The sequence below is a fragment of the Mytilus edulis genome, chromosome 8 (genome assembly GCF_963676685.1).
Source record: "Mytilus edulis chromosome 8, xbMytEdul2.2, whole genome shotgun sequence".
NCBI lineage: Eukaryota > Metazoa > Mollusca > Bivalvia > Mytilida > Mytilidae > Mytilus > Mytilus edulis.
In genome coordinates this window covers 73634875-73706963 of record NC_092351.1, presented here as the reverse complement: position 1 = coordinate 73706963, position 72089 = coordinate 73634875, and the positions used below count along the sequence as shown (strand labels likewise).

The 72089-nt window shown below is 31.6% G+C and overlaps 3 protein-coding genes across 8 annotated transcripts; 1 reads left to right on the top strand and 2 right to left on the bottom strand.

Moving 5' to 3' along the window:
- Nucleotides 1–11374: 11374 nt before the first annotated feature.
- On the bottom strand, nucleotides 11375–24884 carry LOC139486249 (E3 ubiquitin-protein ligase TRIM45-like). Its single transcript, XM_071271033.1, has 4 exons — nucleotides 24050–24884; nucleotides 20719–21438; nucleotides 13256–13327; nucleotides 11375–11705 (listed from the first exon to the last, which is right to left on the bottom strand). The coding sequence occupies exons 1-2, from the start codon at nucleotides 24811–24813 to the stop codon at nucleotides 21387–21389; spliced, it is 816 nt and encodes a 271-aa protein (XP_071127134.1). The 5' UTR covers nucleotides 24814–24884; the 3' UTR covers nucleotides 11375–11705; nucleotides 13256–13327; nucleotides 20719–21386.
- A 7269-nt stretch (nucleotides 24885–32153) lies between these two features.
- LOC139486248 (uncharacterized protein SYNPCC7002_A1628-like) lies at nucleotides 32154–41927 on the bottom strand. Of its 4 annotated transcripts, none has more exons than XM_071271029.1 (8): nucleotides 41833–41927; nucleotides 40276–40408; nucleotides 39305–39611; nucleotides 38230–38423; nucleotides 35459–35587; nucleotides 34161–34299; nucleotides 33238–33380; nucleotides 32154–32606 (listed from the first exon to the last, which is right to left on the bottom strand). In XM_071271029.1, exons 2-8 carry the CDS (start codon nucleotides 40387–40389, stop codon nucleotides 32574–32576), a joined length of 1059 nt encoding a protein of 352 aa, XP_071127130.1. In that variant the 5' UTR covers nucleotides 40390–40408; nucleotides 41833–41927; the 3' UTR covers nucleotides 32154–32573. The 4 variants fall into 4 exon arrangements, with proteins under 4 accessions (XP_071127130.1, XP_071127133.1, XP_071127132.1 ...); XM_071271032.1 differs by having other exon boundaries at nucleotides 41516–41861; XM_071271031.1 differs by lacking the exon at nucleotides 41833–41927 and adding an exon at nucleotides 41769–41825 and having other exon boundaries at nucleotides 32327–32606.
- LOC139486247 (proton-coupled zinc antiporter SLC30A9, mitochondrial-like) lies at nucleotides 41891–66499 on the top strand. Of its 3 annotated transcripts, none has more exons than XM_071271025.1 (18): nucleotides 41915–42049; nucleotides 44637–44737; nucleotides 46833–47093; nucleotides 48569–48659; nucleotides 49384–49476; nucleotides 50273–50358; nucleotides 50739–50812; nucleotides 52492–52571; nucleotides 53232–53334; nucleotides 54051–54106; nucleotides 54860–54995; nucleotides 55793–55832; nucleotides 58043–58114; nucleotides 59239–59449; nucleotides 59996–60058; nucleotides 61334–61460; nucleotides 63887–64000; nucleotides 64798–65074. In XM_071271025.1, the coding sequence occupies exons 2-18, from the start codon at nucleotides 44644–44646 to the stop codon at nucleotides 64840–64842; spliced, it is 1746 nt and encodes a 581-aa protein (XP_071127126.1). In that variant the 5' UTR covers nucleotides 41915–42049; nucleotides 44637–44643; the 3' UTR covers nucleotides 64843–65074. The 3 variants fall into 3 exon arrangements, with proteins under 3 accessions (XP_071127129.1, XP_071127126.1, XP_071127128.1); XM_071271027.1 differs by having other exon boundaries at nucleotides 41918–42020; nucleotides 64798–66499; XM_071271028.1 differs by lacking the exons at nucleotides 61334–61460; nucleotides 63887–64000; nucleotides 64798–65074 and adding an exon at nucleotides 61030–61218 and having other exon boundaries at nucleotides 41891–42020.
- Nucleotides 66500–72089: the final 5590 nt, after the last annotated feature.

Below are 72089 nucleotides of genomic sequence, written 5' to 3'. Positions count from 1 at the left end.
ATAATGACGGAACCACAACATATAATGACAAACGCACAGCATATAATAACAAACCCACAGCATATAATAACAAACCCACAGCATATAATAACAAACCAACATCATATGATGCAGAACCCACCATCACATAATAAATACTATCACATAAGACAGCTATTGCGTTCCATATATAATAATAGACATGTTCAATATAAGCCGATACCGAAACCGAAACCGATAGCGAAACTAAAAATAGTAGTGAGGTAAATGGAGAATGTTTATAATGTTAAATTTGTTCCACCCTTTTACTCTATTACATTGTTTGAAATTTAAATACGTAAAAACTAGATGTAGTATAACTACAATTTATCAATTTACACAAAAAGCAAAGGTAAATTCAACGAGTACTAAACATCTACTAATGCAAGTAATATACAATTAAGCTGATGATACAAATTTATTTATGATGTACATTAATTACGAAACAAGTTTCTTCAAAAGGAAGAACCGTACTTAATCATAGAATATGAGCAATAGTGTTCCAATTATAATTTCTGATATGATTTTACAATTCCCTCTGTACTTAACAAAAAGGAAAGTAAGTTAGATTGACATGGTAAAAATTAAATCATTAAAATTACGAAAATATTGAGATTATTTTCAGTAAGATTGATTCATAATTGATAATCAATTGAAATATAAATTCGACCTGGCGCGCTCGAATTATAACTTTGTTGAAATGTCTGCTTGACTGTTTGCACTCAAACAAAATTTGTTTAATTCCTTAACAAGTCTGGGATATATTCCATTAAATATCATTAAAGCTAATTTGAAAATATCTAAAATGTGATGTACAGTTATGGTTATGTTTATTTGATATAACCAATTCGATTTTCAAAATTATATTGAGACTAAGAAAACCATATATATTCAGAGGACAATTATGTTTTATTTGATGATTTTATCCCCATTAACGAGAAGGACAACAAAACATTCCAAAATTAAATAAGAAAAGGTTTTTCATTAATAAAGTTACTTTCAAAGCTTTTAAAAAAAATAAAAATAAAATTGAAATGAAGAGACTGATGCTGTTAATTTGAATAGTTTCCAAAATCATTTGATGTAGAAAGACTTTTGACCTCAATCTTTTTAGATATGGATCCAATCGGTCTATGCGAGATATTACCGTTTCCTTGTAATTGTTACTAAACAAACTCATCACAGATACCAGGATTAAATTTTGTATTTACACCAGGCGCGCGTTTCGTCTACAAAAGACTCATAACATGCATAAGTGACACTCGAATAAAAAAAAAATAAAAAGGCCAATTCAAGTACGAAATTGATGACCATTGAGGACCAACATTCCGAAAATTTTTGCCAAGGACAGCTATGTAATCTATTCCTGAGGTAGATAATCCTTAGTATTCCAAAAAAATCAAAAGTTTTGTAAACAATTAATTTAAAAATATGACCATATCAATGAATTTAATTTGAATATAATAAACATGATAACACATTGCTAATTAGCCATATGATAATGTTTAACGCATCATCGAACACAGAAAGCATGTTCTTTATGTTTTGATGCATTTTAATGTGGTACCTGTTTTGTATACACTAATACATTGGAAAGTAACATCATCTAAAATATTTGAACCTAAAACTTCATGTCACGTTAATATCATAATTTATCATATGTTTAGTAGTAAATACAGTAGTTTTGTATATGTGATAAATAGCCTGCTGTTTAATCCATATTGCGCAACTTTGATGCGCACCCTTGATCGCATACCCTTTATCACACCCCTACCCTTATCGCATACACTTTATCACATCCCTACTTACAAAAGATAAATACAAAACACACAAATTAATACAATAATAAACAAAATATTTTTAAAACAACAGCACGCAAATTGTAAGGTAACCCAGGTGCTTCGGATAAGTAATTTAACAGTTCTTTTAAGGCCTTTGAAACAAGACACAAGTAGAACTGAAGGTAACCCAGTGCTATGGATCAGAAAATAGTTCATATAATATAATACTCTTCTGTTGAAATATATGATAAAGTGTATAATACATGGCAAAATCCGTATCACATGCCGTATCACCCTCGACCAATATCATCCCTCGGGCCTAAAGGCCCTTGGGTTGATATTGATGTCTCGGGATGATACGACATATGATACGGATTTTCCCATGTATTATTCTCTCTCTCTATATATATATATATATATCTATATCTATATAGGTCATTTGGCGAGCAGCCTTTATAACTCGTTTATCAAATTTTTAGACGATTCGTTATTGTGTTGTTTTAAAAAAAGCGTTTTGTTTGAGTTGAATACAATTCACATATTTATTCTGAACATATATAAATTGACTTTATTATCATCAATTTTGGAATGACAAGTTCTATTATTTTCATTTTGAATTCACTAAAATACTCAAAATGACTTTGCAATATGTCAGTAAATACACTTCAGACACCATTTTCAATGTGGACAATTTAACTTACCCACAATATTTACAGGTGTATGTGTACCTCTTTTGCGATTTTTGTGACCTGAAACATTATTATTCAGAGTGTTATCAACAACTTTGAAAACAGCATGTAGGTATTTGCACAAAGCGATTAGGAAGATATTTATATTTAACATCCGTTATGTGTACCCCAAAAAAATGTGAAAGATTAACAGCGAATACATTTTAAAAGTCCAGTTCAAGCCCATTTTTGCCACTAAAGAGAGATCATCATTGTTCTTGTTGAGGCCTTCTATAACCGACTATTCATTATGGGTTTTTTGCATTTTTGGAAGCCTTACTGTTGCCTATAATTGTTTACATTCTTTATATTGGAACGTTGGTGTATAATTGTCTCATTAGCAATCCTATCACATCTTCATTTTCATATAGCATCTGTAACGTCGATGCTTCTTTAAAAATCTCAAGCCATTCATTCGTTATCAAAATATTGTAGCAGTTATATTGTTTTTAGGAGCTCTGTTGATGACTTTTAATGAAGACTGTTGGACTGCCAGATTCGGTCTTTTTATCTTGTGTTTGAATTGTGCTTTTTTGGATGTCTTTATCTATAACGACCAATGTTTTCATCATTTGGTACTGTTTCGAAAATAATGGAATGAAATACCACTGCTTTATCCGATTCGCCAAAAACAAACAATGAGGTATAATACCACCAAATCATGGTACGTCACATCCGGTTGTATACGAAAATGGGTCGAAAAAAATATTCCCTTGATTTTGACAGCAGTATGTGATTAATCCAACATTTTAATGCAGTAAAATTTTTCTGTGTCATAAACATATGTCTTGGGTATTTCTTTTTTTGGAATTTCTTTAGAATATTTTGTAATCTTGAGGTTACATGGTGACTAAACCTTGTACACAGATAAAATAAGGGGAGAAATTTGATTGGTTAACTTCCAGTGATGGTTATTATCTTATATGCAATGATGTTTTATATGATTTTTTTTTCTATATTACTGGTCAGGATAAACCTTAACTCATGCAAAATATTTGTTTATTTGAAAAAAAAGATAAACTCTACACATTCTTTTTTTAAAAATTTAACAAAGACTCATAGTTGTAAATCAATGGTGGTATTACACCTAATAGTCTATGTCAGTGCAGCCTTTGTTCTTGTTTAAAAAACAAACCCGATATTACCAACGAAATCGGGGGCATTTGGAGCGTAGTTGAAATATGTTCACTGTTGTAGGATGATTTTTCGTAAAATAAAATTATGACAGGGAATTTCAAGATGGGTACAAAAGTATCTCAAACAGGAATTGATACCAGAAGTATTTCTTTTACACCAGTTCAAATTATTGAACGTGAATTCCATAGTGTTTTTTTTTAATTTGCACATGACATGGGTAGCTACATTCGTCAATTGTATCTGTTGCTAACGCTTTGAAAAAATTTCAATGATAACCTAGTCCATGTGAATATTTTTAACAAATCTATGACTTGCAAGAATTATTTCTTAAATAAAACATGATTATATACCGATTTCGGGGTCCCCGAAAATCGGATTTCTATGGTTCACAGGGTCCACAGGAATGTTAGATACCAGTTGATGTAGGTCAGATACCCAAATATTGTGTGTAATCGAGTTAGGAATAAAGGGGTTTGGGAAATCTACCAAAATTAAGTTATGTTCAAACAGTTTCAAATGGGAGTCATGTTTATGACTTAATAGTCCGTCCGATAACGGGAACAATTACGGTCGCCATTTTTATCATTGTGTTTCCAAAATAATCCGAAAGAAATAATCATAAGCGAGAATGACAAATGTGACTATGCATGTTACCTTTATGACACAGTGGGAGAAAGAGAAGCGACACAATGCATGACCACTTTTTAATTAATAGTAAGGAATCAAATAACTATACACCAACAACACTACAATATATACTACAATGATTCAACAAGCTCTCATTTTTTATATGGTAAAAAGGTTCCCTATAAAAAAGATCTTAACATATAAATGAAATATTAGATGATCTTGAAGTCTGAATATTGTCCATGTTGTCCTGTGGCTGTTTTGCTGAGTGTGAGTTTGTATTGCTTTAAGACGTGGCACGGTACTTTTCCAACCCAAATTAATATGTTGGGTTTTGATGTTGTGTTTGTTATCATATTTCTTCCCTTATATTGATAATGTGTCGTTTGTTGTCTATAATGTGTATATTTTGTCTTATCGTAAGCATTGTGAGATTGTTCATGTTTTGTTTTGTGATGATAGATAAATATTCGTCTTCAGAAATATTTTGTGTTTTTTTGTTTGCAAATTAAACAAAAACATGGCGGGTGCCACATGTGGAACATGATCTACTTACCCTTCCGGAGCACCTGAGATCATCCCTATTTTTTGGTGGGGTTCGTGTTGCTTATTCTTTAGTTTTTTATGTTGTGTCATGTGTACTATTTTTTGCCTGTTTGTCATTTTTATTTTAAGCCATCTGGTGTCTTTCGTCCCTCTTTAAAGTCCACGTAAAGTCCTAACAAAAAATTGGAGATAATGCAAAGTTATACGACTTATATATTAATAAACTATCTGAGAACCGGCTTTGGTTGAGGTCGTGTTGTTAGGTCTTTAGTTTTTTATGTTGTGTTTTGTATAATGTTGTAAATATTTAGATTTTTTTTATCGTTTTGCCATAGTGTTGTCAGTTTGTTTTCCACTTATTCCTTTGTGGTCATTTATCTTTTAAAACAAACAGTAATGTCCATTTACTAATAATTCTTTTATTAGGGATGGTCGCTCCTCTTTTTTTTTTTATTTCATGCCAGATTTTCAGAATCCTCTGGTTTTATCCATGTAGTACCATTAACAAATTTTGTCCACCGACCCTTACTTTTCTTTTTATAATTTGATTAAATATAGTTTAAAAGTTCTTCTGTGAAAATCTTATAGAATCCTTCCTAATTTTTCATCATGTTTAAAAGGAAAAAGGCACCAATGTAAAGTGTATGAAAAATCTAGAGAAAATTATTTCTCGCCAAATTTTCAGAGGTGTATACCTCGAAAACAAGCACATTGACCCTATCTTTTTTCATGCTTTTTTAGTTCCTTTATTACCAAACAATCAATTCATAACAGTCTTTATAAAAACTTGCTATTTTGAAACAGAGTAGTGAACATCCTTAAAAGAAAGTTATTGTAAACGTTTTTGTTTTCAACAAAGACTCGATATTTCAAAAGGGGTCGATCCTCTCATTTTCGACTTATTCGTTTATTCATTTAGACAGATTTCACAAAGGAGCTTCTTGAGAAGAATTTAGCTTTCTGTTATTAAGACAATGTCATATCACTAAAAGTTTCACAGTTTGGGGTTATGTTGAATGCATTTATCCCATTCATCTTGAAATAATAGTGAAGTGGCGGACAGGACAATTTTAGAAATTTAAATTACCTAAATACCTCATGAAATTTAAATGTCTTAAATTGTCTATCGATTATCAAGCTTCAGAAAAATATTTGTCGTAAATATCAAATCTGGTACAAATGACGTTAAAAACAGCCTTAATTAACGTTACCCAAATTACAACGAATACCCCACTGCTGATTTGGTAGACAAATCTCATAACTTACCCCTTCTAAAAGTAATTTGTGAACGCAATTGGCAAATACATTTACTGTTGAACTTCATAAACTATATTTTGAATTTTCAATCTGATTCTATTATTGAATATGTTACTTTCCTTTAATTGAGGTTTGAGTTTGGCTGAATAATGTTAATTCAGGTATGTGGGTTACTTCGAGTTTTATATAAAATTGAATCCTCCTTCGCCTAACTGGATGACAAAATCACGTGTAAACTTCATTTTTTTTTGTCGGTTGTATTTCTTTTCCATAATATGTTGTCATCTATTTTATCTTTCATCCTTGTCCATTAATGCATTCACCGTTACACCATTGTGTACTGATTTGAACTTGTGTTCATATGTTTTACATAAGTTTTATTCATAATATGTATTGCTGTTCTACATACATGTACATTAAAAGAAATGAAGATACAAACACAATTTCATTGTGTAATTAGTGACTCTTATATTTATCCTTTCAAGAAGGTGCAGTAGCAGTCATTGCTTCATGTAAGTTTATTCTTATTTAATCTAACAAAAACCTATTTCCGCAGCAACAAAAACCAGCTCTACCATCAGTCCACTAACTACTAGAAGGAAACAAAATAAAACATATGCATCAAACATATCCGTTTTATTTCTGTAGTTAGTTAACACTTCGGTTTCATCATAAACATCTATTATATAGTCATTTTTGAATTTACTGTTTGCAAAACAATAAATTATTCTAAATAATAAGAATGTTCTTATCCCAAACAGAAAACCCTAGCCGTATTGGGCACAACTATTTTGAATTTTTGGTCTTCAGTACTGTTCAACTTTGTACTTGTTTTGGCTTTCGATCGTTTTTCATCCGAGCGTTACTGGTTAGTCTTGTGTGGACGAAACGCCGTCTGGCGTATTAAATTGAATTATTAAGTTAAACCTGGTGCCTTTTGTTAGCTATTATTCGTGTGTTTCTCTGTCCTATATGTTCTCCTATTTATTTGTATTGTAGTCCTGTCAAGTTGTGTTGTCATTTTAATGTTATATTTAACATTGTAATAAAAACGGGAGGTTTGGCATGCCACACAACCAGGTTCAACCCACCATTTTTATTCTATACATTTATTGTACCAAGTTGGGAAAATGTAACATTTTAGTTCGTTTCTTTGTGTTGCATTTCAATGGTGTGTTTCTGTTGTGTAGTTTTTTCCCTCTTTTATTTGAAGCGTTTCCCTTAGTTTTTATAGTTTGTAGCCCGGATTAGTTTTTTTTAATCGATTTATGACTTTCAAACAACGGTATACTACTGTTGCCATTATTCACACAGTTATAGTGGAGTAGTATTTGCTCTCTTTTTCTTTTGTACTACCCGGTTTGTTTACCTTATATTTGGTACGATTTGTGTTGATCAACCTTTAATTTCTTTGGCCTTCTTTAAGTAACATGGGAAGTGCATGTAGCTGCTATGTAAAGTGCAAGCATTTTTTACAAAAAACTAGGACTCTTGGTTATCAACTATTGTCCTGCTTTTACTTCAAACATGACAAGGTGTCGCCATCCTATTTTTGTTTGCAAAAATAAGGTCTTTGAGTTTTAATTTTGTGAATTGCAAGACCTTTGGAATAGGATTTGAATTTTGTTTTAGAATCGTGTAAAATCCTTATGTAAGACAGTTATTGAATATCAATTGTTTCAGAACTGTGGACTATTGAATATCATTCTTAAAGATAAGGCCAGGAAAATAAAGGAATATTACATATAACATGTATAATATAATGTTTTTTTTTAAATAATTCCTTACACTCAAAGTGACCGTATCCGTTGTACTTTTCCAAAGTTACATAATATATATATATGAATGCAATAAACCAAGTCACACAACTTTGTATTTTTAAGAAATAGTACATTGCGTAACGTTCATGTCGACAGTGATTTGTGTTTTTCACGAAGTCTACTCGTTCATTAGATATAAGAAGTATGTAAACTAACTTTACCTTTAAAAGTTGTAGATTAATGAAGACAAAACATATTTAAGAAAGAAAGCGTGTTTTGGTATTTCTAAAATATGTGATGTATAAATTTTCTGACGTCAGACACGTGCAGCTGTCAATGCGTTTTTAATTTGATAGATGCGTTTGTGTTTGTTTGTAAAACTGTTTGTTTTAAGATTGTAACACAGCGATGACTGATGTACCCATATTTTGACTTACTTACTATTTTATTTAGTATGTCTTTAGTTCACGCATCGTTGTGAATATATCAGAATTTGATGAGACTGTTGTACAAGTGAGAGGTTAAGCGCTATAAACCAGGTTCAATTCATCATTTTCTACCAAGTCAGGACTATAACAGTTGTTGTCCATTCGTTTGATGTGGTTTGTCATTTTAGTTTGCCATGTGATTAGGGCCTTTCCGATTGTATTTTTCTCGGAGTTCAGTATTTTTTGTGATTTTATCTTTTTGACGATCCAATGCATGTTTATACGATGAGTTATTGGTTAATATGATTGTATACATGATATAAAGAATAATATTTATTATACAATGCAGTAAACTTTTCAATAAAACAAAGTTATCCATATTTTTTTTCTATAATCTTGTTAATTAAGATACATATCATTGCACACACATGCACACTAACACCAAATAGTTTTAAAAATTTCTCTTTAATAAAAAACAAAACCTGCTTTTTTAATGTAATATTATTAACTAATCATCTATAGCATCATGATCATCTACATATTTTGTTTATTCTGGCAACAAAGGTTTCTTTTGACATCAAAGGAACACATGAGATCACCCCATTTGTGATTGGATTAGTGTTGGTCAGTCTTTAGTTTTATATGTTGTGTATTATTTGTATTTTGTTATTTTGTTATTTGTCTGTTTGTCTTTTTTTCTTTTTTAGCCATGGCGTTGTCGGGTTGTTTTCGATCTGTGAGTGTAAATGTCTCTCTAGTATCTTTCGTCCTATTCTATATATTTTTTTTTACTTATTATTGTCTGTTACATTGTATTCTATGTAGTTTGTTTAACTTTTTTAGCCCAAACTTTTTTCTTCTTTTTTTTTGTCGACTTATAATGTCCCTCTGGTTCCTTTTGCCTCTTTTTTGGCAGTATACATGTAACTATTTTTATAACACAATGTTTTTGTCATATTAATTTCCCTAATGATCTTAATTCGACAGCCTTCATAAACACAAAAGTGTACAATGACTTGCAACTAAAAACAAAATATATTTAGTCTGTCTTTCTAGAATAAAACATAAAACACATTTTATAATGTAATATTAAAAACATATAATCTATATCATAGTTCAAAATTACGCATCTACTCTGAGATTGAATAGAAACTTAACACGCGACGATTAACCTTTTCTCTTAACAGTTTTTTTTTAATTTATTCTGTGAAAGTATATATATAGATTCTTACATTAATACTAGTGGATTATCGGATTTATTCATTCGAGATAGTTAAATTATCCATTTTGAAGTCCGAGTCTCGGCATATTTGAATCATCCAGTTATCTTAAAAGGTTATGACCCTTGATAGCAATCAATGATCTCCAGCAACCACACGTTGATTAAATTTTTTTATACAATGGGTTAGGAAAGGGATAAATTTCAATAGAGAAAATGTGTTCTTCCATTGATGTGTTAACAACCATGATATATCACGCAAATTTCGTAAGTAAAATGCACAAGCTTTCACCTAAAAATATCATACTGTTACAAGGGTAATGAATTTGAAAAAAACATAACGTATACAGAACTGTTATATGCTTTCTAAAGAAAATATTATCCATGAGAGCCAAAGAGAGAAGTAATCAAACGGCTTGCTGGACCATGCTTTGAACGGATAAATTATCCATTTTGAAGTCCGAGTCTCGGCATATTTGAATCATCCAGTTATTTTAAAAGGTTATGACCCTTGATAGCAATCAATGATCTCCAGCAACCACACGTTGATTAAATTTTTTTATACAATGGGTTAGGAAAGGGATAAATTTCAATAGAGAAAATGTGTTCTTCCATTGATGTGTTAACAACCATGATATATCACGCAAATTTCGTAAGTAAAATGCACAAGCTTTCACCTAAAAATATCATACTGTTACAAGGGTAATGAATTTGAAGAAAACATAACGTATACAGAACTGTTATATGCTTTCTAAAGAAAATATTATCCATGAGAGCCAAAGAGAGAAGTAATCAAACGGCTTGCTGGACCATGCTTTGAACGGATAAATTATCCATTTTGAAGTCCGAGTCTCGGCATATTTGAATCATCCAGTTATTTTAAAAGGTTATGACCCTTGATAGCAATCAATGATCTCCAGCAACCACACGTTGATTAAATTTTTTTATACAATGGGTTAGGAAAGGGATAAATTTCAATAGAGAAAATGTGTTCTTCCATTGATGTGTTAACAACCATGATATATCACCCAAATTTCGTAAGTAAAATGCACAAGCTTTCACCTAAAAATATCATACTGTTACAAGGGTAATGAATTTGAAGAAAACATAACGTATACAGAACTGTTATATGCTTTCTAAAGAAAATATTATCCATGAGAGCCAAAGAGAGAAGTAATCAAACGGCTTGCTGGACCATGCTTTGAACGGATAAATATGTGTTAAACTTGGAAGTCAGCATGAACAAAAGAATACTGTGTTAAAACATACTTCATTACCGTTACATTACGTCCCAGGTTAGGGGAGGGTTGGGATCCCGTTAACATGTTTAACCCCGCCACATTTTGTATGTACGTGCCTATCCGAAGCTAGGAGTCCGTTATTCAGTTGTTGTCGTTTATTGATGTTTTACATATTTGTTTTTTGTTCATTTTCTGTACTTAATTTAAGACGTTAGTTTTATTGTAGAAATTGTTGAACATGTGTCATTTCGAGGCATTTTAAAGCTGACTGTGCGGTATTGGCCTTGCTCATAGTTGAAAGCCGTACGGTGACCTAATGTTGTTGATTTCTGTGTTCTTTGGTCATTTGTTAAGTGTTTGCAATCGTTCCAAATCTTCTTTTTTACAACTTGATTTATACAGCAGTATATTTGAGGATTTGACTGATTTTACTAATTGGCAAACTGACCATGTGACATAATATGTATATTATTTAGGATAATCTATACATTTCAGTTAAGGTGGCAGACAATGGTCAAATAGTCTTTTGTGTTTTACCTTGTTTTGTGTGTGAAGTTCTTTTTCCTATTGTGACATATATTGTCACTTTTTTCTAATTCAAACGATATTTTAAACATAATCAGGCTTGACCACACATGAATGTTTTATTATATAAAGATATAATTATAAATACATCATATGTATATGAATGTTTTTGAAACAATTAAAGTTGTGTGCTATATAATATAGATGATAATGTGTCAGAAAAAAGATCGAGTGGTCAATAAGAATCTACCTTTCTTTCGGTAAAGTTAACAGAAAAACAAATGTCACTTAAATGGCAGATGGATCATATGATGACGGTAATTGTTGTTTGCATTAAAACGTACTCTGTTTACAAATGACTATGATATCTTATAGTCCTTGGGTTGTCAGCTGTTCTATGCTTCTCCAATGAACTCATGCCAACATGACTTATTGTTGCTAGAATAACAAATGATAACACATTAAAACAAAAACATACATACCACGTTATTGCAATTGTTTAATATTTCTTAAATAAATCAATAGAATATTTCAAAATAGTAATCATAAATTGTATCACATAACAATTAACTGATGATTGTGTTTAATGTTTGGCTAGATTGTTCATGTGTAAAGTCCACAGTCTCAAAATTACAATAATTATTAAATGATTGTCTACACGTCTGCTTTGAATTGAAACGTGATAACTTTTTGTTAACACAATTTATACGGATATGTATGATAAATGTGATATTGCTAGATACATCATGCCTTTCTAGGCCTCATAATATTTTTTATTCTTTTACACTGATGAAACTCATTTTCAAAAGATACAGAGACATCTAATTCAAACATAAACAGAAGTAAAATGATATACGTACATAGAGCTTTTTAATATGTTTGACTGAATGCGCAATTTAAAAACAAAGACATGAACGATCTGCTTTATAAATATAATACATTTCTACAATCCAGTAAAAGAGGAACAGTCAAATTCATAAATCGAAAATAAACTGACAACGTCATGGTTAAAAATTAAAAAAACAAACAGACAAACAATAGTACATACGACACAACATAGGCAACTAGAGAATAAGTAACACGAACCCCACTAAAAACTAGTGGTGATCTGAGGTGCTCCGAAAGGGTAAGCAGATCCTGCGCCACATGTGGCACCCGTTATGTTGCTAATGTTATAACAAATCCGGTAAATAGTCTTCGGGTGCGGGAATTTCTCGCTCCATTGAAGACCTGTTGGTGAGTTTCTGCTGTTGTCTGTATTATTGACGGGTGTCATTTTTATAAATTTCCTGTTTACAAAACTTTTAATTTTTCGAAAAAATAAGGATTTTCTTATTCCAGGCATAGATTACCTTAGCCGTATTTGGCACAACTTTTTGGAATTTTGGATCCTCAATGCTTTTCAACTTTGTATTGTTTGGCTTTATAAATCTTTTGATATGAGCGTCACTGATGAGTCTTATGTAGACGAAATGCGCGTCTGGCGTACTAAATTATATTTCAATTATCTAAATGACAATTAGTTCAAATGAATGAGTGTTTATCTTAAACATACAGTAGAAATTGCAATACAAAATCAAAACATAGCAATTTGAACCACTGTATAGCTGTAGTCAGATGCAAATTCATAATTGATAAAATAGAATCAGTTTGTACTTTTTTTTGGTGATTATTGGTTATGAATCAGAAATAAAAAGATGAACATAATTGGTCAAAGCATAGGATGACCACAAGTCTAAATTGTATTAGTATGTTGAAGTACTATTTCATTATGTTTAGTAATCTGCAGATCAAAATCGATCACAAGTCGGTCACTCGCATAGAGTACATATAGGCAGAATTATCTAAACTATCCGAAGAAAATACGAAAAAATAGAATTAAATAGAATGGTCATGTTCAAATAGTACCAATTTCAGACAGTCCCTGGTTGGCAGTAAAATGAATAAGGATTCGCTTAAAAAAACATTTTAAATGGGCAAATACTTACAAATTACAGTTACTGTTAGTGCACACACTTAAAAAGATAAATAAAACACCCGTAAAAATAGTTAAAATTATACTATACAACTATTGTTGTTTATCTGCATTACTTTACAGAAGAGGTATAGATGTATATCAAAGGGCAATAAAAATAGCTAATACGAATAAAAATTATAAAACAAATTTCTCGCTACTATTGTGAAGAATTGTATCTCATATGCTATACATGTTCGATCAAATATCTTTTTTCATTACAAAAACAAATATACATTTACAAATTCTATACGGTTTGGCACAACATAAAAGAGACACGGTTTTAAATTTAAACTGTATTCAATTGATGAACCTTCTATTGCATGCATGTAGCCTTTCGTCTGACTTTTGTAATATCAAAATAAACCAAGGATTTTTTAAACAGTCATCTACAATTATAGTAAAATAAAACAAAACATTTTACTGCATATTCATGCACGCCAGATAAAACAGTGTTTCATTTTCTTTGTAAATAACAACAAATGTATACAAGTGGAATAACCATTTTTTTACTTTGACATTGTTTTTTTTTTATATAAGAGGAATAACTGTATGTTCCCTCATTACTTTAATTCACTATAGTCTGTTATATCAATTATCTGGCGAACAATATCATTTTCTCTGTAATGTTTTATACGACCGCAAAAAAAAATCTATCAGCATGTCAAATTGTTTTTGGTCATGTTTTATTTTTACTTTAAGCTATGTGTTTGCATTTATCTAAATATGTGTTTTACACACACTAAACTACTAATTTATATATAACTATAACCGGATAATTTGCGCTGTACTTAAGGTAATAAAAGAAATAACGTTAAATTCAATAAGACATATTGCAATATATAACGACATGACTATTGTGTTTAGTCTCAAGGACAACTAATTGAAGTTTCATTTGTCATACATTAACATCTCAAAGAACACAAGATTGTGATAGGATTGAGGTAAATCTGTGTTACTTACATCCACAAACCTTTCCTGCAAAAAAAAAAAGAAATTAGAAAAAGGTAAGCTTATCAAACATTTAAAAACAATGTGTTTACTGAGTCTGGTATAATTATTAACTTTTAATGATTCTCATCTCATACTGTAATATATAAATGTTTGCTCTAATATATTACACACAAAATAATGATTATTGGACTTAATTCAGTGAATTCAAACAATGCTTTCACAATTATAGTACGAATGATAGTTTTGTGAAAATCTTAATCTGTCGTAATACGTGATACCATTTTCGATATATCGACTCAGATATATACATAATGCTGGCTGGTACAAAACACTTCCCACGTTAATCCACATGTACTGGAACCTTTTTACAAATCCTTTGCCCATTTTATTGTTTTAAAACTTGCATTTAAAAATAAGAAAAATAACTTGTATTCTCATTCGGATGCATAATTAAAAGAAGTAATGCACTAGAGCTCGACAAAATCAACAAAATCAAAATAAATCAACATTCCGCGAAAGTCTATTACTGATTTTGGCGCATTTAAGTCATTTCAAAACATGACATCATACAAATGAAAACGTTAGAGTTAAAAGTTTTCTGTTACATGAACAATCTAAATTCGTATAACATGTATATTATTGTATTTAAATTGATTTTGAGGTTGGTTTTAGTTTACTTTTCTATTGTATTGTATTATTCCCATATATACTGACCGACTTTAGAAACGCAACACAAGATTATCTTGTTGTTATTTTTGAATAAATGTGTCACCGTGAAAAGCAAAAAATTGCCTGTTACAAACGCCAAAATGATTTTCAGAAAGGTAAAAAAATTCTTTCTGACAAGTTATGGATTCTGTTACACTTTCTAATTTTGCATTTGTTCAACCCATTAATTGGTAAGGGCAATTATGCGGTTGGAACTTGAGGGCTTTAAAGGGTATTCCTCAGTCGATTCTTTGGCAATTCAGTTGGTGGGAAACATTTATGACATGAATCTGTACACAATGGCACTCGGCAATTTGATTAGCAGTTGACGTTGCGGTCGCAAACATGTCTAGCAAATGACGTTGCGTTATCAAATTCTGTTGACGTTTCATTGTCACTACACGTTTATCTGTTCATTGATGGCCAGTAACAAATCTTGTCTACTTGTATCGTTGTTTGAAGGACAAGTTTTTTTTCATACAGTATGGTTGCAGCACGTTTATATGTTCATGTTTGCAGTATTCTTATGGGTTAATTCGGTTTTTTTATTTCTCAGTCTTGGCAATATGGAGATGCAACATTTTTTAAGTGAGGCAAAGGATTGAAAGAACTGTTTCACAAAGCAAAACAAAACTGAAACAATTTTTCATAAGTCCAAAATTTCGCTGGAAGAAATTCCTGCGACTTCAAAAACTCGGTATGATCAATAACCACAGGTTAGTCAGATTTTGATTTTTTGTAAAGAGAAATAAGTATGATAAGTAGTTGTAATAGAATCAAACATGATTTGGTAAAAAAAATCAGTGTTGCGTTGTTAAAGTCGTTCAGTATATAAACGTGTTGTTTTCATTATTTTACTGATTTCAGCAAGAACATGGCGGCTCCGTAGTTGAAATGTCAACTTTGGATTTGACGGTTGCTTACGAGAAAAACATGTAAATTAAAAATGACAAATGTTGAATTGGAGGATAAAAAGAATTAAACAGTTTTTTTTCTAGCGGCTGTTCACGAAATAACACATGCAAGCCATTTATTTCTTAGAATGCTTGAGTTTTTATCTAACGGGGAGTAAAAAAGAACAGCAACACACACAGTATATTCTCTCTCGCTTTAGTTTTGTAATGACCGTATTTGTCATATTAGAATCGAAATAATTTATGGAAGGCACATATTGTTAGAAATTTACACATGGCCTGGGCCTTAATATTCGTTAATTTTATACCTCGCTAATGCTCAGGATAAAATTCGAATATCACAGCCAAGGCCATGTGAAAATTTCAAACAATTTATGGCTTACATGAATCATTTCTTAAGTAAACTTCATCAACACATTTGCAATATATAAAGGCATGACTATTGTTGATGTGAGATAGACTTTTCTTTTTTGATGCATTAAAGAACGAATGAGTGTGATATGATATTAAGGTAAATATGTGTTACTTACATAGATACCCCTGAACTCCAATAAAAATATTTCATAAGAAAAGTTTAAGCTGAACAAACATTTATAAAACAGTTTTACTGTGTCTGGTATAAATATAATCATTTAATGATTCCTATGACATACTGTACAATGGAAACAATTGCTCTAATATAAGACACAAAACATATATAATTGGACTTAATTCAATGGTGCATTCAAATGATGCAATCACAGTTATAGTGTGACTGATCTTTTTGTAAAAACCTAAATCTGTCGTAATATACGCAACAGTAAAAATTAAATATTTCAAAATTACCAGTAATTGAACGTTAAAAAAATATGCTTATTTAGAATCATGCAAATATGCTATGAACACGAAAACAAAAGAAAAGAAAGCTAAAAGAATTGAACGGTCTATGTTTAATGAATTGTTTATATAGTTCAAGTAATCAATATGAATACATGAACTCTCATGTTAATCTGAAGATGCTCTAAAGTATGTAGCATTAGTTACTGGATTACTGAAGTTTCATCAATATACCATTGTTCTCATATAAAAAAACGTTATTTCACATACACTTAAGAATCTCGCTAAAAATAATTTAAAGCACGAGCTATTTAGTTTTGTATGTGAATAAAACAATCTTCATAATGTTTAAGCACTGAATAGAATTAAAACTTTAATGCATACCCGTATCTGGATTCAACTGGTTTATCCCTGTAAAAAAAATACATGCTTGTGCCTTATTACGTGTTTTTAAGAAGTCACAAATTCTTACTTGAGTACACGAGACGCATGTGGTACGTTGTGTTCTTACAGATATTACCGTTATAACAGTTCAATAGAATTAGAGAAAACAATTTCACTTCAAGATTTCTATACATTCTGAAGGCAATATGCCGACTTTATTTACAAAGGAATATTACAAACACACTATTGGAGATACACAGTGTGCTATGGCATGTCCTAAAATCACTACAATTCCAACACGTTAGCAAATGGTTATGTTTTTTTATATATTATATGAATGTCTTGTCTTTTTAACTTGGGTTTTGGTGTTGTCTTTTTGCTTAATATAATTATGTACTACTGATTTTTATTTTTGGATTGCTTGGAGCTCAATACCCTGATATTTAATCTTTCTAGCGATCGTGTATTTGCGTTTTATTTTTTCATTAGCAAGAATTCTTTATTTTCAATATTTCAATATTTTACTTCAAAAGCAGTGAAAGATAAATGAATAAAGCATACCCATGAATAAACATTTTCCATCTCAAAATAAGTTAATCCATAATATATATTTGTTTTCTGTAATCGTCCATTTAATACAATATACTTACGTTACAACCTGCTCATTTCTGTAAAAAGAATACGATAAGCATTACAAAATAAAAAATACAGTATAAAACATTCAAAGAGGTGGTTATTTTTGTGCTAAATGTAGAGACATAAAATTGAGAATGGAAATGGGGAATGCGCCAAAGAGACAACAACCCGACCATAGAAAAAAACAACAGCAGACGGTCACCAACAGGTCTTCAATGTAGCGAGAAATTCCCGCACCCGGAGGCGTCCTTCAACTGGCCCCTTAACAAATATATACTAGTTCAGTGATAATGAACGCCATACTAATTTCCAAATTGTAAACAAGAAACTAAAATTAAAATAATACAAGACTAACCAAGGCCAGAGGCTCCTGACTTGGGACAGGCGCAAAAATTCGGCGGGGTTAAACATGTTTGTGAGATCTCAACCCTCCCCCTATACCTCTAGCCAATGTATAAAGTAAATGCATAACAATACGCACATTAAAATTCAGTTCAAGAGAAGTCCGAGTCTGATGTCAGAAGATGTAACCAAAGAAAATAAACAAAATGACAATAATACATAAATAACAACAGACTACTAGCAGTTAACTGACATGCCAGCTCCAGACTTCAATTAAACTGACTGAAAGATTATGATTTCATCATATGAACATCAGGCACAATCCTTCCCGTTAGGGGTTTAGTATCATACCATCATAACATATATGAGAAGAACATAACCCGTGTCATGCCAACAACTGGTTTTTGAATAAATGTGTTTAGTTCCGATGCAAAGACCCTATAAGTGAATCAATATTAACGCCAAAATATGCAATCTTTAATGACCTGACAACAGTATCGTAACTATATCCCTTCTTAATAAGTCTATTCAAAGGTTTTTTTAATTTTTGCGGTGAATACTGACACCTTTGTGCTTTATAAAAAATATTTCCATAAAAAATTGGATGTGAAATACCTGAACGTATAAGAAGTCTGAATGTTGAGCTATATTTACGAATGATTTCCTTATACCGATATTAAAATTTAGTAAATATTTTGACTAGTTTGTGATATCGAAAACCCTGGTGTAATAATTCTTCAGTAATACATAAATTTCTCTCGTTAAAATCAAAAACATTGTTACATACACGAGCGAATCGTACAAGTTGAGATATATAAACACCGTAAGATGGTGACAAGGGAACGTCAACATCTAAAAATGGATAATTAAAGATAGGAAATGAAAAATCATCTCTTTTATCATAAATTTTAGTATTCAGCTTTCCGTTAGTGATATAGATATCAAGATCGAGGAAAGGGCAATGGTCATTGTTAGTATTAGCTTTATTTAAAGTAAGTTCAACAGGATAAATTTCTTTAATATACATACTGAAGTCGTCATTATTGAGAGCCAAAATATCATCCAAATATCTAAAAGTATTATTAAATTTGTTTATCAGATGTTGTATCGATGGGTCTTTGCTTATTTTTGTCATAAATTGTAACTCATAGCAATACAAAAACAGGTCCGCAATAAGTGGTGCACAGTTAGTCCCCATTGGAATGCCGATAATCTAACGATATACAGAATCCCCAAAGCGAACAAAAATGTTATCTAGTAAAAATTCAAGGGCATATATAGTATCAAAGCATGTCCAATTGACATAGTTTTTTTTTGTATATTGCTACTAAAAAATGACCTAAAAGAGTTTGAACATATATATTCACATTCTGACTTTTTAAATGCCCATTTAATTAGGTGTGTGAATTTGTTCTTAATGAGAATGTGAGGCAATGAGGTATACAGGGTAGAAAAATCAAAACTTTGAACAGATTTAAAATCACCGATATAAGCATGCAATTTATCAAGTACTTCCAACGAGTTCTTGACACTCCAAAAGTAATTAATTCCACTTTTTTCGAAGACCTTATTTGAACAATTTATTATCAGGTTTTTAATTGTACCAAGTGTGCTGGTAAGAAGAATAGACAATTTAGTAGTGGAACAATGGCTTGAAGACGAAAAAAATCTATATTTGTAAGGTGTTTTGTGTAGCTTCGGAAGCCAGTACATAGTTGGGACTTTCATTGTATTTGGCTCTGCTTGTAAAGCGGTAGCTAAAAGTTTATGTTTGTTACAGATGTCGTTTTCTGAAAATGGGGTCAGTTGGAATGTTGGTGAATTGGTGATTTCCTTTTTCAGAACCTCAATGTAAAATTTATGTCAAACAATAATAATATTATTAGCAGCTTTATCGGCCGGGACAAAAACAAATTTCTTGGCTAGTTCTTTTAGTTTATGTTTGATACGAGAAATAGGTTTTGTGTGGTTATTGTTAATAGTAAAATGTTCTTTAAAATGTTGAATACGTATATCAACTATCTTCATTACTGAATTAAAAAAAGAGTCCAAAGATTTTTTTGTCAGCTTTTTCCCGTTTTATCCATTCACTGATAATATACAAATACATTACCGCTGTCCAGATAAACAAAACAATATTCTGAATATAGTAAATATATTGCTTTAATATTAATGAAATAAGACATGTTAAACGCATCATCGGAGACATAGTACATGTTCGTTATGTCTTGGTTCGTGTTGATATGGTGTCTGTTATATAAAAAGTACTAAATGATTTCTAATCTTTCACAGGCAATTCAAATATTTAAATATTTGAACATACAACTGTCAGTCGCGTTAGTTTAAATATTTCTTTCTGTCATCTGGCTTACAGTGAATATAATACTGTATATAAGCTTTTATGATAATTCGCTTTGGTGTTATTTCGTTCAAATTGAATACAACTCCTTAACTCAAGTCACTTTTTCTGAATATATCTAAATCAACTTTGATAGTACCAATCATGGGAAACATTTTCTGTATACTATGGTATATCATAACAAATGATAATGTCAGCAATAAAAAGTTCTATCATAGTAATACCAAAATAACCAAACGTACTCGACATAAAGTTTCAATAAATTAGAGAAAAACACCCCAGACAATTATAAAAACAACATTTTCAATGTTGACATTTTATTACTTACCTACAATGATTACATCTGTATTTGTATTTCTTTTGTGATTCTTTATACCTAAAATAATATTAACCAGGATGTAATTCTTATCTCTGAAAAAGCATGTAAATACATTAACACACTGCCATAAGGAAAAGACGAATATGACACAACCGTAACTTGTGCAAAAAAGTGTGTTAGTTTACAACGAAAACATTGGTATAACGTCATGTTCCAAGCACATTTTTGCCAATAAAGAAACCCTTCCATAGCGGACTATACGGCATTACTTTGTGTATCTTATTGAAAGCCTGACTGCTGCCTGTAATTGTGTAAAAAATTGTATTCGAACTTTAGTGAAAATTTGTCACGTTGGCAATCATAACACATCCCATTGTTTTTTTAAAGAACATCTAGAAAAACACTGTTCATTTACGAATATCTAGCCAATTATTTGTTATCAGCATATTGCAGTTCGTTTTTACATAAACTCTGAAAGTCACTTCAAATAACAAAATGCTGGACTGCAAATTTTGGTCTTCTATCTTGTATTTCTGTTGTGCTTTCGACGTTGTCTTCATCTTCAGTTTTTAATGTTTATGTTACTGTGTCTTTAATCATTAGAGTTATACAGTTGAGTAGAGTTTATGCTCATATATTTACCTTCAAATTGCTAAACAAAAGATGCATTGTATTACCTGGTATTTTTCTGGTTTTCAGTTTTTGCCATTAACGCTTTACCTTCTCTAAAACACAAAACATCACTACATAATAAGCTTATTGAAATTGGTTAATATAATATACAAGAAATAGATATAATCAGATTATTACATGGCATTTTTCATATTTCATGTATTATCAGCCCTAGATTCAATATCAGCCCAAGAGCCGCATGGGTCGAGGGCTGATTTTCAAGAGGGCTGGTAATACATGCGATATGAAAAATGACATATTATGATCTTTTAATCATATGTTTCAACAATGGAGAAAAATAACAGATTCATATATTGATCATTTTACGTGGTTCCCAAATAGAAGTTCAAAGAGTGAAAAGTTCACGTACGTCGGACCCCAAATTTAGAACATTTGACATGAAATATTTCTACCATATGCCTCAGCAGAGAGAAAAAACAACATTTTAATATGAACGAATCGACAAAACAAATTAACAATATACATTATGAAGACTGTTAGAAAATTCAGCCTTTTCAAAGTAGCTTTCTAAATTATATTTGAAACTTATAAAACATGTATTTATTTAATAATTTGTTTGTTTCTTATTTTTATCTTTTTATTATTATTTTACACAATATATTTTTCAGTATCTTTATAATTGTTTTGTGCACTATTTTGTAATGTTTTTCACTGAAAACGTTGCATTGAGGTGTATTTTCCGGAATTTGCCGAGTATCACCGGAATGCCATGCGATAACGTTATGGAAAGGCATGTGATAACAATGGAAGCATGTGATAAACTTTTCATATCAGCCCTTTAAGCACCAATTTGAAAAATATGGAATCTACGTAAATTTGATGCAATTATTATACAGTAAAAATCATATGTTATTTAGTCTAAGTATATGATAAATAGAGAATGATACATGGCAAAATCTGTATCATATGTCGTATCATCCCGAGACACAAATATCAACCCAATGGCCTTTATCCCCAAGAGATGATATTGGTCGAAGGTGGTATGGAATGTGCTACGGATTTTGCAATGTTTTAGAGGCTTTATCATATATTTTTACAGGAGAGTATTATATTATATGAACTGTTTTCGGATCCATAGCACTGGGTTACCTTCAGTTCTACTTTTGTCTTGTTTTAAAAGCCTTAAAAGAATTACTTACCTTACAATTTGCTTGCTGTTGTTTTAAAAATATTTTATTTATTGTATTTGTTTTGTGTGTTTTGTATTTTTTATAGTTGCATTTAGTGTGCCAAAAAGTAGGAGTGTGATAAAAGGTGTGATAAAGGGTGCGCATCAAAGTTGCGCGATATGGATTAAACAGCAGGCTATTTATCAAATATTAAAAACTAAACTTTATTTACTACTAAATATATGATAAAAGGTAAGTTGATTAGAATTTCATTATGTCATATACAAAAAAGTTTAGGTATATTTTAGGTTTCAGAAAATAAAAATATGTAGGATGCCAAACATGAGGAAAAAACATCTCTTTTAAAGGTAGGGAAATAATTATGTGGTTTATACAAGCACAAAATGAAAACAAAATGATTATATACACCAGGAATTATTAATAGAAAAATAACACTTGTTTTAGATTAATTTCCGAAGTTCCTTTCATGTAACTAATCACCACAAGGACAGCTACAATTAAGAGGGTTAAAAGATGGAGATGTTTTATAACTGAAGTATGCGAAGTGCTAAATACATGATCTTAACACAACCATCACAAAGATAACAAGAATGGTCAAAACAGTTTCGAACACAGTTTTTTTACATAAAGAATGAACAGTTATGACAGTAGCTTATTCATCACACGTGCCGTTTTAAGTGCAGGATTGGCTACAAAACAGTTAAATCATTCAGTAACTGAGAGTCCAAAATTATTGACAATAACTAAGTGCTAGATAAATGTCAATAGCTGTGTTTCAATAGTGGTATAAGTTGTTCTATGTATATATTCATGGTGTACATTTAATAGAGACACTCATACCTAAATATGCCAAAGAACGGTGTAAGTATAAGATACCGCATTCCGATAATCCAAATCAATCAATTTTCAACTGGATTGATGATGCTGAAACCTTGATTTATTTAAAAAGTCTTAAAGATAAAGTTGAAATGCCAGATGCTTAAATGTGTCGTTCTATCAAAGTGTCTGATTTCTATTTTCTTATAATTGAGATACATTCAATGTGGACTTCTGTTCATACCAAGCGAGCCAAAAATGACTCTTCGTCGTATCAAAATGAGCGTACAAAATTAGTCTGTTTTTAAAAATTTCTAACAACATTGTCTTTTCTAGATCCGTAGTATCAATCATAAAAATGTGGTGTTCTTATCTTACAACCATTCGTTAACCTGCTTTGTCTGTTTACCTCTTGAAGTATGTTCAACAGATGTTCGTTAGTGTAATAACAATTTTTTATTTTATGTAGTGTTGTTTGTCATTTGGTGTTTTTTGTTTTTTGTTTTTGTGATGTCATGGTGTTGTCGGTTGTTTTTAAGAACGCCTTTAAATGTCTGTTTGGCATCTTTTGCTCCGATTGCATTGCTACAAGACACACATTCCACAGATAGAGATATCATTTATTTAAGAAAATATTCCGTATACGGGGCAATTGTTAACACCATAATTAGTTTTTTTCTATGAATTGATAACTTACTTAAACTGTAACTCTCCGAATAGGCTGTCTATTTCTGTACCTAAAGGCTTTTTGTTTCTGTATGACACAGATGACCTTTCAGGAACTTGCTGTAATTCTATGTTGTCCACATCAACTTTAAGTTTCTTAAGTTTTTTTAACAAAAGTACATCTGCTATCGATTCCATTTCTTTGATGTTTTTTTGCCATTGTTGACAGTTTTCGAAATCTTTACGATGAACTTTGATTAGTGCAGACATATTATGTAATGCTTTCTGTTCCTTATCCTGCACAAGCTTAACAAAACCTTCGATTTTTTTATCAATAAGTTTCTTCCAGTAGTTGCCCTCTTCAGTTATGGTCTTGATGACTGCTTTGACTTCCTCACGGTAAGCTTTTGTGTACCTTTCAATTGTGTTTAGGTTTTGCCTCGATGTTGTTTCCTTTAATTCAATAACCTTGGCAAGTTCAGATCTAAGTTTTTTAGTTGATTTAGTCAGGTCTGTCATCAAATGGCGACTGTGTTTCTCGACGGAGCAAATTCTACAGACAGGAGTATCACAATCCTGACAGTAGAATAAGAAACTTTCCTTGTGGTCCGTACAAAGAAGTTTTTCTTCCTGGTTGATATCTCGTCCGCTTACAAAAGTGTGGTTTTTACAAGACTTTGCGCGTAAATGAGATAATTTACAGTTTCCGCAAAATAGCTGATCACACTGCTGACAGTAGTGTTCACCTGGTCCGCCAGTACATATTTCACAAGTCGATGCAGCAGCTTGTGCCATTTTGTATGTTTTTGTTATCACTATCGACAACCTTTGGCTAGTTCGTTTAATATTAGTGCGTACTCTGGCAGCTTTATCGTAAATACATATTACAATTATTATGAAAACCTGAATGAATTATTTAGATTGGCTTTTCAAATGAATTAATTTTGTTTAAACTTTATATCACAAATATAAAATATGTCAAATAACTTCTTTTAGTCAATGTTCCAAACATAAGCAATAATATTGAGTTATAAGATACCTTGTACAAACCATTGAAATCTTACTCATAAAGAAGTTTTGAAACTATAATAAAATATTAATTATAGTATTTGTTAACACTTATCAAATTGTGTGTATTGAATCTTATTAAATAAATCTGATTCATTACTCAATGAGCGATTCATAACATTTAACTCAACCGACTATACAAGGATACACAATCAAACATGACCGCCGAATTATGTGATTACATATCTTTACCTGTACTGACTAGGTTTCGGTTACGTTTTACCTGACTGCTTACACATATTTATTTAGTGTATTAATGCTATATATTTAACTTGCATATATTGATCAATTTAAATAATATGTATACCATTGTTAAGGGTACAAGATATTGATATAAAACACTTTCTATTATTCTTATTAAAATGTTATAATGTTCAATTAATGAATAACAATGGTATTGAGCTCAGTCTTTCGAGAATTAAGAATAAAAAGAGGTAGGGCCAATATGCCGAGGATTTTTTTCACAGAAGGGCCAATTTCAAAAAGTGCCAACAGAGTAAAATTTCCTATAAAAACCAAAAATAAAAATGCTTTTTGATCAATATCTCGATTTACATATAGTATGATATGTGTGATCAATAGTTAATTTAACCCTAAAAAAGGATGAAAGTCCAATATCCGGATTTTCGGGTGTTTTTATGTGGAAAAAACAGGGAATCCCCCAAGAAGGACATTTCAAACCAAAGAAAAGTTATGCTTTTTATGACTGTTGTTATTCATACTACTTTTTACTTCAAAAATGAAATTGGTTTAGTGTGTCCTTATTACATAAAAAACAACTTTTTAAAGAAAAAATTGTAACATCGATAAATTGTACCAATATAGTTTCTAAATAAGAGTCATAATGATAAGAATCGCCGTAGCTCCACCAGTAGAGCACAGAACTACTAATAAATGACGGTTTTGAAGAAAGGGTTCGAACCTCGCTCAGAACTTTTGCATTTTTTTGTGTTGTTATATTAAATTTTAAAGTTTCTATCATATTTTTTCGGTTGTTTGCTTGATTCATAGAGTCATTTTGGTTCATTTTGACTATTCAGTTAGTGTACTAGTAAATAATTTTACGTGTATCAAAGAAAAAACAATGTATCGCTTATTGTGTGCAATCCTATGACTGTCCATACTCTTGAATTACTTTCTATTCATGTGTTTACGTTATTACATATATCCAAGGGACAACTGCCGTCAAACTGATGTAGGTGCCTGTACATAACCAATAACACGAGAATTAATTCTATAGAAATTAAGCCTACATGTTGCGGGTGTAATATACACATAACTTAAAATAAGGCCATTGTATACAATTTTCATAACAACAAAACACATTTCGTCGAAACCTTTTTTGAACATGGTATTATATGTAACAAATGCAGTCAACAACAATTTTGTCGCCAAATCACAAACTGTAAAGATACTAGTACTGAAATTTTTACCACCGTCTATACACGGGTACATAACTCATCAGAAAAATAAAACAACATAACAGAACAAATCAATTACACTACAAATCGTGATTGTAGGTAAAACATCAAGAAGCTGTTGCATCTGTATCACAACGAAGGGCCGATTTGTTAAAATTACAGAAAAGGTAATACAACATGAAGTAGTAACACAGGGTGATCTATGACCAACTGATGTAAGATGTTCTGCGGTTAAAATATATACATGCACATGTATTTTCTTGTCTAATCTTATAGACGATAAAACCTTAAAAGACCAGGACAAATACTGTGTAACAGATATACATATTCAGAATGAGAAAATCACGATTTGAATTAGTTCGGTATCATTTGGCTCCTTGAGAAGTTACATGGTATGGCACCTTGCATAAAGGATGTTAATAATAAAATAAAATCAATATTAAAAAATCAATAGTCATGGCCTTGTTTTTGTAGGAATACCTGTTCAAGGTATGAAAATAAATGATGTGACGTATTTTTATGTACTATAAATAGCATCTATCGGGCTATTTAAAACATTATTTACCTATCTTATCGAATGAAACAAATTGCCGACAAATTGTCCCTTCCTCTTTAATTAAAAAAAATCTCCTTTTTGAATAACCTTTAGTGATGTCGATAACCAAGATAAAGGACGAATAGTATGTACATGTATGGCATTTAAGACATATTCCAAAAGTTATCAAACGTACCAGGATTATAATTTAATACGCCAGACGCGCGTTTCGTCTACATAAGACTCATCAGTGACGTTCATATCAAAATATTTATAAAGCCAGACAAGTACAAGGTTGAAGAGCATTGAGGATTCAATATTCCAAAAAGTTGTGTCAAAAACGGCTAAGGCAATCTATGCCTGGGATTAAAAAACCCTTAATTTTTAGAAAAATTCAGAGTTCTGTAAGCAGGAAATTTATAAAAAAAGACCACATTATTGATATTCATGCCAACACCGAAGTGTTGACTACTGGGTTGGTGAAAGGGGAGGTTTGGCATGCCACAAAACCAGGTTCAACCCGCCATTTTTTTCTTTAAAAATGTCCTGTACCAAGTCAGGAACATGGCCATTGTTATATTATAGTTCGTTTCTGTGTGTGTTACATTTTAACGTTGCGTCGTATGTTTTCGCTTAATTTTGAGTGTAAATTCACATTGCGATAAGACGTGTCACGGTACTTGTCTATCCCAAATTCATGTATTTGGTTTTGATGTTATATTTGTTTTTCTCGTGGGATTTTGTCTGATGCTTGGTCCGTTTCTGTGTGTGTTACATTGTAGTGTTGTGTCTCTTATATTTAATGCGTTTCCCTCAGTTTTAGTTTGTTACCCCGATTTTGTTTTTTGTCCATGGATTTATGAGTTTGAACAGCGGTATACTACTGTTGCCTTTATTTGGTGATACCCTCGGGGACGAAACGTCAACCAGCAGTGTCATCGACCCAGTGGTGTAAATAGTTATCAAAGGTACCAGGATTATAATTTAGTACGCCAGACGCGCGTTTCGGTTACATTAGACTCATCGGTGACGCTCATATGAAAATATTTATAAGCCAAACAAGTACAAAGTTGAAGAGCATTGAGGATCCAAATTCCAAAAAGTTGTGCCAAAAACGGCTAATGTAATCTATGCCTGAGATTAGAAAATCCTTAGTTTTTCGAAAAATTTTGTAAGCAGGAGATTTATAAAAGTTTTATTTTGGACCCCGATTTGAACCAACTTGAAAACTGGGCCAATAATCAAAAATCTAAGTACATTTTTAGATTCAGCATATCAAAGAACCCCAAGGATTCAATTTTTGTTAAAATCAAACTAAGTTTAATTTTGGACCCTTTGGACCTAAATGTAGACCAATTTGAAAACGGGACCAAAAAATGAAGAATCTACATACACAGTTAGATTTGGCATATCAAAGAACCCCAATTATTCAATTTTTGATGAAATCAAACAAAGTTCAATTTTGGAATCTATGGGCCCCTTATTCCTCAACTGTTAGGACCTCAACTCCCAAAATCAATCTTAACCTTCCTTTTGTGGTCATAAACCTTGTGTTTAAATTTCATTGATTTCTATTTACTTATACTAAAGTTATTGTGCGAAAACCAAGAATAATGCCTATTTGGGCCCTTTTTGGCCCCTTATTCCTAAACTGTTGGAACCAAAACTCCCAAAATCAATCCGTACCTTCCTTTTGTGGTCATAAACCTTGTGTCAAAATTTCATAGATTTCTATTAACTTAAACTTAAGTTATAGTGTGAAAACCAAGAAAATGCTTATTTGGGCCCTTTTTGGCCCCTTATTCCTCAAATGTTGGGACCAAAACTCCCAAAATCAATCCCAACCTTCCTTTTATGGTCATAAACCTTGTGTTAAAATTTCATAGATTTCTATTCACTTTTACTAAAGTTAGAGTGCGAAAACTAAAAGTATTCGGACGACGACGACGCAGATGACGCCAACGTGATACCAATATACGACCAACAATTTTTGTGGTCGTATAAAAAGCCTTTCTACAGCAGCTGATGTGTGTGAAATGGCTAAATACTTGATAGCTGTATTAGCCAAAGAAGAAAGGCACACTGAATTTGACTTCCATCCTTCCAGTGCATTGATTGAAATTTCTTCACATGGCTCAGACAAGTAGATGTCAACATCATGTACTGCACCATACCTGTGTCTATACTCTTTGATGGAGTAGTAGGAGGCATGAAACTGGAAAAGTCACTTTTAAAATTCTTAGGTGGTGGTAAAAAATAAATAAATTATCATATAATTTTGTTTCTTACATTGATCACTTAATCATTAAGACATCATTAAGGGATTTCAAAGGAATATAATAAATGTGTCATTAAAGGATTATCTTTTGAAATGCTTAAGGGCTCTGTGAGGACAAACATAAGTTGAGAAGATTTGATTGCAATAAAAACATTTTGATAATAATTAGGTGAAATAACGGTGTCTTCCGCGAATGCCAACATTTTATATGTTACCTATTCCTTGAATGCCAACAAAAATATTTCAATAGATGTTTATATAATAACAATAGGTGTTTTTATAAGTATTTAACTGTTAAAAATAATTAATGAACTTTATAGAAATGCAACATTTTATCACTTTTTCATAAGGAAAAATAGTAGATTTTAGGGGTAACATAGGAAATATTAAAATTTTTAATGAAATTTTAGTTTAATACAATTATTCCAAACTAAATAAAGGATATAAGAGATTTGTTTTAGTTCCATATCAATTTATATATTTTATTAGTTAATATAAACTACTAGTATAAGAAGATTTCAGTTGTACAATTAATTAAATTAAAAAAATAATCAAGTTAATTTGATAACATCTAAGCTGGAAACTCTACAAAAGTTTCAAGAAAATTCATGAAATATGGCAACAAGAATTCAGATGAGTTGCGAACATGACAAACAACTAAACGATGTTATTTTACGAATCACTTACAATAAAAAAAAAAGAAAAGGGGTGTAATAGTATAACCAAGAAAAATACCCTGAACAAACTGAAATAAACTAAATAGTAATCTAACACGAGATACAAAGTTTCAAGAAATTTAATATGGTAGGATATTACAGCACACACAACTATAGAAATATTGAAAAAACCTTCAAAGTCCAAGGAGTCTATTGTAGAATTTGTGCAAACTGGAATTCCTGTCCTGACAATATGCACATATTGACTTTGTGATGCAACACTTTTGAAAGTTTCATTTTAAGAGAATCCATAATTGTTCAAGTAGGAGCAGCAAAATATGATTTTTTAACAACTTAACAAACATGAACTAGATTTATATTTAGCTACCTGTATTTACCTATCTGTTTAATTAGTATGATTGTTTTGATAAGCATGCACTGTTGTGATGATAACTACTTGCACCTATTCCTTGTACGCCAACATAATTTTACAGGTAAATTGTCGGTAGATCAAAGGATGTTGGCATTCAAGGAATAAACCGAAATAACAACACAGACAGGACCCAAACAATAGTTTGGTTTAAAAATGTTGTTTGACATATTCAATCTTTCACTGAAATACATGTAAGGTGTGTATAGAATTATGAAAATTTCACCTTTATATTTTTTCCATTCATCTATATAGTTTTGTTTAAACAAAATTTATAAGATTTTTCATTGAATACCAAACCACCAAACACCAAAATATTCCTAATATAATTTTAAACAAATATCAGAAACCAAAATCAAGACTTGATTATTTTTACCATTTTATATTTCTTACCTTAATGTGTGTTTTAAAGATTAATGTAATTTATTTAATACAGTAATTAACTGTGACAAAAATATAGATTCCTACACTGCAACAAGTATATTACGATATTTCTCCACTCGAGACAGTTAAATTTTATTATTTAAAGCGTGAGGCCTAATAATTAAAATTTAACTGTCGAGAGTGGAGAAATGTCGTAACACACGAGTTATAGTGTCGGAATCTGTTTCTCTAATGATTTTTATCCTTCTTTTTCAAAGATTTTCAGAAACTTGTGTTCTTTATATGCGACGTCATCAGGCATGGTCGCCTTTTTTCATGACGTCACAATAGGAAAATTCAGAAGAAAACAAAACATTTTGACGTCACAATTAAATTTTGACTAACCATTTGCCGAGAACAGATTTTTCACTAGTGAGGAGAAATATTTTTCTCACACCGGTCAGGAAATGTAAAAATAGCACAAAAATTAGAGAAATTGTATTCCATACTTTCTTTTGTTTTTGTTAATATTTTATTTTTATTATACAATATTCTTCATTTTTATGTATTTTACCAATTTGTAATGAAAAGTAATGTACTGTAATGGAGGCATTACATCAATTTTTAACTAAAGTAATCATAACATTACATGTAATTGTAATGCAGAAAATGTACTTTGCATTACATCAAAAAAATGTAATATTACAATGCATTACAATTACAAATTACCATTACCCCAGGCCTGTGTGGAGGAAAAAGAAAAATATAATAATAATAATCAGAAGACATCTAAAAGGTCTTTCCACAGTAAGTGGAAATACCTAATTATGAGATCAATATAGTCAGCTTGGAATGAGTGAAAACAAAGCATGTACGAATTGTAAGGGAGTTTATTGGCCCCTATTATTTGGTAAAATTTGCATGTTTTTTTAAGGAGGTTTTGAATTTATTTTCCTGATTTTCCATAGAAGTTCATGATTTTATGTATAAGATACACCCAATGTAAACTTTTCTCTAAATAACTTGTACTAAAAATGTCACGAATTTGCCTAAAAATCTAGTAAGAATTGTACATGTGAGAGCACTTACAATGCAATTTTCCATATGAACAATATTTTCAAGGGGCAAAACTCTTTTAAAAATAATAAATCGGCACTGATTATCAACCTCGTCAAAGACATTACTGACATAAACCTATAATATAAATTTTAAAACATTTGGCAAGAATTGTAGATGTGAGAGCCCTCAGAAAACTGGACAGACAGACAGATGGATAGGATAGACTGAAGGATGGAAGGACATACCAATGGAAAGACGGATGGATTCACTGTATATCTATATCCCCCACCAAGCATTGTATTAGGGACGAAAAAAAAGAACAAACTAAGTTTACGAGACACTTTCATATATTTGTATAATCAATCTTAACACAAATTGTGTGATTATCATTTTATATATTGCAACAGAAATACATTTGCAATATGATGTTAAAATAACAAGTAATTTTTTTTTTTTTTAAAAGATACTTGTTAAAAAAAACTTAATATGTATCACAAATAAATGTAGAAGAAAAATTCATATCTAAACCAAAACTACTTATCACTGATTAAGCTTTAACAAAAAGACTCCAGTACTGGAATAGTAGATAAAATAAATTACAGGATTTTATGACTCTTCCAAAGAGACATATTCTGTGTACAAAAGTTCATATGTAATCTTCTTGTTAGCAGCATTTTTCTCTTTATAAATCAAGTTTAAATTCTGCTTAGTAAATGAACAACCATTCACAGTTATCGTCCCATTCTCAGGATTTGTAAACTGGAGATCCATTCCAAATCTGAAAAAAAAAAAATATTTAGTCCATGAGAAAGTAGTTTTACATGTGATTTCAAATTTTGAAAAATTGAAACAAAAATTATGAATCATGTGTCAGCATAGGAGAATTCAATTCATATGTGGAGGGACTAATAAAATTATAATATGCACAGTAAAACCTGTCATTACAACCCATGTCGTTCATTATTATTCGTTGGATACCAATTTTCGTTGGTACAGGTGAACCACAAATTTAAATTTTCAACAAATAACATATTTTCAATAGGCGTTGTTTTCAGAGAGATTGGCAAACCCCCAAAATCACATATCCAAGAATATGTAAGTTTTCAGCAATCCACAAAAATTGATACCTGTGGAAAATAAATGAAACCATAGTAGTCAGGTTGAGGCCTGTTTACAGCTTGCTTTATAATTTGGATGAATTTTGTTCATTGTTGAAGGCTCTACTGTGACTTATAGTTTCTAAAATTATGTTATTTGGTTTTTAGTGGAAAGTTGCCAACATTTGAGCAATATTCCTTAATATTTTGATTTTAATGTTATAAATTACCTTAACAATTGACATAAATGAAAAGATTTCTAACTAATGTTAAATTCATAAAATGATGAGTTTAATTAATGTAAACAATAACCTTTGATGCAGCTCTGTGCACTATCGTATGTCTTAATGTAAGAGCATTCAGGTCTCTTTGGTAACCACCCCCTATCACTGTGGCAACAGGTATCCCTTGGCGATGACATGAATCAATCACATAAAAATCTCTATCAAATAAACCTGAAAGTAAAAAATATGTTTTCAATCTTTATATTGATTTGTAAGGATGTATAAAGAGAGAAAAAGATACTAAGGAGCACTTCAAACTAATAACTTGAAACTGACAAGGCCATGGCTAAAAAAGAAAAAGACAAACAATAGTACAAAATAGTTCAAAATACAAAAAAAAACACAACATAGAAAACTAAAGACTCAGTAACCCCACTAAAAACTTATTATCTCAGGTGCTCAAGCAAAGTCAGCAGATCCTGCTCCACATGAGGATTTATAACTCAGGAAATATGACCTTGAGGTTAACATGGTTAAGAAATTATCAAAATTTGTAATTAAAGGGTTGCATGGAGCCTGCTTTTTGCTGTCAGATTAAACGTGTAATGTTTTCGGCCAAAAACTTTTCTGGATTTACCTTCATCAGGAACACTCAAAGCCAAACATTTGAAATCCGAAGATTTATAAGTACCGAAACCGTTGAAGAGCTATGTGCCAAAACTACCTAAAATAAATAGCCAAATTCATCTAAATTATTAAGCTGCTCAGCAACATTAACCTCTGAGGGCCGTTCCAGAAAATACTATGGGCCCCTCTCCTGGACGGCACTTTTTCAACCCCCACCACCCAAAGAAATAAAAATAGATAAGAACACTCCCTTTGCATTTTGGTATTAAAAATACAACCACCCACAGATTTTTTTAAAAATTGCCTTCGCTAGGGAGGACATACTATTTCCTTTAACAGCCCTTAACATTTGTTACCAAATTTAACATGGTGAACATTATCTACCTTGATCAGTGAGCTTAAGCCTGCCAAGCTCATCTTTCTCATGTGGATCAACACCTGCATCATACAATACAAGGTCAGGTTTAACATGGTCTAGTATCCATGGTAAAATGTCTGTTAAAATTTTCATGTATTCCTTATCCTGTTAAAAAAAAAATATATAAAATGAAACAAACACATTATAAATTTCATACATCTAAAGCCCTTTTCTGGTTAACCTTCATCAAGAACACATAAAAAGGAATATTTGAAAGCCAATTGCAAGGATATGTAAAAACTGAAACAGTTAAATATAATCAGCTATATGACCTAAAATCATCTTGTTAAGTTAGTAACAAACATCTTGACTAAAATTAATTTGGCCCATTTAATTTTCACATAAAATTTTGACAAGAAATTTACTTTGACCTCTAGACAAAATTTCAGGATAGACAGTGATTAAAACATTCAGCTGATTATCACAGAGTTATCTCCCTGTAGTATACCTTAAGGTGTCAGACCACCTATTTTTACAGAGTTATCTCCCTGTAGTATACCTTAAGGTGTCAGACCACCTATTTTTACAGAGTTATCTCCCTGTAGTATACCTTAAGGTGTCAGACCACCTATTTTTACAGAGTTATCTCCCTGTAGTATACCTTAAGGTGTCAGACCACCTATTTTTACAGAGTTATCTCCCTGTAGTATACCTTAAGGTGTCAGACCACCTATTTTTACAGAGTTATCTCCCTGTAGTATACCTTAAGGTGTCAGACCACCTATTAAAAATTCCTATCTGTTCAATCAAATTTAATTATTTTCCCAGCTTTCTTAATATTTTACCTTAAGTTTAACCTCATAGAAACCAGGTATGTCTTGAATTGTACATGCATAACCTTTCTACATGTCAATTTTCAACCTACCTTTAAAGAGTTATAAGAAAAATCTGACCTTAGGAACACAGGTACTACCAAAATAACTGCTGGTTTTCTGGAAATCTTACATTAGTAAACTATGTAGCGCATTAATACTGAATTTTTAATGCAAACTCAAAGACAAGTAAATCTTGACTCAAAATGGTCTAATAAAAATTTCTCTTTCACCAAAAGTTTCATTTCTGAAAATTTGCTGGTTAGTTTAAGTGATTCCTTAAGTAAACAAGGACATCAAAGGCACTATTTTGTGTCAGATTAGGGCTACTCTTACATACGTTCTAAATTGGAGGGAATAATTGGTGGTCTGACACGTAAATTCTTTGTTAATAACAGAGTTATCTCCCTGTAGTATACTTTTACTTACTTCCATCCTATACTTTTACTTACTTCCATCCTATCTTTCAATCCAATATCAATGTCACTCTCTTGTTTTTGAAAGGGAAAATTATTCTCATTATGCATAGAGAAGGTATATATATTACTGTTATCACTAAAAATATAGGCCGTACCATCACCCTGAAAAACAATAAACATCTTTATAGTTATAAGTAATTGTATCTATAGGCCATACCATCACCCCGAAAAACAACAAACAACAACTAAGTTATAACCAGTCATATATAGGTATAAATAAACTCATTATAGATACAGAGGATTTAAAATATTTGTTTCATCTCAGAAAGATTCATCAATGAGACTGGAATCAAAGAAGAGGAAAAGGACAAACAAAGTAGGAAGTTGAAGAGTATTGAGAACCCAAATTCCCAAAAGTTTGGCCAATTACAATTAAGGCAGAATAAAATCCATAGTATTTAAATATATATTTTTTTCACTATTCTATGTTTTTTTTATATAATCTGTATGATAGTAAAATCTCATCCTCTCAATGTGGGTCTCATTGGGGTGTAAGCTTGACGCGGGATTGCCGATTTTTTGTAAGCCGGACAAATAATTGTGTCGTGAAAACGGGGAATGAGGTCTAGCAGGACCCAGGAAATGACAAAAAAATGAGAATGGCTTACGTACATAGTGTAAGCAGAATACAGGAATCTGCCAAAACAGTAAGCGGGATCTGGGATCTGAACCCCCCAATGAGACCCTCAATTACACATCTTGCTGAGCACAACTGGGGGTACTCTTATTTCAGTGATTTGTGTCTATTGTTTTTACAGTAGTTGTTTTTGAGTTACAGGGGTTAAAAAATCCACTAGCCCGACGCCCGGGACCACAGCATTTGGACCTCGGGCAACCCAAACTTGTAACCCAATATGCCCGACGGACTAATAACAAAAAATTCTTGGCGTTTTCAAAATAGAAAGTGGGAAATCTCCTCATCACCATTCTATCTTAGCCAATCCGATTCGACTACGTCATCCGGGATTCCCAGAGTTTGAACTGATTTTGTAAACGTTTTGAAAAAGAACAAATAACTTGGTGTGGATCCCGTACTTTCAATATAGATTTGTCATTACAGGGGGTATTTTACACTGCTTATGCAAACGGGGAAATATAATGTAACCTGATTAATAATTTATTGCAATTTTATGTGAACCCTTTTGACAGTAAAACCTGATTTTCGTCAGATATAAATTTGTAACATGTGCACATGTTATGGACGCCATTTTGTTTTTATTTGCAAACTGAAGAAGCCTCCAGAACCACAACCCAAACATTTAAAGTCTTCAGAAAACCTAAACTTGATGCAATAATAGTCATCAATCATGATTATCTTCATTGATATTCAAATGGATTCAATTTTAAAGAAATAAAATTTATAACAAAAACAATTTTATGTTTAGAGATTGATTGCTCAGTTTATAGTCAATTAATAGCCCACAATTAGCTTACCTGTGATAAATGTACATATATGGATATTACTGTACTTCCTTTATAAAACAATTCAAAAGACACAAACTATGAATGGTGATATTTAATCACATAAATATTTGATTTATTTTAATAAAGAGAATTTTAAAACTGAAAACAAATATGAGCATTTCACATAACCAGCTGATAATTCTTTTACACAAACGTGATGTTGTATTCGATAAAAATCACTCCAATCCTTTTATATACCCATATACTATAGCAGTGGTCAAGAATTGTACCATATCGGGATTTGGTCAACTCTTTATTACAGTATAGTCAAGGAATATTCAATTATCAACGAATTGAATATATCTGCTAATGCGATATTTTTTGGCTCACATCAGTTTTTGGTATCCAATTTGCTAAAATCAACTGTACATCGGATAAAAATTGTAAAGTTTATAGAATTCATTGTATTTTGCAGCAAACTTTGTAAGGCATACTCGGGCTAGCAGGTCAGTTTTGTTGGGCTAATAGTTCTTCAAACAGGGCTAGTTAAATCCTGCTACCAATTAGCCCTGGGCTAGTGAGCTATAACAAAATTTCTTAACCCCTGAGTTAGCATTAGTCATTTGAATAAAACCAATTGCAACTGTTGTTTACTTAAATAGACAATAGACAATATTTATTAGCACAAACACATTTACATTAAATGGTTATTGCATACAAAACTTAAATATGTTTTTTTTTCTCAGTCAAATGACAAAAAAATAATAAATAAATCAAAGACAACTTTTTAAATAGATTTTATCCAAATTTTAAGTTTAATCTATAAATGGAAGCATGTATATGATAGCATGCCATTTCTATGAATCTAGTTGACAAAAGTTATAAGTAAATATCAATTCATATGCATTAAACCCATTCAATAACAACATCATAAAAAAAAAAATCCTATGAAAGTTAAGTTTGGTTTAAATTCATGCTTAGTTAATACAGTGAACAGACAGAAATCAATGTGGACACTTAAATCAATTGTGACTTAGATAATAACTTATATATAACTTGTACATGTATTCGCTCGTAAAAGAATAAGTTGTTGTTTTCAATATGTCTTAGATGTATGACTTTGATTGTTTCATTTCATGACTTGACTGCAAGATTGTTTTTGCTAATTTTTATATGTCTTGGCTGGTTTTTTTTTGTTGTTTTTTTTTATTTTAGTCATGATACATGTATGTAAGATATTGTTTGTTTAATATCAATACATCTTGGCTTAAAGATTTTTTTTTAACTTAATGATATTTTCTCAAAATACATTTATTTGTTAAATATTACGACAACCATGCCTGGTGTACGTCCAGATCAACAACAACAACTCTGTGTACAGAACCTGTCTGGACCAGTGACATAGCTGTGACGGCAAGATCATTGACTAGACAATAACCAGAACCATGGTCAGGAAAGGCATGATGTGTTCCTCCACCAGTGCTACAGGCTATTCCTCTTTCTAAGGCTAGCTTTGCTGCAAGTAGTGTTCCAGCTAAAAAAAATAGAGATGAGGTCATCAGCATTATCCAACTTCAAATTAGTTAGACATCTTGGTTTGAGTGTGTTTAACTTATTATATTTTAGTGTCACTAATGAGTCTTTTGTAGCCAAATGCGTGTCTGGTGTACAAAATTATAAGCTTGGCATCTTTGCTTAGATTTTGATACTAGGTAAAAGAAAGAAATTTTAATATCAAAGCATATATGTATATTAACCATGTTTACCATGCTTACTGTGGATTCATTAGTATTTTTAGAATCTTCGGTATGGAAATAAAATAGAATTTCATTATACAACTGATCTTTGACCTTTGTATATTTTAAATTTCATACAATAATTACAATGATTTTGTTCATAACAATAAAACAATAAAAAAACAACATTATAGAACACAAACAGTAAACATGGTAAATGCATGCACATGAGAGAGAAATATCAATAGGGGAGACAATCAATTAATATCTGAGTAATTATCTCCCTTTTAACAGATTCTAATAAAGTTTCTGAATATGCTGTTGAGAGTTGAAAAAACTATTTTTTTCCATGTACATGCAGCAACCAATTACTGTAAAATCAGAAATTATTGTGTGCATCTATTATTGTGACTTTATCATTTTAGACTAAAATGTGACTTTAATATTTGCAATACTGAGAAAAATCCTGTTTAATTCATATGAAAAAAAAAAATGAGTTTAAATTATTGCGATTATCATGATTATCATGATTATAACCCTGTTGCATTTTTCGTAATAATAAAAACATTGCAGATAAAGCACAAATTATGAAAGTATTTACCATATCCTTAGCTGCTGAATGAGCTTGTTAAACTTATCATTCGTATAAATTGCTAGAATCACTATATATCATACCTACCTGTTTCATAACGAACTCTGCTAACTATTCCTTCACTCCACTGGAATCCAGTTTTTCGTTGTTCAGTGGCTGTTGTCTGACCTCTTATAAATCTATCTATATATTGACTACTATGAACAACTTTAAATACTTCAGGATCTAACAAATCTGGTTCTATGATCTGTTTGGAAGAAACAACATTATCTTTTCTCAGATGGCGAATAACACCATGGAATTTTTTCATGGCAAACCTGTGTTTGATTGGTAGATCACAGACATAGCCTTGGTGATGTACGATTGGAAGACCTCTTGATTCTAGTCTTTTGACCTGGAAAAATATATTATCTCAGAGTTTGAAAAATTTAATAGCATTCATCCTGTTCATATCTATGATATCTTTTCTTGACTATCAAATAATTTTAAAACTTGTAACCTCTCTTTTTAACATAATTCTATTCCAAAAACAATGAAGAAAGGAGGCTTTAATGTAGTGTTGTGGTTTGTTGAGCACTGTATATCATTTTTCTTTTTGGCTTGCTGTTTTTAACTTAACTTCAGCATTTCAGACTGTTGGTTTTTCGTTTTTCTCTTTACAATTTATTTGTACATAATTGCAATCACAGCAATATTTTCTGATAATTAGCATAAAAAGCACTATAAATATGAAAAAAGTAGGCTGCTAATAAATTCTTCTCTAATTTCCACCTGAATAATTTACAATTTAACACCAAATATTCATTAAATCAGTTTCATCATTGATATGAAACTGCCAATATGCAAGGAAACCAGATTTTGTCAGATGTATAAAAACATACAATAAACATAATTATAAATTGCTGTTCAGCATGTTCAGTTTGAAGCAAGGCTAGATGTGTGGAACGCCATACTTTGACTTAAAATGGTTTATACACATTGTTACTTTGACCATGATAATGGAGAGTTGTGTCACTTGCACTTATTCCTCATCATCTTTATATTTTCTTATTTATTACCTTTTTGGTGTTTTCTAAGTCATTCTCTGACAACTGTTTGATAACAAGCGATGACAAATATCTAATTTTAGACCAGGTTATCTCCACTTGATTAACATGTTGCAGGGCTTTCATCGTTCATTGCCACCAATAACTGCAAGAAAAATCTACTTATATTACTATCATGACTATGGATTTTTTTTCTTCTCATAAATATCAATTTTTTGTGGATTTGTGAAAACTTGGATAGTTGATTGTAGGTTTATCCATATTTGTATTCAAAGCCTATTGAAAATGTGTTATTTGTTAAACATTTAAATTTAAAGTTCACCTGTAACGCACAAATCCCACGAAATTGGTATTCAATGAATAACAAACATTTTGTGTGTATTGCATGGCAATAGACGTATTTACACTTGTATGCAAATTTGTCCGCCATTACGTAAAAGCACACAGGTTACCATAAACTTTGACATCATAATTTAAAATATTTGACGTCACAATTTAAAAGTGATTGTTGCTTGACGTCAAAAGGTGATTCGGAGTCGATCTTAGGTCATTCGGAGGCAAGATACAGCTAAATACCAAAAGTGTAAATACGTTTATACATAGTCCCCTACTGGTTAAAAGTTCATTGAATTGGATCGAAATTCTAACATGATCTATAACTTATAACTGTATTGTAAGTTACTATTTACAACCAATATTCTCTAGTGAAAAAAAAGTTTCCCAGAATAAAAACCTGGTGGAATGAAATTACGCTTACATTTCAAACAAAAAAATGTAAAAATTATTAACGACAGACAGACAGTCATACAGTAATTAAGATTACATACTTATGGAACACAAATTAGTTCCATACTACCCTAGGCTTAGTCCAAATAATTATGACGACGTCATAATTATTTGGACTTCGTCGAAGTAAGGCGTCATAGAAAAAAATTATAATAGCCTTTCAAGACGTCATAATTATTTGGACTTCGTCGAAGTAAGGCGTCATAGAAAAAAATTACAATAGCCTTTTAAGACGTCATAATTATTTGGACTACCCTAGGCTTAGGATCATGCGCAGGAACTATTTTGAAAGTGCTTGAAACTTTTGATAGAGGAGGGATACAGGCATGCATTCTATCTAGTAAATGACGTCATAAAGACGTGCAAAATTGACGAACTTTTCTAGTAAAAGAGATGATTCCAGATTTAATGACATATCATGGCATTCTGAATAATTATGATGCCCGTTAAATTGTTAAAGGAATACCTCCAACTAACAGTATATCATCAAAAACAACACTTATCTATACTTTCAGAGCACTTGGTTTACATGGTTGTTATTGATTGGTTTTCTTTGTAATTCTATGTTATTGTACATGTTGTAGTTGGGTTTTTTATTTTTGACCATGACATTTTGGACTCATTGCCTTCACTATCTTTTTTACTATGATGTCATTAAGTTTAAGACCTGTTAAATAATTTGTAATTGTAGATATGTGTCTTTGGAAACTAAATCATACAAAGACATATGTCTTTCAACTAAAACAATAAAATAGTTTCCAATAATCAAGTTGACACGACAACCTTTCTATTCCGGTAATTAGTTCTACCAGGGGCGAGTTACTCTTCACCGACTGGTTTCTTTTTTCTATTATTACTGTTTTCCGTTACTGCTAAAAATGGTTTAGAACCAGTCTAATATTAACCGAAAAATGATAAACAGTAAAATTAGCCGAAAAAAGGAATATAGTTCCTAAAATTGCGTATGATAGGTGATATTAGGCTTGTGTTAACTGTGAAGGTACGAAGTCCGAACAAATTATGACTAGAATATTTTTAAACTTCTTTGCAAAATTAATAATACAGACAAAAATTACGTTTTTTTATAAGGTCATACTTTTTTTCCTTTCATTTAAAATGATTTTACAAGTTTAAATAGGACATCAAAAAATATTTGAAATTTACTTTAATTGAAAAAAAAATCATCTTTAACTATTTGATAACGTTCATCATGACTGAGACTGAGAGATTGACATAAATCCTCTTTGAGGGGGTAGGAGGGGTCCTGATCCCAAAAACCCAGACTTATAAACATGGAATCCTGAAGTCCTGAATTTATAGAAACTTAAACTCTGAAATTTAAAATAGGATTTCCCAGATCCCGAAAGAATTAATCCCAAAAATCCCGAACTTAAAACATGTAAAAATGTAACAAAAAATTTGTTCCGGCGTGACATTTGTTCCACCGGAACAAATTTCATAGGAAATATGTTCCATCGGAACTTATGTCACAGAAAATATGTTCCAGCACTATAAAATTTGTTCCGGAACTAATTTTTTAACCAAGTGTGAATAAAGTTCCAGAACAAAAATCACAGCACCATGAGTTTTGTTCCAATATTAAAATTAAAATTAAAATAATAGTGAAATAAGTTCTTGTGATATTAGTTTTAAACGAAGGTATTTTATAGAAATCAATGAAAATTTTCTGTTTAACCTATTTCACAGAAAATAAGTTCTGTGCTTGCATGGGGTACATTTGCAATTGAAGGCATGACTGTAGGATGAAGATAAGAAATAAAAGCGATGATAATGTATCTATGTTTTATCGTTTATATGATATTCGACCTCCTTGTCATGGGTGTTCTAATCATACATGTACTTAGCTATGGTCATTGCACAGTTTTAAAAGAGTGTGTCTTTTGTTTCTTTATGTCTTTTAATATAATTGACCAGTCACTTTGTCCTTTTCAAAAAAGTACAAATGTTCATCTTTAACTATAATACTTTTTTCGGAATGACTTTTATTATTATTTCTTATTCTACTCTTTCCTCGCTCATAAGTGCCATTTTTAGTATTATTAATTGAGCATGTTATTAAACTTTTGCTTTACTCCACATGATCCAATTGGATGTTTACACTTTTTATTTATTACATTATCAATATAATACATGTTTTTTTTAATCACTTTAAACTCACTGATGACAAGTGCTCAGTATATAAGAAAACTTGTTTAACCAGTGGAACATATTTCACAGACAAGGAACTTATTTCACCAGGTGAGGAACAAATTTCACAAATCCAGAACTTATTTCACCAGGTAAGGAACAAATCTCACAAACATGGAACTTATTTCACTAGGTAAGGAACAAATTTCACCAACCCAGAACTTATTTCACTAAGTAAAGTGTAGAACTTATTTCATAGAGATGGAACAAATTATATTAAAATTGTCTGTGAAAAAAGTTCTCCCAGAACATATTTCCTGTGAAATTAGTTCCACTGGAACTTTTTTCACAGGAACAAATTTTGGCTCACAAAAACACTTGATCTCAGAGTCTTGATAAACATGATAAAGGTCATGCCTCCCCTCCTCTTTGAGGGGTGACTTCACATTAATGGTAAACAGATCAACTGTTTTGCTTAATCATGTTACTTTTCTTCCAAAATGATGCTATTGTTTGAGGCCTCTGATGATAAATTAATAAAAGGATATTTTGATGCATCATTGACTCATGTGCATGACATTAACATGATTAAGGTGGTACCCAACACCTTGACCATGTTGATTAAAATTTATTTGGCTCATTTAATTTTCATAAAATTTTGACAAACTATTTACTTTGACCCTTTGACACAATGTTAATGATGTTTGACAAAAATATAAAAAAAAAAAAAAATGAACCAACCAATTTATAATTATTAGAAAAATTACACTGTCACTGGTTACATGTATATAGCAGTTTGACAAACACTAATTTTGACCATTAACGAAGCTTAATATTCCCTGAACAACACAACCTAATCAAAACATTTAGCTGATTTTACAGAGTTATCTCCCTGTAGTGTTGGGTACCATCTTAAAGTGTTAACCAATTTGACGCTAATGGTTGCTGTAGATAAAAACTGATTACAGTTTGATACCTGACAGTAAACATGGTAAAGGGCATTCCTACCCTAAGCTTTACTGAATTAAAAACAATTTATTCATATAATGATTCATTCCCAACATACACATGTAATTTCTATTGACATGATTGAAAAAGTGACTGAATTACCATGATTACGGAAACACATCTGATGTTGGTCCTTATTATAATTTTTACATGTATGCCTCATTTATGGTCATTCTGTTTTCTGGTCCTTGTGTTTGTACGTTTGGTTGGGTTGTTGTTTTTTTTGACACAGTCCACAAATTTCCATTTTCAATTTCATTATTTTTATTTAGAATTCATTATGTTTATAATTACATTTGTATGCAATATTTATACATGTTCTACAATGTACAAATGTATATGGAATAAACACCATGTACATGATGTACATTTCTTCAGAAAATTTAGCATGTTTAGCAATGGTTTAACATGTTTAATATTTTTATTGCTAGAATTGGTATGATGTTGAAGAATACAGCTGTCATTGCTCAAACAGTTTTTAGACAATCAGGAACCAGACCAATACACATTGCTGCACCAGTTATATGTAAAGGTACCAGTATATCTCATATAAATATAAGAAGAATATTGGGGTGCTTGAATATAAAGAATAGAGAATAATAGTACAGAAAAATGGCCTATAAAAAGTTGAAAAACAAACAAATTGAACTGGACACTGCTGGAGGGAAAATTCAAATAGCTAGAATTGGAAAGTCTGTAATCAAATGGCAAAATCAAAAGCGAAATACACATTGAGCGAATGAAAACAACTGTCACTTTCTGAATTGGAACAGGCATATACTTAATGTTGTTTGCATTATGTCCTATGGCAAATATTTCTTTCATGTTCAGCACTAAGGAGTGAACTGTATGATTCAATTAATCAACCAAAGTTCGCTTCATGTCTAGTGAAAAATATTTTATGCATATTCAGCATGTTCAGGATGGTGCAGAGTACTGTACATTAGGATACTATAATCAGTATACCAGTAACTTTTATGAATTTAACTTCTGCAAAAATATGAGCTTTTGAAGGGAGCACTCAATTTTCAAAACATATTTCTACATACATCAGGGGCGTAGCTGCCGTTAGGCACTTTAGGCACGTGCCTACACATAATTTTTGCAAAAATATGTTGTTTTTTTATTAAAGAAAAAACTAAACAACGTTATCTGTAGATGAACACCAGTGAAGTTGTCAAAACTCTTTGATTATCGAATGTCATGTGTACACTAGCCTCTCGTTCTTAGTGAATGGAATATTGAATAGAGTTGAATGTTTTTATGATTTTACCTTATATAGAAACTATAAACTAGAACTTTGGTTCAGATCATATTTCTATCAACAAAAACTTGAATGAACCTCAACTTAGACACATGCGTTTTTTAATTAGTTGTTGTTAGTTTTCAACTAGCTTTCCACTTTGTCTCCACCCGACTTGCCAATGTTGGTCGTCCGTTAGGCTGTGCAGGATATATAAATACGCAGTCACGCCTGGGCAGAATGGGAACTTTATAAATCCGATGCTTAGTTGTAGAGAGAATGCCACTTTTTGAAGAGTTCGTAGTTTGTCTTCTGAAAGGGAAAATGTCTGTTCCTTTCCAAAAATCCCTCATTTTCCAATGCATGGCATTTTCAAATTTCCAGACCTTCGTCCTGGACGACACCTATTACAGGACCTAGCTCCCTGTTGTATTTATTGAAAGTTTTTTTTTGTCCTGAACTTGCATAAATATTTGACACTGGATGTTTAAAATCATACAACTAGCTTCCAGTAATTTTGAGTACTCTCAGATCTGCGTGTAATGACCACAATTATTCAAATTCCTAAGCAGGTAGGGATTTTACAGTAGAGGATATAAAGAAATACGAATTTCTTAAATTTTGTAACGATAGTATGAACAGAACAGAACTTTTGCATTAGGCATCGACTATGTGTGTATGTGTTTGTGTGGCTAGGATGAAGGTTAAAGAATCAAAAGATTGATGGTTTTTGTCTAGCCAAAAGGATAGTTTTATTATATAGTATCTCAGTGTTTACGTGCCTATTTTTTTTTAATGAAGGATCGTCACAATATGTACTGTTAATTAAGTTAAACGTGTATATCAATCAGAACAGAATAGATATGAAAATACCAAACGGTGTACTGCTTAATTAAAGGGATACGCTGATCTACGCTGGGCAATGCATAGTGTAAATATTTTTACTTCATATTTCCGATTTGTACTGCGTTATCTAATTCACCAGTAAGATGTTATGGTGAATTCTTCATAATTCTTTGAACTTTTCATCATGTATATTATAATTATTATGGTTAAATGAATTTAATATTTATAATTTGCACATCAAGTTTTGCAGCTAAAATGCTGAAAACCGTTTTCCGTCGGGGGGCTTCGCTCCCTGAATCCCCTACCAGGGCTCTGCTCTGGACCTGCTGGGGGCCTACAGCGGCCCCAGACCCCTTGCCGATTGGTGCCTACATTTGACTGATTACCAGCTACGCTCCTGTACATCTACTATCATGTCTATGTACAAAGAACTGCATTGTCCCTAATTTGTTTTATTTCATGTCTAAAACTCTTGAATGATTCAGCAAAACTAAATCCATGTATTATTTCCTTGAATATTTATCTGTTTTTGTTGTAGAATGCCTGAAGAATTCTATAGGCTTTTCTGGAAAATGGAGCCAACCAAAGTACCTAAAATTCTTAGGTATTATCAGATATTATAGTTCTAGTCAGGTACCACCTGATGAAATTATAGAAAAACAAAGTTCAGGGTCAGGAGGCATACTAGAAAAAGAATTAGGTAGCATACCAGAGCAAACAGCCACACCCAGTCCTCCTACTTCTAGTCCAAATGATGCAGAAGATCCTAAATTGCAGAAAGAACAGAAAATAGTGAAAAGTATGTGACATAAATAGATACAATAGATATAAGTGTAAACAAGGATGTAATTGCTTATTGATGTGTAAAAAGTTGACAAGAAAAAAATGTACTTCAAGTCTATTTAAAATATTTTTTGGAAAGGAAACATTATGATAAGAAAAATGTATATATATATGTCCCTTAGAATCGCTCTCAAAGTGAAAGTATTTCAGCTTTTAGTAGCATGTTAGCTTTTCTGGACAATTGAAACCAGAAATGTTATTTAAAAAACTTGTGGAAATTTACTGTTTATGGACTCTTACATGTCATGCATGTAGAATTAAGAATTAAATCAAAATGTAATAACTTTCTTGGATTTTTTTTTTATAACATAAAATTGAGAATGGAAATGGGGAATGTGTCAAAGAGACAACAACCCGACCATAGAAAAAAAACAGCAGAAGGTCACCAACAGGTCTTCAATGTAGCGAGAAATTCCTGCACCTGGAGGCGTCCCTCAGCTGGCCCCTAAACAAATATATACTAGTTCAGTGATAATGAACGCCATACTAATTTCCAAAATGTACTCAAGAAAATAAAATTAAAATAATACAAGGCTAACAAAGGCTAGAGGCTCCTGACTTGGGACAGGCGCAAAAATGTGGTGGGGTTAAACATGCTTATGAGATCTCAACCCTCCCCTTATACCTCTAGCCAATGTAGAAAAGTAAACGCATAACAATACGCATATTTAAAATTCAGTGCAAGAGAAGTCCGAGTCTGATGTCAGAAGATGTAATCAAAGAAAATAAACAAAATGACAATAATACATAAATAACAACTAGCAGTTAACTGACATGCCAGCTCCAGACTTCAATTAGACTGATTGAAAGATTATGATTTCATCATATGAATATCAGGCACAATCCTTCCCATTAGGGGTTTAGTATCATACCATCATAACATATATGAGAAGAACATAGCCCGTGTCATTTATTTCCGATGCAAAGACCCTATAAGTGAATCAATATTAAAGCCAAAATATGTAATCTTTAATGACCTGACAACAGTATTGTAACTATATCCCTTCTTAATAAGTCTATTTAAAGGATTTGTTATATATAATCTGACATGATAATGTATCAAAACTAAATTTTATACACTGTATATTTAATTGGAGATTATATAATTTTTTTGGTTATTTGGAAAGAGTACTGTAAACCAACTTATTTTCGCGAATATTATATTTCGCGTTTAGCCCTTTCTAGTCCACTTCGCCGCGATTTAATTTCGCGATTATCTAATTTATTTGAGGTTGTTAAATAAGTGAAGATCCAAGCTAACATATTCGCGACAATTTAAATTCGCGTTATTTTTCTGCTCGCGAAAGTCGCGAAAATAAATCGCTCGCGAAAATAAGTTGGTTTACAGTAATTGTATATCTGTCCACTGTACATCATAACATGACAATAATAAATAACACAAGCTATATTTTTCATTTCATTTTATTATAGTTAGGATGAAGAAACCAATTGACCATAAGTATGTAGAGAATATCTATATAGAACCTGGTCGAGCCATGGTGGAGTATCTCATAGTTTTAAGGTTGGTTTTAGTCCAGGAAAAGGTAAAATCACAATAATAATGAACTCCCAGGAAAATTCATAAAGAAAGTCCCTAATTAAAGGAAAAAATGAAAAACTCAAACACATCAAATGAATGGATAACAACTGTCATCATGGTCATATTCTTATAAAAATGTCAAAAATGCAGCAGTCAACATTGCGTTATAATCTTAATCACTAAAAAAACCAAACAAATATGTTAGAAAGAAGCACAATACATCATATAGACCAAGCATATTAGAAAAAATGAAAGACAAGAATAGAAAAAATTAATCATAGTACAATAACACAATGACCCGATGTACAGAGCAACGTCATATATGTAACAAAGAAACATAGAAAAGCATATAGCAAAAATGAAAGACAAGCAACAAACAAGTTTTAAAATAGTACAATAGTAGGATTTCTAGTTATCCTGTCCACAGTCAAACAAAAGAGGGACAAAAGATACCAGAGGGTCAGTCAAACTGATAGATCGAAAACAAAACTGACAACGCCATGGCTAAAATAAAAAAAAGATAAACAGACAAACAAAAGTACACAAGACAAAACATAGAAAACTAAAGACTAGTGATAAACAGATTATCAATGGTCATCGCAACTCCATTGCTTTTCTCACTTTCGTCATTGCTGCTAAAGCAAGAAAATCAATCTCGTTGAGATGATCAACGATAATCTATAAATTTAGATTTTTTATAATTTAGAGAGCTGAACGAGATACCAAAGTACACAAGACGAAGTCCCTATGGTAGTGGTAAAAGTTTGACAGTTTATAAAAGGAAAGACATAGAAGAACTGTAAGTTACAAATTGCTTATTCAAACAGTTAGATCTAAGAATGTTCGCATGTCATGTTTTGGAATTTTGGTCAGATTTCCAAGAATCCTCTAGTTTTATGCATTTGAATGCCTGAAAAATCCTGCTGCTAACCCCAATTTTTCTTTTGATAAATCTTTTAAATGAAGAATTATAAGTGATCTGTAAAAGTGTTATAAACTCTTGATAGTTTATGAGATCTTAAACTTGTCAATGATAAAGCTATGAAAAATCAACAGAGAAGATTTTCCCTACAAAAGTTTAATGACTAATATCTCAAAAACAAGCACACAGCCATATGGTTTGGTTTTTTTTGCTCTTTCGAGTTCTTAATGAGACCCCTATCAATATATTCTAGTGTTATGAAAAGCCTGTTATTTTGAAACAGAGTAGCAAATTTCCTTAAGAAGATGTGGTATGAGTGCCAATGAGACAACTCTCTATTCAAGTCACAATATATTAAAATGTGTGGATATTTTATTTCATTTTTTTTCAAATGCAAAAGTATGCATATAAGTTTAAAGAAAGTTTGTAATTCTTTGGACATTTTAACTTGTTTTTCCCAAAAAAAATCCATTTTCAGCTTTGGTTTGGTTGTTATCTGTTTGACACATTACCCGTTTCCATTTTCAATTTTATTCAAAATTGCTTTCACAAGCTGAGATTGATATTGATTCCACAGTTCTTATGTTTATTGACCCTCTAGCATGTCTAGTCTTAATGTTTTGTGATAGTTTACGATAAAATTAAAAACAGTTTTATGCTTTCTTCTTATCAGTGCAATAAAGAAATATGGAAGTCTGGAGAAATTGCAAGAGGAGAAATTATTAAGGATGAGACAGCTTCAAATGAGATACAGAAAATGTAAGTTCATATCAGCTGTTTTTATAAAGTTGAATAACTTCTCTAATTTTAAGATCTGTAAAGCTGCAGAAATGATGATATTCATCTGTTTATAGGTTTTTAACATACATGATGAATACTTTAAGTTGTTATTACTTTGTAATTGATCTATAATGTGATATGTTATAGTAAATTTACCTTTTATTACTTGTGTAAGTCTTTTCACAACTTTTTCAATGTTAAATTTCTAGTAGTTTTGGCCAACAAGAAAAAAATTCAAAGTCTCAGTGCCCTTTTTAATTTCTTTTTTGTTTTCTCACAGAGAATATTTTATTGTGAATGTAACTTAATTGATTAACTTAGAATAGCCTGATAACATTTAATAATTGTTCCATTTTTAGTTCCCTTTTCTGAAGCTTACTACAAAGATTATATTGACAGACATTACATCTACTATGATAAAAAACCTGAGCAGGTATGTTGTGTCTCATAGTCTAATATAGCTGACTATACAGTATGGGGTTTGTTCATTGTTGAAGGCCATAGGGTGACTTATAGTTGTTAATTTGGTCTCTTGTTGATAGTTGTCTCATTGGCAATCATACCACATCTTCTTTTTATGCCCCACCTACGATAGTAGAGGGGCATTATGTTTTCTGGTCTGTACCTCCATTCGTCCGTTCGTCCCGCTTCAGATTAAAGTTTTTGGTCAAGGTAGTTTTTGATGAAGTGTAAGTCCAATCAACTTGAAACTTAGTACTTATGTTTCTTATGATAAGATCTTTGTTTTAAAGCCAAATTTGAGTTTTTACCCCAATTTCACGGTCCACTGAACATAGAAAATGATAGTGTGAGTGGGATATTTGTGTACTTGGGACACATTATTGTTTATATATGATCTGATATTGCTATGTGTTTCTTTATTCTACATTAGCTAGAGGTATACATAGTATTGGGGAGGGTTGAGATCTCACAAAACATGTTTAACCCTGCCGCATTTTGCACCTGTCCCAAGTCATCCTCTGCCCTTTGTAAGTCTTGTATGTTTTGTAATTTTAGTTCATTAGTATGTTTGGAGTTTAATGTGACGTCCATTTTCACTATACTAGTACACAATTTTATTTAGGGGCCAGCTGGGGGCCAACTCTAGAGTGTGGAATTTTCTTGCTGTGTTGAAGACCCATAGGTGGCCTTTAGCTGTTCTGCTCTTTGGTTGGGTGGTTGTCTCTTTGACATATTCCCCATTTCAAAATGTGTCTGGTGACCCGGCCATCCAACCAAAATGGCTGCCAGGGTTAAAAATAGCACATAAGGGTAAAATGCAGTTTTTGGCTTATAACTCAAAAACCGAAGCATTTAGAGAAAATCTGACAGGGTTAAATTGTGTATCAGGTCAAGATCTATCTGCCCTGATATTTTCACATGGATCGGACAACCTGTTGTTAGGTTACTGCCCTGAATTAGTAATTTTAAGGAAATTTTGCCGTTTTTTGTTATTATCTTGAATATTATTATAGATAGAGATAAACTGTAAACAGCAATAATGTTCAGCAAAACAAGATCTACAAATAAGTTTTATGACCAAAATAGTCAATTGACCCCTTAAGGAGTTATTGCCCTTTATAGTTAATTTTTAGCATTTTTCATAAATTTTTGTAAATTTTTAGAAAATATTTTCCACTGTAATTACTGGGCCAAGTTCATTATAGATAGAGATAATGGTAGCAACAAGAATGTTTAATAAAGTAAGATCAACAAACACATCACCATCACCAAAACACAATTATGTCATGAATTTATCTGTGTCCATTGTTTAATATGCACATAGACCAAGGTGAGTGACACAGGCTCTTGAGAGCCTCTAGTTCACAATGCTTATTCCCATAAAACACAGATCAAGTTTGAAAATGGGTGGCGTCACTTTTACAGTTGTAAGTTATGTCCCTTTATAAAAATACATTTTATGCAAGAGGAGGTTCAACCTATGATTTACTTATCATTTTCAACTATCACAATAATTGAGATGTAACAACAGCCTTTTTAATTGTAAGATTCAAAAGATCAATTTTAATTCACCAATATGGGATATAATATTTCCTTAACTTTTACAATGTACAAACCATAAAATGAATATAGCTTGCTTTATTTTCCCAGCCAGCAGAAGATCAAAAGGAAGCAAACTATAAGTGGACATGGACAGGCACTGGTCAAGTTGTTGTTTCCTCTATATGTGTGTAAGTTTAATCACCTTATCACTATTTGTCCGCAATTACTGGACATCACAAAGGTTGTTTGTTGTATGATGTCAAAAATTCAAGCGTTGTAGGTTATCAAGTTAATTGTCACAGCTTCTTAAATAGTAATAATAAAATTGAGAATGGAAATGTGGGGAGTGTGTCAAACAGTCAACAACCAGACCAAAGAGCTGAAAACAGCAGAAGGCCACCAATGGGTCTTCAATACAGGTCTATATAAACAGTATAACATGTGTTAACTGTAATCGTGTTTATTTTGAAATAAAATTATTTAATGAATGGCAATTATTATTTTGAATGTATTGAACCATAAAATTAATTTTTGATTCTTCACATTGAATAATTCGCACTATCAAAAGTAAGGCTCAAAGAACTTTTTATATTGTTCATCTTAACAATAACAATGTATACACATGTTGGGTGATATGAAAATTATGGCTAGAAGCTAAGGGAAAGTGTCGTTGTCAAGGTAATTAATAACGTCTTCATAGGTAAAATAGCGATAAGCAGATTATTATTGATCATCTCAACTCGATTGCTTTTTTCACTTTCGCCATACCCATAATCTATAAATATAGAAAAAAAAATTGAATATCATATCCATTTTGTGTGAATGATAGTTGTTGTTTTCTATTTCAGAAATTTTTTCAATGTGATAATTAAAGGCTTTGCGTGGGCTTTCACAGGGTCATACAGTATGTTTTCTGAAATGATTCATTCAGCTGCCGACACTCTTAATCAGGTTAGTGTGATTTAGACGCTGGGTTGTTGTAATGGGAGATTCTTTTCACAGTCAATCTCGTTCATGGGAGTATGTATTGTAAAAAGAAAGGGGGGGTGAAGAACTACAGACAAAACAATGGCTAAAAGAAAAACCACAAATAGCAACAAAAGACTACAAATCAAGCTGCATTGGATACGAATAAACCTTATGCAAGCATATAAGAAAAGTGAGGGACAGATCTTTGTGTGGAAAATTAGAAATAAGACATTTTAATTTAATTTTGTATGTAACACATCTTCAAATCCCGCAAAGTGGAAAGGGATTAATATAAGTTGCAAAACTTGTTTCCCAATCCACTATAAATATATATGTTTAAAAAAAAAAAAAAAAAAAAAATAATTTGCTGAAAGTTTTTTGTCATCTCATAGACCTAATTTTGTCAAGTAACTGTGATGTCATCAATTATTTTTTTTCATGCTTTACTCTTTAAAAACGGATTTATTGATAATAAGAATTAAATAATGAGGAATGACTGTAAAAAAAAAAATGTCTTATTCAAAATAATCTCAGCAGGTTATTCAGTGTGCACCACATTTTAGAGGTTATATTTTCCATAGATAGAAAAATATAACAGTCATTCCTTAATAAGTAGCACGATTTGTGAGTGTAGCTGACATTTTTTTTTTTCATAATACTGTTAAGCTTGTGACTGAATGTTAAATGTATTCACACAGATTATTCTTGGTATAGGACTGTACCAGTCATTTAAAAAGCCAGATTCTGATCATCCGTAAGTTTTTAAATTACCAATTAAGTTCCATGGATTCTTCTTTTATTCATTAAATGGGAATGCATGATTTTTTGCTCATTGTTGAAGGTAATGTCATACTGTGCGTTCAGTTATTAATTTCCACATCATTTGGTCTTTGATGAATTGTTATCAATATCTCATTAGCAATCATACCACATGTTTTTATTTAAACTGTTCTGGAAATTAGTAAGCTATTATAGAAAAAGTGCAAAATCTTTCTTATACCCGCTACGATTTTTGTCATGGAAGCTTGACAAATGACAAAGGGGTCTTTCTTCTATCAGCATAGTTAATGTTTAGGTTCACAGTCTTTGGTTTAAGTATTTTAGACATTCAACCTTGTCAAACTTTCACAGAATTTTAGGAAACTTGGTCAGAAACATTTAAAAAATCAAAATGATCTCTAGTCAAAAGATAAAAAATTTCAATTTTTGATTTTGCAGTTAACATTTCACTCAACACTGATTGCAGCATTGTCAATTTGACATATATACTATCGACAGTTACAATCTGAATTTAATTTTGGAGAATTTAACCCATAATTTAAATCTAAACTCCAAGATATTTAATTTGAATTACATCAAATTATTTTTATATCCATCACTTACATGTATTTAAAAAAACACAAATTTTGTTTTACTTACTGAGCTGCATTGCTTTATTTCAAGGATATGTATCATGTATATGTTCTTTCAAAATATTTCATGAGTTTTATTACATGTTCTTTTGTAGATATGGATATTCTAACCTCCGACATGTGTCCTCCCTCATCAGTGGAGTAGGAATTTTCTGTATAGGTACTGGTTTTTCTGTTTATCATGGTATCCAAGGACTCCTCCACCCACAAGAAATGGGATTAAATATATGGGTTAGTAAATAAGATTGACATAATTAAATCAGAATTCTGTTTTATGAATGTTTCCGCTAACTCTGTATTGATTGGTGCCTTTTTCTGAAGGTAAAATGCCTTATGAACACGTGGAATGGAGATCCAATTATTTTCTCCATTGAAACGCATTGAAAATGATTGTAAATAAAAAGAGTGCTAATCATGATACCTTGGGACTTCTGGTTCATATTTTGAAGTTTCTAAGTACAATCTCAGTGCCCGATGACCAAGATTCTGTTGCAAAATTTTGTTTTTATTGACATATTCTATCATATTCCAGGGAAGAATAAAGGCTAGAAAATATGGCAATTTACTCTATATACTGACACCAGATTACATTTAAATCAATCAATTTTTTTCAGAAAATCTAATCAGAAGCCTACCCTTTCAATTCAATCTACATTCATTTACAGAACTCTTAGGCTTGCTAATGTGACCTGCAGAATTAGACATATCACCAGGGTGTACATAATTTAAAATGATAAGCTTAAAATAATTAGGCAAAATTTATAAATAAAATACTGTGGATTCATTTATTTTCATGGGTATCAACTCTGTGGATTGCTGAAAACTTTCTATGTATACAAAGCCTATTGAAAATCTGTTATTTGTAACACAGTGTGGTTCAAGCGTAACAATGAAACTCACGAAAAGTGGTATCCAAAGAATAATAATGAATCCACAGTAAAGCTTCCATCTGCTGTAATTCAGTGATTCACCCCTCTAAAAGTATTGATTTATAAATGAAATATTTAACCATTTATATTTATTTTCAGGCACTTGGTACTCTAGTTGGTAGTTTAGTATCAGAAGGAGGTAGGTTAATTACATTGAAAATGGAAATGGGGAATATGTCAAAGAGACAACATTCCGACCAAAGAGCAGACAACAGCTAAGGTCTTACAGGTCTTCAACATAGCGAGAAATTCCAGCAACTTAATAGCTATATTGTGGATACAGATATTTCCATGGATACCAATTTTTATGGATAAATTCTATTTTCATGGATACTATATTTCCGGGTTTTTCCAAAATCGTCATATGCACAAACCTATAGAAAATGTGTACTTTGTTAAACACTTTTAATTTTAATTTACATACAGTCGAACCTCGTTGTGTCGAAGTCGAAGGGACTGAACCGAAGTATTCGACTCATCCGAGGTTCGAATCATCCGAGGTCGAGTGTCGTCATAAATTTTGAATGCATGAAATACGGTATGAGATTTGTTTAAACTAGATACAATGAGCAGTGTGCCTTTTTTTTCTATATGACACTTTATAATTGTGTATTCAATCTCCATTTTTGGTCTTTCGTAATAATTAAAAACACAAGTACAGATACAAATCATGCACACATAAAATCAATAGTCTACACAAATATTTACAAAGGTCAGTCGCTATAAATTCTGAAATCACTCGCGGCAAGAAACAAGTTCTGAACGGTCTCTGATGAGGTGGTCTTGCTTTACAATAAATTATTATGAATTTATTATAATTGTCCTAATCCTTTTATCTATAGTAATTAATGTGTTTTAAATCTCAGGATTTTTTTAATCTTGGCTTGTGCCATTTAATTTCGTTTTGTAGAGAGCCGTGGTGTAGTGGTTAGTGCATCGGACTACTAACACAAAGGTTCCTGGTTCGATTCCTGTATGGGATGAAAATTTCAGGGACTTAATTTTCGGCTCTCCCTTGACACCATTTGCGAGTATGGTCTTGAGGAAACGATGATAGTCCGTCGGACGGGGACAATAAATGGCTGACCCGTGTTAAGAGAGAGCCATATCTCTTGCATGTTAAAGACACCCTTGTAGATATCGAAAAAGAGCAGGCTAATGCTGCTACAAGGCAGCACTCGCACCCGCAAAGTGGAAAGGGATTAATATAAGTTGCAAAACTTGTTTTCCAATCCACTATAAATGAATATGTTTAAACTAAATTCGTTTCCTTTTTATCTCAGGTGCAAAATGTTCAACACACCAACATTCCGCTTGAACGATCAACAAAGGTGTTAATTAGCGGTCACAATAAACGTGTCATTTTAACTGTTATACAAACAAGTATGTTTACTCAGCTTTAATCTCTTTTGAAAAATGATTAGTTGACATAAGAAATACATCCGACTTAAATTTTTATCATTAGGTCTGCATCTTTCGAAAATTCTTACTTTCGAAGTTCAAGACATCCTGGTCAATTTACATTGATTTTACTTGACGGGACTATAAAATTTACTTGACTTAACCGAGTATTCGAATCAACCGAGTTCGACTCATCCCAGTTTTCGACACAACCGAGTTAGACACAACGAGGTTCAACTGTATAACCATGACGTCCACAAAATTTGTTATCCCATGAAAAGTACTGAATCCACATTACTGCATAACATCTGCCTACTAGGGGCCTATCTGGCCAAGTGTTCTAAGTAGTTACTATTGTGATAATTGGCCAGTCAACACTACTGAGGTTGTGAGTTTAAACCCCGCTTACAGAGGTGCACTTGACTCCAATCTTTATTGACTATTATTGTCAATTTTCTTGAAGGTTGATGGTTTTCTCTGGCTCCTTCCAGCAATAAAAACTGGCTGCCACAAAATAGCCCAAAAGCGGTGCTAAAAAGTGGCTTTAAAACACAAAAATCTAATCAGCTGCCAACTTATCACGATTCAGGTATGAATTACATGAGTTTAACTCATTGTCCAAATTGAATTTTCTAGATCATGAACAAAGCATTAGCACAAAAAGGCTATATTGCGGCGAGAGCTAATTCGAATATTTTTCACAAGTTAATTGTTAGATATAGAAAAAAGATGAAGAACTGAACAAAATAAAATGTAGGTTTTTAATATTTGATGTTAAAGCGTATGTATTAATATTGATTATTATCAAAATTGGTTTTTCATGATATCACCTTTTTATCTCCTGATTAATAACCACATTGAAAACAATAGAAAAAAGACATTCTTCATACTATCACAATGCTTATGTGCTTATTTAATTTGATAATGAGTTTTATAATTTATTTTTAGCTACACTATATTTAGCTGCTTCTCAAACAAGGAAAAGTGCACAAAAACAAGGAATTCAGTTTTGGAAATATGGTAATTACTATACATATAGCATTGAAGACATTTTTCCTGAGTTTATTGACTGAAAATGTAAATAGTTCACTCACAATGATATATAAGTTAATTATTAATTAAGTTAGTACCCATACATTAGATTTGAAAAAAAAGGGACAAAAATTTGTGATGTCTATGACGCAATATAAAATAGGACACAAGTCTTAAAGTTATATGAAACGAGTAACTGGTGAAAAATAATGTTTATCCAATTATTGAACCAATGCATGTATATATCATAAACTTAGTCTTCTGTGCATGATTTTATTATTTTTTACGCAAATATATGGTATAATTATCATTTTTTATGGCCCATTTATGGGCATTATGTTTGTGGTCTGTGCGTCCGTTTGTCCGTTCTTCCGTTCTTCCATTCGTTCATCCGTCTGTCCCGCTTCAGGTTTAAGTTTTTGGTCAAGGTAGTTTTTGATGAAGTTGAAGCCTAATCAACTTGAAACTTAGTAAACATGTTCCCTATGATATGATCTCTCTATCCCATTTTCACGGTCCACTGAACTTAGAAAATGATAGTGTCGATGGGGCATCTGTGTACTTGGGAGGCATTCTTGTTTTTCTCTCTGTCTGTTATGATTTAACAAATATGGTAGCTCATTAAATGCTGTGTTTTGACTCCGAACAAAAAAGCATGGATATTGAGCACGTGTAAACATGTACAATCAGATAATAGTTTATTTCAGTTACAGACCAATGGGTATTGCGATCTACAGATTTTTACAAGAAGGTTCATGTTAAGGTCACTTTGCATACCGAAAATATGTCGGGGAATTGCTTCCTGGAAGCAAGCAATTGAAAAAAAGTAAACTTCTTCTAAATGTGGACAAATTAAAGAATTTTCTTCAGAAAAAAGTATATGTACATAAGTTTGATAATGGAAACTATCCATTTTGTTATAAAAAACATATGCATCATTATTTTTCATTTGAGGTTTCATATGGCTTTAAGAAAAGGACACATATGTGAAAGATATGGGACAAAGAAAAAAAGACACAAATTTAAGAAAAGGAAATAGATTTGAGGCTTACATGTACAAAAAAATGTATTATATTAAAATATTACATAAACTTTTTTGTTATGAATTTCAGTTTGGCGTGGATATGATCCTAATACAACAGTAGTGTTATTAGAAGACTTAGCGGCAGTCTCAGGGGTCGTCATAGCATCAGGTTGTATTGGTTTAACATGGTATACTGGTAACCCACTGTATGATTCTGTAGGGTCAATAGTAATAGGAGGATTACTGGCAGCAGTAGCAGGTGTAATTATTAAAACTAACTCAGCAGCATTATTAATAAGGTGAGAACTAATGGAAAATAAAATTTTATATGTTATTTTTTTTCTTATTCAATGTTATTACTGTAAATTCAGAAATTATTGTGTGCATTTACTATGCCATTTTGTCATTTCAAACTTAAATGTGATTTTAAATTATTGAGAAAAATCCTTTTTAATTCATATGAATTTTTTTTAATGTGAGTTTATATTATTGTGACCATGACCATTTTTCGCAATACTAGTATTAAAAACATCACATTAATTTCTGAATTTACAGTAAGTGAAAAAACAAACTGTTAAACAGATAAATGATATGACAATCCTAAAACAATTTACAAGAATATTCATTTGAGTCTATGAAACACATTTATCATTTTATAGCAATAGAAAACTTTTGAAGTTTGATTTTTTAGCATTTTAAAAGACTTCAAAATATTTAGTAATAGTTTGATATAGATATTGCTGTACTAGTTTTATCAAAATGTCTGCCTAGAAGGTAATCAAATTAATAAACTCTTGCAGAAATGTACTTTGAACAGAAGTTTAATTATTCAATTTTTTTTTTAGATCTATACCATTAGAAAAGAAAGATGAGATTAGTAAAGATCTGGAACAGGACAGAATGATAAGGTAGACATTAGGAAGATATTTTTATGTTTTTTGGTCCGTTAGTTCTTAAGTTCTTCCATCTGTACAGCTTTAGGTTAAAGTTTTGATTAAGGTTGTTTTTGATGAAGTTTGAAAAGAATATAAAAAATTCAAAAAACTTGAACCAATCACTTTCTTGGAAAAATTTCAATGGATACAAGGCAGTTTGACAAACACTACTTTTGATCATTGAGAAGCTTAATATTAACAGTACAACGTAATTAAAACATTTAGCTGATTTTACAGAGTTATCTCCCTGTAGTATCAGGTACAACCTTATTTTAATTTCTTAACTGGCACAAGCAGAAAAATAACGTGAATATAAAAAATCATTGCGAATATGTAAAATTTGGATCATTCCTTATAAAACCACATCAAGTAAATAAAAAATCATGAAATTAAATAGTCGAGAAGTGGAATTGAAAGTGTAAAACGCGAAATTATAGTATAACAAAAGTGAAGACTTTCTAAAATATAACAAAGTTTTGTTATTTTAGATCTTTACATGACGTGAAAGCCACAGAGATGGGTGGTCAGTGAAAGTTCATATAACATGAAGTTTTGTTATTTTAGATCTTTACATGACGTGAAAGCCACAGAGATGGGTGGTCAGTGAAAGTTCATATAACATGAAGTTTTGTTATTTTAGATCTTTACATGACGTGAAAGCCACAGAGATGGGTGGTCAGTGAAAGTTCATATAACATGAAGTTTTGTTATTTTAGATCTTTACATGACATGATACCCACAGAGATGGGTGGTCAGTGGAAGTTCATATAACATGAAGTTTTGTTATTTTAGATCTTTACATGACATGAAAGCCACAGAGATGGATGGTCAGTGGAAGTTCATATAACATGAAGTTTTGTTATTTTAGATCTTTACATGACATGATACCCACAGAGATGGGTGGTCAGTGAAAGTTCATATAACATGAAGTTTTGTTATTTTAGATCTTTACATGACGTGAAAGCCACAGAGATGGGTGGTCAGTGGAAGTTCATATAACATGAAGTTTTGTTATTTTAGATCTTTACATGACGTGAAAGCCACAGAGATGGGTGGTCAGTGGAAGTTCATATAACATGAAGTTTTGTTATTTTAGATCTTTACATGACGTGAAAGCCACAGAGATGGGTGGTCAGTGGAAGTTCATATAACATGAAGTTTTGTTATTTTAGATCTTTACATGACGTGAAAGCCACAGAGATGGGTGGTCAGTGGAAGTTCATATAACATGAAGTTTTGTTATTTTAGATCTTTACATGACGTGAAAGCCACAGAGATGGGTGGTCAGTGGAAGTTCAAGGCTGAAGTCGATTTTGATGGCAGAGAAATAGCCAGAGCATACCTCTATAAATTAGATATGGAGCAGTTGTTAAAAGTAAGAACAATGTGAAGTCAGCTTTTGGAAACTGGTTTATTTAGGAACATGATATATTTATAGATTATCGTTGATCATCTGAATGAAATTGTTTTTTAAGTCCCACCTAGGATAGTAGAGGGGATTTATGTTTTCTGGTGTATCCATCCGTTCGTCTGTCCGTCTGTGCTGCTTCAGGTTAAAGTTTTCGGTAAGGTAGTTTTTGATGAATTTGAAGTCCAATCCACATGAAACCTAGTACACTTTTCCCTATGATATGATCTTTCTAATTTAGATGCCAAATTAGATTTTTGACCCCAATTTCATTGTCCACTGAACATAGAAAATGAAAGCATGTGTTTCAGGTTAAAGTTTTTAGTTAAAGATTTTGGTCAAGGTAGTTTTTGATGAATTTAAAGTTTATCCAACTTGAAACTAAGTACACATGTTCCAGGGCTCACACTACTTCAGAATTATAGGGAGAAGTGACTTCTCTTTTTGAAACTGATAGGGAGAAGTGGTGAGATTTGAAAGAGAAGTGCTCATTCGCGCGGTGCGCTACAATGTTTGGATTTTACAATAGTATAAAGGGCCATATGTAAATAATGTTCTTTTTATATTGTTCAATTCATATCTGAGTAAAAAAAATACAATTAAAGTAACATTTGAAATTAAGTTTTGTTTAAGTTTTACTAAGGTTCTTGTGAGAAACTTATTTCAACTAAATATCTAGCACTAAAAAAAAAATTATTTTAAAAAATGTAAAGAAATTATAATATATCATTATTACAATTTAATAAAAATTATCTTGTGTATGAAATTCAGTGTTTCTCATAAAAAAATATAAAAGTTATTAAGCTGGGCCATAATATATTGAAATTAGTATAATAGTCTCAGAGTTAAGCAACTTTAATCAATAGTTTGAAACAATCCATAAAAAATATAGGGAATTATATACACCAATCAATTAGATGTAACCAAAAGTCTCTTAATGTGTGTGGAATGCGTAATTTTCCCCTTTGGGATCAATATTCTTCTGTCAGCTGTTCCGTCAGTGCGTCCGTAGTAATTATTGTAAAAGTACGAATTTCGGTCATAGCTGGTCCGGTTCAGATCCGTAGTTTAGAAATCGGTCAATGGCGGACGAATGCAAGAAAATTTACAAAAATAAACGATGTTTGACAAGTTATTTGAAAAGGAACATGACGTTTTTAATGCAATAAATGGATTAAACATTTACTGGAGGCAACTTTTATCACGTTTAAATGAAGTAACAAACTTATTTTGCCGCCGAATTTTAGGTTGATGTACGTTTTCGAGTAACAAGCACCGGAACTTGCGAAAATGCATGAAGTGATAAAAAGTTGTATTTCTATCAAATAACCTGCTACACACTGCGAAGACAATGCTTCAACCTCTTTTCTAAAGATAATGAATTGTTTATGTCTGAATTTCTTTAATTATCAATAAAAAATTGATGTTTCATCAACTTGGTAAATATTGAAAATGTCCGATGACGGAAGCGACTGAAAGCGAGTATCGTCAAGAACAGGGCGACTTGATTTCGCTTTTGGGGGTCGGGGAAAGCGAAGTGACGGTCGGGAAGGCGACTTCTTCGCCCAAGTCGCCTGGTAGCGTGAGCCCTGATGTTCCCTATGATATGATCTTTCTAATTTGAATGCCAAATTAGATTTTTGACCCTGATTTCAGGGTCCACTGAACATAGAAAATGATAGTACGAGTGGGGCATCCGTGTATTATGGACACATTCTTGTTCTTGCTTCAGCCGATACGGCACCTGTTAAATGTTTATGCCCACTTGTTTAAGCTGTTGCATAAATTTTACATTAAACTGCATGTAACATATATATTTTTTCAACACATGTATTTTGTAATTTAAACCAATAATATCAAAGTATAACTGATTTCTAAACTAACTCAAAAAGCTTACAAAGATATGACCTTTTGAAGTAAAGCAAAAGACGATGCAATCATTAAAGATGAAGAATTTTGTATTTGTCACTTGAAATAGAAATATAGGGAATGGTGTTTTTACTGTTGTTCTTGATCTAAATAAAGGCAACAGTAGTATACCGCTGTTTGAAATTCATAAATCGATTGAGAAAAAAACATATCTGGGTTACAAACTAAAACTTAGGAAACACATCAAATATAAGAGAACTACGACACAACAGAAACACAACACACAGAAACGAACTATAATATAACAATGGCCATTCTCTGACTTGGTTAAGGACATTTTAAGAAAAAAATGATAGGTTGAACCTGGTTTTGTGGCTAGCCAAACCTCCTGCTTTTATCGCAATGTTAAATATAACATTAAAATGACAACATTACATGACAGAACTACAATACAAACAGATGGGAGAACATATAGGACAGAGAAACACTCAAAAGTCACAATGATACCTTATGTTTGTTTTTAGGAGATGCAGGATTTACAGACATCCACCGATGCAGAGGAGTTCATGTTGAAACATGGACAACAGTTAATTGATTCCCTTGGTGAAGAAATCGATAGAATTGAAAAATTATTAAAGGTATTTTATCAAGTTTATGATTAATCTTTCTTTCATCACGGCCTCCACCAATAAAAACTGGCCCCAACAAAATAGCCTAAATGCAGGACTTAAAAGTGGCGTTAAAACACAAAAATTCAAAAATCAAAAATCTTTCATCACGTTTTTTTACTATCAAGAGGTTTTGTGGTTAAGGTCACTGCATACAGAAAAGCCTTGGAAGAATTATTATAAGGGAAGGCAATAATTCAAAAGCAGTACATTTCAGAAGATTTTGATAAGGGTGACTGTGGAATGGCAATATGGTTACCGTATGTTTTCGAGCAAACAACAGTAAAACCCTGGCCAAAGATGGTAGTTTGTTTGGCTGTAAGGGATTCAGACGCTTTCAGTAACTTTCAATCAGAAAATAGGGATGTTAAATGTGATGCCTCATGTAAAAGGGGTACCACACTTTGCATATGAAGAACCATTGCAACAACACCAGAGGGGTTTGTTGGTGGCCTGTTGCAAGGCTAAATGTATGCCCCTATCTTATATACCCTCATTTTCTAAGGCAGTCCAAATTTCATCTTGGACGGCAGTTTCTAATACAGAAATATTGTCCTAAACCAACAAGAAATAATTGCCACTGGATGTTAAGCAACCAACAATCATTCAATCAATTTTGATAAGATTGTAAATGTATTTTATAGTCAGACTTAGCCATTGTAGTATATAAAAGCTTTATTTTTAAATTTCAAGTATAAATACATGTTTATGACTCTAATGAGCAATAAATTAATGAACACCTTAATTAATGTTTATTTATTTTACAGTCCAAATATCCTGAAATAAGACATGTTGACCTTGAAGCCTTGTAATGACAGCAAATCATCTCATCTCATCACTAGTTTTGTGTTACTCTCCTAGTTTGACAGCAATGATCAGACAATAATCTGTGTCCACACTTATGCAATCTGTTTATTTATGTCTGGTATTACAACCAAATATCATTGCCATTGTTGTACGGATCTATTTTTCATATATATGACACTATGGTAAAACATCATGTGTCTGACTGTCATGACAAAGATTAAAACCAAATTCAATAAAGTCGACTTTTTCATGAGGGATGTGATGTGATTAAACCATGTTCAATGTTAAAACTACATTCAATGTTAAAACCACATTCAATGTTAAAACTAATTTCAATGAGGCATACCTGCCAACTTCTAAAAATCTCTATGAGGGCAGGGTTCTCACTTAGGAGTTCAATGCATCTTTTTTTTTGCCATTGTGAGTCTAACAGTAAGAAGAAGATATTTTATTGCCAAAACAATATTATACAGTCTCCATGACCTAATAAACCAATGAACTGATATAAGATTTTGATTACTTTTAAACTTTTGCTGAAAAATAATATGTGTGTTCAGTTTTCACATACTATTTTCAATCGTGATGCATCTTTGGTCTCACCATTTTTTTAAATGGTGAGTCCAGGACTCATGGAATTGCCTTAGAAAGAACCTTCATTAGGGATGAAAAATGTTAAAACTAAATTCAATGTAGCGTACCTTCCAACTTCTTAAAAACCCGAAGAGTTCTCTTAGGTTGATATTTTTTGGTTTGGTTATAATTTGCTCTCTGAGCTTCTCAATCATGTGTAACTTCTGTTACATATATTTTTTTCTTTATTATATGGTGTATGTTAAAGAATGACTGTCAAGTTTTATATGTTGAAGAGTATTTATTATGTCATGTGTGTTATGGAATGTATTTTATACTATGTTATGCCAGAGAATGTCAATACAATATATACCAATGTTTTGTTTATATATATATTAAGATAATTGTTTTTATGTTAGATTTTGCAAAATGATGTTCATTGTGCAATGTGTGCTTGGAAAATATTCCTTTTTATTATGTGTGAATAATTTTGTCCTTTATTTAATACGAATCAAAGAATATATGAGGAAGAAAACAATTAGACAGCATTCCAACAACATCAAAAAACCTAAGACATTAAGAGTGGAGGTATAACTTACCCAGGGTATATAAGTTTTTGAGAAAAAGATCTGCTATCAAAACCATAATCTATGTAAATTTAGAAATTATTGTGTACATTTGTTATCGAGATGTTTGAAAAAAGGACAAAAATGCTAGATAAATTATTTAGATTTCACACAAATCTGTAAACTGTTATATATACCAGATATGAGAATTTGAGGTTTGATTTAAGTATTCTAACCAAGTCCTATTACAATTTATTGGCAATAATTAAAAACTTCCGAATAATTTCTGAAATTAAAGAACTGCGATTTTATTTTTTTGGGATATTGAGAAAATCCTGTTTAATTTATATAAAAATTTCGAAATACGAGTTTAGATTATTGTGATTATAACCCTGTCGCCTTTTTTGCAATAATATCTGAATTTACAGTACATAATATTTTCACTTTTAATAGAAAATATCCCTTATATCTGTATGTTCATGAGATTTTTTTCATATTTAAAGATGAAATAAAGTTTAAAGCTGAATTTTTTTTTTTTAGTTTTTTTCATTGTAAACCTCTGCATTATTTGCAGAAAAGGGAGAGATAATAGATACCAAAGAAAGGTCCAAACTCATAAGTTGAAAACAAACTGACAAGGCATGGCAGAAAAACAAATGAGTTACCAAAATACAAACAACAGTATGAAAAAGAGAACATAGAAAACTCAAATCTAAGTATCATAAACCCCAACTAACCAAATGTGATCTATAGGTTCTCTGGAAGGGTAAGCATATACTGTTACAGGATTGTTTTTACAACCATATCCTGAATCATCTGTGATACTGGTATTTGATAAGGGTCAACAAATATAAAAAAGAAGATGTGGTATGATTGCCAATGAGACAACTCTCCACAAGAAACCAAAATGACACAGAAATTAACAACTATAGGTCACCGTATGGCCTTTAACAATCAGCAAAGCCAATAACGCAAAGTCCACTATAAAAGGCCCCAAAATGGCATTGTAAAACAATTCAAACGAGAAAACTAACGGCCTTATTTATATAAAAAAATGAATTCAGGAATGCATTCCTAAATTTTTTGAAAGGATAATCATTTGTATTGTAGGTTGTATGATAAAGGAATAAATGATCTCAATAGATTCTGAAGAAACAGTATATTACTGTAAAACCTGACATACTCTTCTATGGATGTCTAGTTTTCTGTGTCGTGGGGTACATGTTTAAATCTTGGTTTCAAATCATGTATTCATTAACATTGGTTTTGCCTCGTTTCAAATGTGACCACAAAAGTTTACATTAATTGCGACCAAAACAAACTTTGGGCAAGCAAACAAAGAGCTGTAGGTTCCAACAAATGCATAAAAAACTGTGGATAATTAAATGTAACTTGTGGCTGCTGAACATGTATATATATTTGACCACGCTTTAGATGAATTGCACATGACATGTCTTGATGTGTTGTAGAAAAAAAGTAAAATCACCTAAATATTGAACACTGCGCGTTTCATCTACATTAGACTTATCAGTGACGCTCGGATCAAAATAGTTATAAAGACAAACAAGTACAAAGTTGAAGAGCACTGAGGACACAAAATTCCAAAATGTTATGCCAAATACAGCTACGGTCATCGATTTCTAAGATAAGAAAATCCTCAGTTTTGTAAACAGGAAATTTATAAAAATTACCATATAACTGATGTTCATGTCAACACCGAAGTGCTTACTACTGGGAGGGTGATACCCGTGGAGACAGCAGTGGCATCGAAATATCATTGATACTTGTTGTATGAATGACATTGGGGAACAATTATTTTCTGATACCTATTTATATATCTAGTTTTATTATATGAATGACATTGGGGAACAATTATTTTCTGATACCTATTTATATATATCTAGTTTTCTAGTTTTATTATATGAATGACATTGGGGAACAATTATTTTCTGATACCTATTTATGTATCTAGTTTCATTCCTATGAGTCTATCACACAACATTTTGTACTTATAACTTTAGATTTTTGAAGTTTCGTTGGCCTGTAAGGATGAATGGCTATTCAGAATATATCGCTGTTCATGTGAATCCTTAGTGAATTTTCGCTTAAATAAATATATGTTACCATCATACTATGTGAAGTAAATACATATTCTATAAAGGGCTAAGTTGAACTAAAGTTTCTGTATGATCATGTTGTTACCATGATTACTGTACTTAAGTAAAGTTTACGCAAATTCTCTGATGTCAACAAGTGTAGTTTATAGATATAAAAGATGTTGTATGAGTGCCAAGGGGACAACTCTCCATCCACCATCCACCATCCAAGTAACAATTTATAAAAAGTAAACCATTATAGGTCAAGGTACAAGCCTTCAACATGGAGCATTAGCTCACACCGAACAGTAAGCTATAAAATACTAGTGTACAACTATTCAAACGGTTTCACAACATAGAAAGACACACTATTAAACATTAATTGAAAGGCTTAACTCAATCAAAAAAAAAGAATTAACAGACAAGGAACGAATGAATTTAGTCTGTAATACATAAATGCAAATACATAGTTAATTAAAAATATAAAGGATAAATAATAAAGTTAAAAAGTAAATAAACAGGATTAAACAAAGTTAAAATATGATACGACTGTAAAATTTCAAACAATTGTTAGAAAATCTCATCACTTTTGAAAAAACCTGCGTCACATTATACACAAGAAAATTAAACTAATTTTGATGTTAAGTATACTTCTTCTTCTGTGTGTATAATCTTCAGTTTAGGAAAACCAAGAAATTTCTTATTAATAATTTAGTTTATTTTTAGAACCATTGGATTATTTTTAATGCACAGAATAACATTATCTATAGAGGTGTAACTGTTACCCTTGGTTTGACGTCGAGCGATAACTGTAATTGCTACAAATGAACGTTTCTCAAAATACATTTGAAAGCAATAAGGTTTTTCTTGACTTTTAAAATTTAATAATATTTAACAAGATGAAATGCAAATAAATTCAAACATTTATTATTTTCCAGATGCGATACACTAAAAAGTTTTCAGCGTGGCCTGTTGCGTTTTCTGGTTGGGGAAAGTACGAGACACCAATAGTTGAAAATGGCAACGCGTGTGTCAATATATACGACAGTTGAAAAACAAAATGAAACATTCCTTGAACAATATCTTTGACTTCGAAAATGTATTTCACAACTAGATATATGGTAATTTCAAAATAGATTATCCGAAAAGGAAAATATTGACACTTTTAGTACATCTCCAAAGGCGGATCAAATGGGGGCGCCCCACTTTTGTTGGAAAACATTGGTTTATTATATAGGGAATCACTTAAGCATGACTGGAGTGCCCCCCTTTTATAAAAAGTTCTGGAAACGCCACTGATCTCATCGTGTTTTACATAAGGTTTTACGTTGACACGGTACGCAATCTGTGCTTTCTGTGATTTATCTCCCTTTGACACTTTTTTCAATAAAATTTGAACAAAAGTTGGTAATTGAAAATAATTATGTTTCTTTTGTCAGGTTGTGCGTTTTTCAGCTTGGAATACTCACAGAAAATTCCCAACAGATATGGCAGGATTTGCAATAAATGTTGAAGTTCTGTGGAAGTATCATATAAGATTCACTGGTATGAAAGACTTTCATAACGGATTTGAGGAGACCCATTTTTTAGAACAATGTTGCACGGTTGATGATATTGAACCACGTGCTGACAACTGTACAAAGGTATATTATAGAGGGTGGTGAAGGATTATTTTCGTGTATTGTGTTTTTCCATTTTTATTTCACGTGCAGCCGTGAAAAAGTTGAGTTATTTTCCGTGTTTCGTGAAATCGGTAAAAAGAGCAACGTGCAAGGAATTTTCAATTGTTCGTTCGTCGTGAAATGGCAATTTTATTTTGCATTCTTTAGTGCAGATACCTCTTTAAGCCCCTCCTAATATGATAAAAACTATAATTACTTGTTGTTATATAACCACAATTATACTTGTGACAAATACAAATTATGATCAACAACAAAAATAAAAGGATTTGAATGTATACATTGATTTTAAAAAGGAAAGAGGAGGAGTAGGGGATACTGCTGCTTCTAAGGAGGAGGAGGCGAAGGAGGAGGATGATGACGACGATCAATGGACCCATAAATGGATTTACCATTCCTTCTCCTTTAAAGTTCTGTGGAACCACTATTTTCGGGTTTTCAGATTTGTGTTTTTACACATAAATTGTAGAAAATCGTATCGATAAATTTTGTTAAATATCCAAATTTGTGGTTGCCATTAATTGTAATAAAACAACGAAAATCAGAATATAATTGCCTGAATAAAACGAGATTCAGTAAATATTTTTTATTTCTTTTTTCTTATAGATTTTGGTATGGCATACAAAAACAAAGAAACCAACGGCAGACAAAATCGACCATAATGTTCCAAAGTTAGAAGTTTGAAGATTCGAAATCGACTCCCTATCAATAAATAATGATGCTGCGTCACCTAAAAAGTCCGTATTTGACACAACTTTTTGGAATTTTTGGGTTCTCAATGCTCTTCAACTTTGTACTTGATTGGCTTTATAACTTTTGTGATCTAAGCGTCACTGGTGAGTCTTATGTAGACAAAACGCGCGTCTGGCGTATTGAATCATAAGCCTGGTATAATATCTTTGATAACTATTATGTCTTTCAAAGGCAATTTTTTTTTTTACAATATGTTGGGTTTTTTTTGGGGTTTTTTTTTTTTAGAATATGAAATACTATGAAATATTCTTAAAGGCTTCATAACGTTGCTATATTTGTTTAGTTGTTTACGTGACATTTCTTGAATTTTATTGATACTTCAAAGAAACAATATAGAATAAGTAGATGGAACCTGATTGTCATTTGTATCCTTTATTCACACTTTTATAGAAAACAATTAGCCAGTTTAGCAAAAAAAAAAATCATATTGGTGAACAGTGGTTGTTCCATTTCTGTCGATCAAAGACAAAGGTAAAAAAAATGTTGAATTCCCAGGAAAATTCAAAACGAAAGTCCCTTATCAAATGACAAAATCAAAAGTTCAAACAAATCAAACAAATGGACAGCAACTGTCATATTCTTGACTTTGTACAGGCATTTTCGTATGTAGAAAATGGTGAATTATACCTGGTTTCATAGCTAGCACTAACTAGGCTCATAATTTTGAACGCCAGACACGCAATCCCCTTCCCTTTCATGAATATGACCTACCGAATTAGACTATTTACCGGATTTGTAATCACTTAAGCAACACGACGGGTGCCACATGTGGAGCAGGATCTGCTTACCCTTCCGGAGCACCTGAGATCACCCCTAGTTTTTGGTGGGGTTCGTGTTGTTTATTCTTTAGTTTTCTATGTTGTGTCGTGTGTACTATTGTTTTTCTGTTTGTCTTTTTTATTTTTAGCCATGGCGTTGTCAGTTTGTTTTAGATTTATGAGTTTGACTGTCCCTTTGGTATCTTTCGTCCCTCTTTTGTGTACAAATGAGTCATTAGTGACCCTCTATTCAAATAAGTTTAACAGTTATTTTTAAGTATTAGGTTAAAAGGCATTGCGAACCCAGAACTTTCCAGTTACTAACGTACTAGTAATATTTTTTTGTTAACTTGTCGCAGTTTTTTTAACATGTTTATGTCATTGGATAAAAAATGAGCCGTGTAGTGTATGGTATATAATTCAATTTGTGACACAGCACCCTATAGCTATTTTACGTGGCATTAGAGTGAAACGCATTGGCAAAACCTTGCCTGATATTAATTATTGGGGATTGATTAATTTTTATGGGAAAACAATTTTCGTGAATTTCGTGGGTTAAGTAAAACACAATTTTCAATACTCGACGAAGTAGACATTTTCTATAAGCTAGATTGCAGACATTGACAAAACCACGAAATCAAATATCCATGATAGCACGATTTTTCAATAATCCACGAAAATTGGTACCCACGAAAATTATCAATTTGAAAAAAAGAAGGATAATTCGATCTCTATTCTTAAATCATTGCTCAAGATGTTGATAAAGAAAATACAAGGCTTATGTGACCGGATATTAGTAGTACAAAGTTTCAATAATATTCAAAGATAAA

Bases quoted from the DNA above. Each gene is read 5' to 3' on its own strand.
- LOC139486249 (XM_071271033.1), bottom strand. From the start codon at position 24,813: ATGGCACAAGCTGCTGCATCGACTTGTGAAATATGTACTGGCGGACCA. The intron at 21,439-24,049 runs GTAAGTTATCAA...TTTGTGTTTTAG, and splicing joins TTCGGAGAGTTACAGTTTAA to AGAAGGTAAAGCGTTAATGG.
- LOC139486248 (XM_071271029.1), bottom strand. From the start codon at position 40,389: ATGAAAGCCCTGCAACATGTTAATCAAGTGGAGATAACCTGGTCTAAA. The intron at 35,588-38,229 runs GCATGGTTGTCG...ATTGTTTTTCAG, and splicing joins TTGATCTGGACGTACACCAG to GGTGATGGTACGGCCTATAT. The intron at 34,300-35,458 runs GTAAGTAAAAGT...TTTTTTTAACAG, and splicing joins GATTGAAAGATAGGATGGAA to GATAAGGAATACATGAAAAT.
- LOC139486247 (XM_071271027.1), top strand. From the start codon at position 44,644: ATGATGTTGAAGAATACAGCTGTCATTGCTCAAACAGTTTTTAGACAA. The intron at 53,335-54,050 runs GTTAGTGTGATT...GTATTCACACAG, and splicing joins CTGCCGACACTCTTAATCAG to ATTATTCTTGGTATAGGACT. The intron at 59,450-59,995 runs GTGAGAACTAAT...TTTTTTTTTTAG, and splicing joins TCAGCAGCATTATTAATAAG to ATCTATACCATTAGAAAAGA.